This window comes from Gossypium hirsutum, chromosome A01, assembly GCF_007990345.1.
Source record: "Gossypium hirsutum isolate 1008001.06 chromosome A01, Gossypium_hirsutum_v2.1, whole genome shotgun sequence".
NCBI classification, from domain to species: Eukaryota; Viridiplantae; Streptophyta; class Magnoliopsida; order Malvales; family Malvaceae; genus Gossypium; species Gossypium hirsutum.
The window spans coordinates 87818816-87890904 of record NC_053424.1 but is presented as its reverse complement, the minus strand read 5'-3'; the positions used below and the strand labels follow the sequence as shown (position 1 = coordinate 87890904).

Genomic DNA, 72089 nt, shown 5'->3' with positions numbered 1-72089 from the left:
TCAAATGATGTTCCCATCTATTTCTCTTAAAAACAGGCTCATTAAAAATTCCAAGCATATAAATTATAACTCGTAACTATTTTTTTTAGAATTTTCAATGATTTTCTCAGAACAGGGGATTTTAAAGTCATTCTAACTCTGTCTCACAAAAATTAAAATATTTCATACTATGAAACTCTTTTGCTTATACCATTTCTTCAATGTGAAACTAGACTCATTAGGATTTAATTTCATATTTTATTCAGCCTCTAACTCAATTTCCACAATTTTTGGTGGATTTTTAAAGTCGAACTATGGCTGCTGTCCAAAACTATTTTAGTGTAAATTAACGATACTATGTTTATCACACGATATTAATTCATTTTCACCACATTGGAAAGATTACATATCCATACATCATAAGTATAGACCTATAATCAAAAGGTCATCACAAAATCATTCTCATAAGCATGAATTACCTATTTACATCTTTACTAAATGTGCATCATAAACTGAAATCATTTCTCATGAGCTTGGCATACATACCTGTGTTACTCAACATGCTCATATTCATTCCTTACTAATCATATAACATGAACTGAATTCACATCTCATCAAAGTCATGTAAGTACCTGTACCACTCACAATATGGTCATAACATTTCTCATTTAGCTTAACTTGCAACTCTCACCGTTGAACCATTTGGAAAGCTATCGGATATTCACTAAGCCTTAAACATAGGGTATAATACCGATGCTATGTCCCAGACATGATCTTACACTGTCTCATCCATTAAGTCGATGCCATGTCCCAAACATGGTCTTACACTAGCTCTCACATATCTGTGCCGATACCATGTCCTAGACATAGTCTTATACTGACACATCTCGTAGCCGATGCATGTCCCAGACATGTCTTACACTGGCATTTCATAAACATATTGCCCAAATTTCATGGCATGAATATTCGTTTATTCTTAAGGTTCAACCGGGAGGTTCCTCTACATCAATTCTCAACATACATGATCATTTCCACAATCAAACAATTTATGCTATATCTATTCAAATACGTGTAATAACGATGTGGTTATATTATTTACATACGACTTACTCGTTTCTATGGGATATCATATTCCATTAAATTTCTAATGTGTTCTACCATCACGTGAATGTTATTAACTTTTGGCATCACTTTCATCATACTCAATGTCATCAACATATAATTCAATATAACCGAAGCAAGATAGATTCAAGTATATTACCAATAAAATGGATAACATGCTTATTTAGTCATACGAACTTACCTCGAATACGAAAACAACAATTTTACCATTAGTCATAACCTTGTATATTCTCAATTTAAGCCCGAATATCGATTTCCTTAATTTGTGAGGGTGAAGAGTTTGCTAAAATTTCAAGCTTCCAAACCCAGATTTTTGTTGGTATTTTTGGTGAAGAAAGATGGAGAAGAAGAGTGGCTACTTTTGTTTTATTTTATTAGTGTTTGCCTATGTCATCAAATACTAACCATACCAAATTTTGACTTTTCAACTCTTTTGCTCTCCCTATGGCCGGCCATCACTTATTTAATGGCCTAACTTCACTTTAAAGACCCCCAATTAAGGTTCTCTAGCAATTTGACACCTTTGACTATTAAAACAAAACTTTTGCCCTTTATGCGATTTAGTCATTTTTCGCGATTAAGTACTCAAATGCCAAAATTAATTCACCAAAATTTTCATGCACTTATATAGTCATGCTATAACACATAAAATAATATTAAAATAATTTTTTAACCTCAGATTTGTGGTTCTGAAACCACTATTCTGACTAAGCCTTATTTCGAGATGTTCCGGAAAAGTGTTTTTGGTATTCACATAAACTTATCTTTCCCATAATCATTGTTAAAGAACTTTCACTCTACTGTGTCTCTAATACTTATCTCTTTACTTTCCCATATCAGTATCATAAGTGGTTCATTACTATACCGTACCTCGGTTGAATTTCAACCTCTACCTGAGAGTTCATATACACAAAGGTCCCATTTATGCCATCATATCACATATATACACATACTTGAATCTTTTCAAATTCGAATAGTGAAACTGGTTGGTTCATCTCGGTATCATACTCTCTATAATTTCTCAAAGTCTAATTTTTTTTTGCCAATTCAACTCTCAGTTACCTTTAATTCCAAAGCCTCCTCTTGCTTTCCCAAGAATTCATGATATAGAACCCGGATCCTCAATCCGATTAATGGAGACTAAAATTTAAAATATCCAACAATCATAAAGACACGAAATTCCTCAAACTTGATGAGCGAAAATTCAGTACATACTATCATGATTTACATATCTTATCAGACATTTAACAATAACCCACATAACATTTTTCTCTTTTAGTGACAGAAATAAATCAGACATGAAATCCATAGTAGCTTCTTCCCATTTCCATTCCATTTCCAACATGGGCGAAGATAATTCTAATGACACTTGATATACATTTCTTAAACTTTCAACATTTCAAGTATTCGTACCCAAGGATCAACGATGTCGAGTTCCAAACTCGATCGCTAATACATTACTCCTGTAAGTTTTCTTGCGAAATCTCTATATAAGTTCTAGATTTTCTGCCCAAATGTTTACCGCTGCATTTTGCTCTTCTCAAAGATCGTACAATAACTATCACTGAAAATCAAGAAGTCTTTGTCCAATGCATACTAAATCAATTCAAATGCTTCGGCTAACAATATTTCCATCTGTCCAAACTTTGCTAATGTTAAATCCTCATACGAAAATTTAAGAACTCCAATTACTAAGATCATCCAATTACCATAATCAAATCAGAAAAACAGTCATACTTGATATATATATATACCGCAAGCTAAAGGTCATACTTTAACTATAAGCCATGTTCAACAAGTGATAAAGATAAAGATGACCAAGAATTCACGATAAGGAAATCCATAATGGAGAAATCTAGAATATAAAAATACAACATAAAGAAATCTAAAACAAGAAAATCCAATCACGATACCGTATCGAAAAATCAAGGACAAAATTCATAAGAAAATATGAGAGACCTCAATGGTTCCTTAGAGAAAATAAATCCAGAAGAAAATATCATTGTGACCACCAAAGATAGATGTAACAAGAATGACATACCTTCCCATATACATATTGGACAAATTAACTATTAGCAGAAGCCGAATCATAGCATCATATGCACCCCTTTTCATCAATTCCCAACAGACGGAAGGTAACAGAATACTAGAAAGAAATAGGATCATGTAGATTATGTACCAATTAGACTGTCAATGCCTTTATCTATCATCAAGATCAGGGAACATTTCCGTATTAAAAAAATTCATCAGAAAATAGATAGTCTCAATAACCTTTCCGCAGATAATTGATTGCATACTATATTTCAAGAGAGGCAGTGATAATCTGCTCACTGTAATTACCGTATCGGACATTTCATATTTCAAATATTATTTCCCGACATATTTTTAGAATAGATCGATTTCCAAAGTTAACCTTTTTACTAACTGTGATATCGTGAAAATTAAATAATCTTTCAGTCAATCCGATATCTTTCTAGCTCTATATGTACTTATCAACTCATTCTCAATTACTAATCGTGCTTATAACCATTCTGTCACTGAATTCTTTGGTTTCTCATCCGGAAACTTGTTCATCACAAATCTCGAGAAATCCCATTATAGAACATCACTTTGGTAAGGGGAAGGGGGTTGTAGGGCTCCTGACTCGACTCTCATATACATATGCATGTAACACAATTTTCATCATCATGGCAACATCAGCACAATCATGTCATTCATTTATGATAAACTAACATACATATTGATTTTATGCTCACTTTCCAGTTATCTCATTTAAACCAGTATACTTATGCATGCATTCCATGTTTTCTGGATAACTTTACTAATCTATTCATTTGATCATACAAGCCATTCACATGATATCATACAAAGGCCAACAAACATGGTTAAGTTTATCACAATCTATTCTTTTACCCTGTACACCTTCATTTAGACATATCATTACAATCATGTAAATCAATCCAAATAATTTAACACATTTAATCAGACTATGTGAATTTGCCAACCATATTCATTCAAATAAGTATACATGAACATTCTTTCTACCTATATTTTTAGTAAGTTATCTAAACACATGTATTCACTCTAACAAATCAATGATGTACACCATGAGATTATCAATCAATCATAGATAAGCTCATTATACCATGTACATATACATTTCACGAATTCTTGTTCGTACCTTTCTGAGTTTCAACTATTCATAACTGCACTTTATTGAATACTTTAGCATCATTATCTACGTGATTAGGTGTAGCTCAGTTGGGGAGTACCTTACCCACACAAGATAGTTCTCATTCGCGCCGAGAGACATCACACTATCAAAAACTTGTGGCATGTATAGCTAGACTCTTACATGTGCTAGGTTAGTCAAAGAACCATGCTCTGATACCACCAAATATAACACCCCTTACCCATGTCCGACGCTGAAACAGGGTACGAAGCATTAACGGACTTAAACATACACATTCAATCAAAAATCAGGCCATAAAATCTCTTTTAATTCAAAGCCTTTCAAACACATGCATGTCGTCCCTTATTTGGGTCTACGAAGCCCAAAACATTCATCAAAATCGCTTCGGGACTAAACTGAGAACTTTAAGAACTTTTAGGAAAACTTAGAAAATTTTCCCATGAAATAGGGTCACACGCCCGTGTGGACATAGGGACATGCCCGTGTGCCTTTGGCACACCCGTATCCTCAGGCCGTGTAACTCTCTGTTTATGATGTCAGCATGCACATCGAACCACACGGCCGAGCCACACGCCCGTGTCTCCAGGCCGTGTCTCTTACACAGTTGAGACACATGACCGCGTCTCAGCCCGTGTGGCCAACACTTAGGCTATTTTCCATGCATTCTTGTTAACCATAATATTTTACAACCTTATGCACATCAAAATCGCAAATCATGGAATTGTTTTAGTGATTAAACACTCTTTATTAAGACACATCCTTAACATTAACATGTCCTCTTACAAGTAATGCATCTACTCATGCAATACCAAGTCTAGACTCTTGATTTCACATTCATAAGACTTGTCATTTTGATGACCAGTTTTATCATTATACTATGGTTACCAACTTATTCATCAAGCACTTATGTTCAATCATTATCACATTGTGTTTATAACATGAAATTACTATGTGGCTATGACCACCTCAGTTGGTCATAGAGCATACATCCCACACATGTCATATTACTAACCATGCATGACAAACAAACATAATCACATTATAAACATTAGACATGACATGAATAGCTAGGCTTACAAGCCATAATCAATATGAGCCACATCTCATGGCCATATACATATAACTCAATATAAGCCAACACATTTGGCCAAAGCAAAATAATACATGTCAATCAACTAGATCCCTATACATGCCACTCACTTGAAATTTCTAATACATGCTTCATTATTCCAAAGATAGACACTTGATAGTGTGATGCTGCCTCTAACGATCTCCAACCCCGAGCTATCCTAAAAATAATAAAGGAAAGGAAAGGAAGGGAGTAAGATTTATATCTTAGTAAGACCGTATGAAATTAATAAGCAATTTATCAACTTGCTTCTCATGGTAATACAACCTTATTTGCACTTTCACTCATGTTCCAGTCAAGCTGTTTTCTCGAGTCACAGTCACTAAATTATTTATATCTGGGGTTACAGAACTCCAAATTATGTTTGATAATTTTCCTGAAACTAGACTCACATATCTTCTTACTATAAAATTTTTCAGAACTTTTGGTTTAGCCAATCAGTACAGTTTATTCCTTAAAGTTACCTTTTTTCGCTGTTTGACAGTTTTAACCCCTCTTCACTAAAAATTAATTATCTCATAATACAGGACTCAGATTGTGACAGCCCTAATTTGACTCTAGTCGAGAAGTGGTTTCGGGACCACAAAATCGAGTCACAAGAATAATTAAATGTAATATTTTATGCCTGTTATAAGTGAAAGTGTATGTGTGAAAATTTCATGATTTGATTTTGTCTTTTAAATGTGAAATTAATTAGAAAGGACTTATGTGTGAAACTTTGGAAATGTGATAGGTTAAATGGTAGTGGGCAAATAATGCATGGTGGAAAAAAAGTAGACTTGCATGTCAAATTCCCCACTTTAGAGGAAGTGGCCGGCCATGATGGTATGGGATACAAAATATATGCATTTTGTATTAATATTATAATGACTACATGGTTTTATAATAGGAAATAAGTATTAGAAAAAAAAGAAAAAGAAAGCTATACATCCTTGCCTTGTTCTTGCCGAATGTTTGAGAAAGAAAGAAGAAATATGCTTTGAGGATTTCGGCAATATAGCAAGCTAAAAATTTAAGGTAAATTTCATGTAGTTTTTGTTAATTTTTAATAGATGTGTGATCCTTTTTTAATTAGTCTTAAAGCCCATATTGAAATTTTGATTTCGGTTGAGGTATGTGCATTCGGTCATAGAGAAAATTGAATCAAATTTGGTTGTTTGTCTTAATTAAGGAGAGAAATTTATGAATCTATAATTATAAGTGACTTGTATGTGAAGAGATGGCATTCGGTTAAGAGTATCTTTGACAAATTTAGTTCTTGTTATTTTGCATGAACTTAGATTAATTTGTAAGGACTTGAAAATACTAAGGAATATTCGGATGAAGTGAAATAGATAAAATGTTGAGTAATTACATGTTAAGGATGTTAAGGCTTAATTGTTAATGTCCGAATTTTATAAAGGGGGCTGTTATGAGAATTAATTTTAAGTTGTGTTATTTTATATATATATAATCTATAGGGGAATGTTAAGTGGATCAATTGATCGATTAAATAGTTGATTTACTTTTATTCAAGCTCAAGACCCAAAGAACCGAGATTTGGCTCGAGAAAGGCGAAGTTAGCCGAGTAGTCGACACTATTGTACGAAATTGTCGAGGTAAGTTCGTAAGTAATTTAAATTCAATTCGGTATGCTTGGAATTTGAATAAACATAGTAAGGTAAAATGCTCGAATATATAGATGTATAAATATAATGTGATGGATATATGTTTGGAGAAATGATTAGAGCCGAATGTGGCTAAATTATTAATCCGAAATAGACATAGAAATATAATATGCTGCATGTGTGTTTGGAATAAATAAATTGAGCCGAATGTAGTTATACTTTTTGAATTGAAATAGACATTGAGACAAGGTGCCGAAGGTATTTTTAAATGAAAGGATTGATGAAATTGATGTGTATCAAAGTAGTTGTGTTACGACTCATACTATGTGTAATCTTAGCAATGAGCTAAGTAGTGAATGATGGCAACATCGGGCTAAAAGCCTAGCAGGCATATTGCCGGTGATATGATTCAGGTTATAATTCTAGCAGGCTACATACTGGTATGATTTTTAGTGACTAAGAATTGATGTGTTATTGAACAAGTTAAAAATGAGTGTAAAGCCAAGTATGAGTTAAATTGTTATTAATTCGTAATAAGGTACGCATGTGAATAGTTATGAGAATTTTTGTATGTAATTTATGATTGAATGATGGCTATGATTTAAATGATATTGATTTGGTATATCCAATTGAAGGTAAGTTATATTGAATTGGTGAAACATATAAGCCTATATTGAGTTGATATATTTGTTTATGTGGGGAATTGAATAGAAATTGCATATTCGGTCATATGAAGTGTTTCATTTAATTAAAGGATTGAATTTCATGTAAGGATATATCGTATAAATATATGTATATATATATGGTGAATTGTATATACTTGGCCACATATGTAAGTAATTATATGATGGTATAATTGACTTTGAGTACTCGGTCAAGTTAACTCAATTGGATTAAAGTACGTCGTTAATGTTTAATTTGGCTACTATGAAATGAAAGTAAGATTGAGATATGTTTGTATGGCCGAATGGTAAGTATAAATTGAAAGTAATATAGTTAGCATGTATATAGCTGAATGGCAGGTATGAACCAGTTTGATATTTACTCAATGTAAAGATTATTATGTGAACTAGTTAAGTATATTGGGCCTTGTGAATAGTATTGAATGAGTCTTAATTGTATGTATATGTGATAATGTGTATTTGGTTATGTAGCTAATTTATGTATGTGAAAATATATGGTATTACATGAATTTATATACTTGAATGTATGTGAACTAGATTTAATAACTATTTGGCTTTAGAAGTTAAATATAATATGTTAATTTTGGCCACATGAACATGCGGTCTTAGTTATATATGTGCAAATTCAGTTAACGGGATGTTATATTAAAATTAAACTAAAGATGACATTGAACGTTTACTATTTCTTTGTATTCGGCCCCTGGGTAAACATTTATGTGATGATATAAATGAGATGGTATAAATGATTACATAGGTAAACATTTATGTGATGTAAAGTTGGGGATTGAACATTCGATAATAGTATATGATTGAGTAAAAGTATAACGTCATTGATAAAATATGTTTATTTTGAAATGTTAAAATTATTAATTCAAACTACAGGCCAGTAGGCTGTGTGCTGTTATGAATTCAGATTGATACTTAACAGGCTTAAAGCCGGTGAGTTATAAGGAATTGACGTTAAAGAGTTTTGATGCTGAAGTGTTTTATGAATATGAACAATAAGCTAAAGGGAATAGGTATGTTTTAGCAAGTTTATGTTTGTGTTATACTGTGAATTAGTTATTGAAATTATAGTGCAAATTTCATGAGATGAAAAGAAAAATTGAAACATTTGCGGAATTAAGTCTTAAATGTTTATGAGCATGTGATTAATTGAATTATGATTATATTTTATACAAGTAAATTCGGCGATGGTAGGAATATAATTAAATAACTTGTGATGCAAGAGTTTATAACTTTGAAATTGAAAGTTTATTGATAATGTACATGAATATATCCGGCCAAAATGAAAGTGTTTAATATAAAGGCATGATATGTATTATATATAAATATATATATATACACATTAATGGAAGTTATCAAATTGTATTTGTATAATATTACGAACGCATGGAATTAAGTTGGATATTTGAGTTGATAGATATTCAAAGTTATGTTAATATATAGAGTGTTGTTTTGCTTAAGGCTTACTAAGCATTAAATGCTTATTTCGTTTCTCTGATTCTCTGTTTTATAGATTTTGGTTTGTCAGCTATCGGACTCGGGAGTGTCAAAGTCGAAGTCGTCCACACTATCTAAACCACTTTTGGTACTCTTTTAGTTCAGTTTGAAAATGGCATGTATAGGGCTGACCCTTGTTGTTAATTGAGTACCCATTTGTAATGTATATTCGTATAGCCATGCGAAAATGGCTCGTATATTTTGAAGTATAACATCATGGTCTTATGGTATGGTTATTAAGTGACAAGGAAACTATGAAATAGGTGAAATTTGCCTTAAAATAGATGCTGACAGCAGCAGTGTTGTATGTTTGAAAAATCACTAAAAATAGTATGAATGGAATTAAATAGTGAATAAATTATGTAATCGAACCTTGATGAATCTATTTTCATATGAAAGTAACGAAACGATCATATGAGCCGTATTTTATGAGATGTTTAAGTTTTCGTGAAATAGGTCCTGAGCGATTTCTGGATCCCCTGTTCTGACTTTGGAAATTCACTATAAATTAACCAGAGATAATTGGAAGTCATGCCCTATATGTACAGATTCCTTTTCGAGTCTAGTTTCTTTAGAAACAAACAGAATAAGTATTGAAGCCCTGTACAGGGAGATATCTAAGTCGTAATGCATGAAGGTCAGAGTAGTCGAACCCTGTAACAGGGGAGATTTTAACTAATAAACTGTACTAATTGGCCCGACCAAAAATTCTAGAAGAAAACTTGTGGATGGATATATGAGTCTAGTTTCAGGGAAAATTTACGGAATCAGTTTTCGAGTTTTGGAACTCGAGATATGATTTTTAAAGTGACTGTGATGCAGTTAACCAGCTTGTCTGGAAATTTTAAAATGAACTGTGTAAATAAATGAAATAAGTCTGTTAACACCTCGTGTTCGACTCCGGCAATGGTCTCGGGTACGGGGCGTTACAATTTTATTGGTACCAGAGCTACGGTTTAGTCGATTCTAGGACTAACGTAACACGCGTGAGTCTATTTATACATGCCATAAAGTGATAAAATGATAGTGTGATGATTTTTGACTATTAAAATGTGTTTGTTGTATTGTAATGAATCTTGATCCCGATCGAGCTGTAGCAAGCTTCTGACTATGAGAATTTGCGATATAACTTCACTTGGACATACTCGAATTATTAAGTTGATCAGGTACGTATCATGTACTCGTATTTGAATTTTGATTTGGATTGAATTATAAGGGTATAAGTGATGCAATTTTGAAAGAGTGTTATGACTATAAATGTGATCTTTGTATGTGGCTATGGAACTGAAAGTTGAATGGTCGATAAGCATGTTGTGTTTGTATTCAAGTAATGTAAATGATATACTAATGTGCATTGTTATATATATGTATATATACATGAGAATTGAGAGTTATTTATATCCGGGCTAAGTTCCGAAGAGCATTCGTGCTAGTGATGTATCCGGGCTAAGTTCCGAAGAGCATTCGTGCTAGTGATATATCCGGGCTAAGTTCCGAAGAGCATTCGTGCTAGTGATATATCCGGGCTAAGTTCCGAAGAGCATTCGTGCTAGTGACATATCCGGGCTAAGTTCCGAAAAGCATTCGTGCTAGTGATATATCCGTGCTAAACCTCGAAGGCATTCGTGCTGGAATTATGAGGCACTGTGTGTGCAAGCTCTTCAACCGAGCACTATGTGTGCCAGATCAGTAGTTGAGGCACTATGTGTGCAAGTTCTTCAATCGAGCACTATGTGTGCGAAATCAGTCAGTGGGCACTGTGTATACGAAGTGTGTTTCATGTATGACCTCGTGTGAGACGATGGCATTGATTTGTAATAGTAAGTAAGACTTAAAGAGAAAATTCGTTAAACGGACTAAACACTGGTGAACTAATTAGAGTCGGAGATTATACAACATTGTGCTAAATTGGTAATGAAATAAGTTCGAGACATTAAATTGACAAGGTATGTGATATATATATACATTATAAATATGAGATTCTCGGTATATGTAGTTATATGTGCTATTGTGAATAAACACTATTTTGTTAATCATGTTCAAGAAATTATTTCGATCAAGTTTCGACATTTGAAAGTTGGTAAGAATTTCTGATGAATGGTGATAATTTTGGATATATGAGTTATGTGCTAGAATAAATCTCATGCTAGTATATTATATTAGGCTTTATGCTTATTCGACTGTATACGGGTAGCGTTAACTATGAAAGAATGTGCTAAATGAAATAAATGTTCAGGTACATGGAAATTGATTTTTCCTTTGGAAATAAGTTAAGTTAAACATTGATGCAAGATGTTAACATAATCTTGTATCAGCTTATATATGTTGCTGAATTGAGAATTTAAAACCTTCAGCTACTGCATCAGTGGTTACTTGAAATAGCCGAAGATAAATGATATTATTAAATTCTTATTGATAGTGTTTTATTGATGAATGGGTGTGTGAAAGATTATCTAAGTTACATGTATAAAAAAAACAAAATATTTTCATAAGATGTTAAATGAGTGTTGTCATGAACCAAATGAATATATATATTTGAGTTATTCAGGCCTTGTGCCTAGTAGGTTTGGGACCGGTGAAGTGTATACTAGGCTAATAGCCTAATTAGTTGATGGCTGTCGAGTTTATTCGGACTTTGGGTTAAGTAGGCTAGAACCTGTGTGTGGGGTTCGAGCCTATACCTAGTAGGTTCAGACCGATGAGTAAATTGTGTTATACCTATGTGTGTTATTACCGAAATGAAAAGTAAGTGAGTAAGTGTCAATTTTGTGGATCTCTGTGATTTATTATGATCAAACTAAGATAGTTTTGTTAGTTAAAGCATTGAAGCGTAAGTTCAGAGTTGAGGAAACTAGGTGGGATCTAGAGAACTCAACGAGAGAAAGTTACCCTATCCTATTTGCCGGTAAGATTTTCGGGGACGAAAATCCCTAAAGGAAGGGAGAGTTGTGACAGCCCTAATTTGACTCTAGTCGAGAAGTGGTTTCAGGACCACAAAATCGAGTCACAAGAATAATTAAATGTTATATTTTATGCCTGTTATAAGTGAAAGTGTATGTGTGAAAATTTCATGCTTTGATTTTGTCTTTTAAATGTGAAATTAATTAGAAAGGACTTATGTGTAAAACTTTGGAAATGTGATAGGTTAAATGGTAGTGGGCAAATAATGCATGGTGGAAAAAAATGTAGACTTGCATGTCAAATTCCCCACTTTAGAGGAAGTGGCCGGCCATGATGGTATGGGATACAAAATATATGCATTTTGTATTAATATTATAATGACTACATGGTTTTATAATAGGAAATAAGTATTAGAAAAAAAAAAGAGAAAGCTATACATCCTTGCCTTGTTCTTGTCGAATGTTTGAGAAAGAAAGAAGAAATATGCTTTGAGGATTTCGGCAATATAGCAAGCTAAAAATTTAAGGTAAATTTCATGTAGTTTTTGTTAATTTTTAATAGATGTGTGATCCTTGTTTAATTAGTCTTAAAGCCCATATTGAAATTTTGATTTCGGTTGAGGTATGTGCATTCGGTCATAGAGAAAATTGAATCAAATTTGGTTGTTTGTCTTAATTAAGGAGAGAAATTTATGAATCTATAATTATAAGTGACTAAATGGTAAAATATTGGGTTGGAGGGACTTGTATGTGAAGAGATGGCATTCGGTTAAGAGTATCTTTGACAAATTTAGTTCTTGTTATTTTGCATGAACTTAGATTAATTTGTAAGGACTTGAAAATACTAAGGAATATTCGGATGAAGTGAAATAGATAAAATGTTGAGTAATTACATGTTAAGGATGTTAAGGCTTAATTGTTAATGTCCGAATTTTATAAAGGGGGCTGTTATGCGAATTAATTTTAAGTTGTGTTATTTTATATATATATATAATCTATAGGGGAATGTTAAGTGGATCAATTGATCGATTAAATAGTTGCTTTACTTTAATTCAAGCTCAAGACCCAAAGAACCGAGATTTGGCTCGGGAAAGGCGAAGTTAGCCGAGTAGTCGACACTATTGTACGAAATTGTCGAGGTAAGTTCTTAAGTAATTTAAATTCAATTCGGTATGCTTGGAATTTGAATAAACATAGTAAGGTAAAATGCTCGAATATATAGATGTATAAATATAATGTGATGGATATATGTTTGGAGAAATGATTAGAGCCGAATGTGGCTAAATTATTAATCCGAAATAGACATAGAAATATAATATGCTGCATGTGTGTTTAGAATAAATAAATTGAGCCGAATGTAGTTATACTTTTTGAATTGAAATAGACATTGAGACAAGGTGCCGAAGGTATTTTTAAATGAAAGGATTGATGAAATTGATGTGTATCAAAGTAGTTGTGTTACGACTCATACTATGTGTAATCTTAGCAATGAGCTAAGTAGTGAATGATGGTAACATCGGGCTAAAAGCCCAGCAGGCATATTGCCGGTGATATGATTCAGGTTATAATTCTAGCAGGCTACATGCTGGTATGATTTTTAGTGACTAAGAATTGATGTGTTATTGAACAAGTTAAAAATGAGTGTAAAGCCAAGTATGAGTTAAATTGTTATTAATTCGTAATAAGGTACGCATGTGAATAGTTATGAGAATTTTTGTATGTAATTTATGATTGAATGATGGCTATGATTTAAATGATATTGATTTGGTATATCCAATTGAAGGTAAGTTATATTGAATTGGTGAAACATATAAGCCTATATTGAGTTGATATATTTGTTTATGTGGGGAATTGAATAGAAATTGCATATTCGGTCATATGAAGTGTTTCATTTAATTAAAGGATTGAATTTCATGTAAGGATATATCGTATAAATATATGTATATATATATGGTGAATTGTATATACTTGGCCACATATGTAAGTAATTATATGATGGTATAATTGACTTTGAGTACTCGGTCAAGTTAACTCAATTGGATTAAAGTACATCGTTAATGTTTAATTTGGCTACTATGAAATGAAAGTAAGATTGAGATATGTTTGTATGGCCGAATGGTAAGTATAAATTGAAAGTAATATAGTTAGCATGTATATAGCTGAATGGCAGGTATGAACCAGTTTGATATTTACTCAATGTAAAGATTATTATGTGAACTAGTTAAGTATATTGGGCCTTGTGAATAGTATTGAATGAGTCTTAATTGTATGTATATGTGATAATGTGTATTTGGTTATGTAGCTAATTTATGTATGTGAAAATATATGGTATATGTGATAATGTGTATTTGGTTATGTAGCTAATTTATGTATGTGAAAATATATGGTATTACATGAATTTATATACTTGAATGTATGTGAACTAGATTTAATAACTATTTGGCTTTAGAAGTTAAAATATAATATGTTAATTTTGGCCACATGAACATGCGGTCTTAGTTATATATGTGCAAATTCAGTTAACGGGATGTTATATTAAAATTATACTAAAGATGACATTGAACGTTTACTATTTCTTTGTATTCGGCCCCTAGGTAAACATTTATGTGATGATATAAATGAGATGGTATAAACAGGGGATTTCGAAGTCATTCTGACTCTGTCTCACAACAATTAAAATATTTCATAATATGAGACTCTTTTTCTTACACCATTTCTTCTATGTGAAACTAGACTCATTAGGCTTTAATTTAATATTTTTTTAGCCTCTAAATCAATTTCCACAATTTTTGGTGGATTTTTAAAGTCGGACTATGGCTGCTGTCCAAAACTGTTTTAGTGTAAATTAACGATACTGTGTTTATCACACCATATTAATTCATTTTCACCACATTGGTAAGGTTACATGTTCATACATCATAAGCATAGACCTATAATCAAAAGGTCATCACAAAATCATTCTCATAAGCAAGAATTACCTATTTACATCTTCACTAAATGTGCATCATAAACCGAAATCATTTCTCATGAGCTTTGCATACATTCCTGTGTTACTCAACATGCTTATATTCATTCCTTACTAATCATATAACATGAATTGAATTCACATTTCATCAATTTCATGTAAGTACATGTACCACTCACAATATGGTCATAACATTTCTCATTTAGGTTAAACTGTAACTCTCACTGTTGAACCATTCGAAAAGCTATCGGATATTCACTAAGCCTTAAACATAGGGTATAGTGCCGATGCCATGTCCCAGACATGGTCTTACACTGACTATTGAATTCAAAGTTGATGCCATGTCCCAAACATGGTCTTACACTAGCTCTTACATATTCTTGCTGATGCCATGTCCTAGACATGGTCTTATACTGACACATCTCGTAGCCGATGCATGTCCCAGAAATGTCTTACACTGGCATTTCATACATATTGCCCAAATGTCATGGCATGAATATTTGTTTATTCTTAAGGTTCAACCACGAGGTTCCTCTACATCAATTCTCATCATACAGGATCATTTCCACAATCAAGCAATTTATGCTATATATATTCAAATACGTGTAATAACGATGTAGTTATATTATTTACATACGACTTAGTCGTTTCTATGGGATATCATATTCCATTGAATTTCTAATGTATTCTACCATCACATGAATGTTATTAACTTTTGGCATCACTTTCATCATACTCAATATAATCAACAAATAATTCAATATAACCAAAGCAAGATAGATTCAAGTATATTAACAATAACATGGATAACATGCTTATTTAGTCATACGAACTTACCTCGAATACGGAAACGACAATTTTACCATTAGTCCATAACCTTGTATTTTCTCGATTTAAGCCCGAATCTCGATTTCCTTGATTTGTGAGGGTGAAGAGTTTGCTAAAATTTCAAGCTTCCAAACCCTTATTTTTGCTGGTATTTTCGGTGAAGAAAGATGGAGAAGAAGGGTGGCTACTTTTGTTTTATTTTATTAGTGTTTGCTTATGTCATCAAATACTAACCATACTAAATTTTGACTTGTCAACTCTTTTGCTCTCCCTATGGCTGGCCATCACTTATTTAATGGCCTAATTTCACTTTAAAGACCCCCAATTAAGGTTCTCTATCAATTTGACACCTTAGACTATTAAAACAAAACTTTTGCCCTTTATGTGATTTAGTCATTTTTCGCGATTAAGCACTCAAACGCCAAAATTAATTCACCAAAATTTTCATGTACTTATATAATCATGCTATAACACATAAAATAATATTAAAATAATTTTTTAACCTTGGATTTGTGGTTCTGAAACCACTGTTCTGACTAAGCCCTATTTCGGGATGTTACAATGAATATATGGTAATTAGTTTTTCTTATTCAGTTACTACATTATAAGATTGTTACCCCCTTTTGAGGATTTGTTAAAGTTTATTAAATTCTGACTTATGAAATGATTTCTACTTGTATATGCCAAAATGTTTTATAAGTAAACGTCACTAATAGTATTGTATTTTAAGTAAGAGTTTCAATCAAAAGATCTTAGATCTATTTACTTCTATTCTATGGCGTATACTATTAAATAAAATTGTGTTTTGAAGAAGTTTTTTGAGGCTCCGCCTAGTTAAGTTTATATGTATCGTAGTTGAACTGAAAATCAAATTGGGCATACGTCTGTTTTCTGCCTAAGTAACACTTCGATCAACCTTCGAGGATTGGGGTGTTACATGTTCTCCTAGTGTGATCCTATTTTATCTAATGGTAACTATTACATCTTCCTTAATGAAAAGTCAGCTACTATCAAATAGTAATTAATTCATTTATCTCAAAGACAAACGACCTATGGTCACGTTTACTTTTCATCTATCATGTAATACTAATGAAAGGATATCATTTACCCATTTCATGGGTTATGGATTCCACTATTCTGAGTGATGCTACATATTACAAAAGTCATATACTTAACACATTAGTTTTTGGTTCCTTATTTATTTCAACTCAAGCTTTTACTTACATCAAAGTATACGAGTCACGCATACATAGTCCATGATCCACTCAATATTAAGGTATGACACACTATAAACATCACAAGTGAATAAATCCATAAACAGTCGGACCTATTCTACTTGGGTCATGTTTGATGTACTATCCGTCTAGTCAGTCACATCTATGTCTCTGTCTCCTAGGGTTCATTTGCTCTGATGCTCAAGATAAAGCATCTCTCCAATTGGAATTCATAAATGCAATATTAGTCTTTCAATCGATCTTTTCATTTATGATTAGACTAAGGACATGTTTAGGTTCATATACTAAATAAGTTGTCTTTTTTTATTATAATCTAACAATGTAATACCTCTTAGTATTAGTTAAACGTTAGATAACTAGTGAATCAATATTTGCTTTGCATGCAAAAACCATTGAAGACAATATATAAGGGTATTTATGTAATTTATGGATATTTTTATTAAACCAATTTTTTTGAAAAATAAAAATATACAAAATGAATATACTACACTTAGGTCACTATGTAATATCCCATTTTTCAATGGTGTCGAAAACAATGGTTTTGGGACCACAATTGCAACTAATGAATCCCTAATTTATAGGTATTTAATATTTTTAAGGTTATGTGATTTTCGTATTAAGATTTGGTTAGTTGATTTTATCGTTTACTTAGTTAATTTAAGAAAAAAGACTAATTTGTAAAAGATGTAAACTTTAATCGCTATTGAGTTATAAAGATTAAATTGCTTAAATATCATAAAAGGAAGGATTTAAATGGTAAATATACCATTTTCAATATGTGGGACGGCTATTAATTAGGTGAGTTTTATACTATTATACATCAAAATTTTAATAATTATTATGATAAAAGATCTAAAAAATAGTAAAAACATAAAAAAAATGATCATCATCTTTATTTTTCCTATTTAAAAATCGAAACCTCCATGGAAAGGGACCTTCAAGCTTCGGTCTTCTCTCTTATACTTACATGGTATGGTTTTTAAACCCATTTCGTTTTTATTTTTTTAATATCGTTGCAACTAGGTCCAGTTAACCCAAACCTTCGTTTTCGAAAATGTTAAAGATTTTAAAATTTTCCATTGATGAATCTTTGTTATTATTGATTTAATTGATGAGATTGAAGTATTGGTTGTTGATTTGAATTAATTTATTAAGTGATTTTTTATAGTTTTAGTTAAAGGATTAAATTGACAAGATTTTAAAATTTCATGGAATTTTTGTGAAATACGGATAATTTTGGCTTGTTATAGTATAGGATGAAATTCGGTTGGCATGGGAAATTGTGGAACTTTGATAAATTTGAAATTTCAAGTTTTGAGGACTAATTTGTAAGAAATGTAAAAGTTTAGAGAAAATGTGTAAATAATAAAAACTTAAGGGTCTCATGCATTGAATTGAGTTTGAAATGTATGTGAATTTAATAAATTGAATTTAATTACTATATAGATCAAGAACAGAGTAAAAAAAGATAATAATTGAGGAAAGGGGAAAATTGCGGAGTAGTCCCTGTGCATTAACCCGAAGTGGATTGTAGGTAAGTTCATAGTATAAATAAATATATGTATTTATTTATAACTTGTGTTAGTATGTTTTGGTTTAATTGTAATTGATGTTGAATTACGCTGTTAAGTTTTTTTTTAATTTTTGCTTACAAATAAGTACAAGTGAGAAAATAGATATATGATATTGTTGATCATTTGGGATAATATGGTTATATGATATTGAAATTAATTGAACCGATTGATACCATGTGTACATGTGTGTTTTTGGAAGTTCCTCTGAATTATAATTGTGTAAACTCTGTTAAAATGCCCATTTGAACGTAGTAAATGCTTAGGATATGATTGGCATGCCAATAGGGTTTGAATGCGCACTTGTACGGGTTTGCACTTTGGTGCCTCTATTTGCACTTCGGTGCCTTTGATTTCACATTTGTGCCTCTATTTGCACTTCGATGCCTCTGTTATGCATCATTGATGCCTTTGGTGTGGTGCAGTATTGTAACACCCTATACTTGGCCTCGTCCCTAAGCCCGAATATCAAGATGTCACACCGCCGTCACACAACATAAAATGTCACATTAATAGGAAATTGTCCTCTTTATTAGCATTCTTACAAATACTTAAGTCAAGCATATATTAATCATCATTAAAATATGTCAAACATACTTCAAATAAACTTATACTATCAATTAAATATACATTAGAGCCACTTAGAAAATTTTCAAAACTAACTACGCAGGTATCGATACTGAAACAAAGGTATTGATATTTCTCTTATATGGTATGGATAGTAATTGGAAAATTGATACCAAAACAAAATGGCAAAAGGAAAAGCTTGCCTAGAGAAAGAGAAATCAAAGGTGTCTCATTGTTGCATACAAATCCCTAAATGCTTCCACCGAGATATATGGTACTTTGATAATGGATGCTTTAGACACATGAGTCGAAACAAAAGCTACCTCAAATAATTTTAAGAAAACCATAAGGGTGGAACGACGAAAATGTGCAATCGCAACAAGTAATAAAGTGACAAGTAAATGTCGAGTTATTATACCTACAGGGACTGTGAAAAGAATTATTTATGAATGCTATTTAAAACACTTTGGTGAAGAAAAATATTTTGTTTGAAGAGGGTGATTAAAAACAAGATTTTAAACTAAGTAAACTAAATAAATAAATCTCAAATGCACGATTTCAAAATATGATTTAATCAAGATGACATAATTGTGTTGGATTAATTATATTTCTTTAACTTAGAATTATTAAACTCATGCTCATGTTGTTACGAATAAATTCAAGGCAACTCGGTAATTTTCTAACTTATGAACATATTCACCTACACAAATCCATTCGTCTCTTAACATATCCCTATGTTAATTCAAACGATTAAATAGATTTTAATAAGCAATTATGTTATTGCACATACATACTCATTAAATTGAACTAATCTCTTGCATATCCCTATGTCAATTCAAACGATTTATTAAATCTAATAACCATATAAAAGACTATGTGAGGTAACAAAGTATCCTTACCTTGAAACAGTTTAATCCCAATAATCTTGCAAGTTATGCAAGGCAAGTGAATCGCCAGATACATTGCTAATTTAACCTTCAGCTACCTTAGAAGAATAAACATGCACTGATTAAGTATTGTGTCAATTAGTTATAATTTTAATAAGTTTAAATAATTAAATCATTAGTTACCTCATAATTGTAATGCAAGAATAACTTAGGCATGATTCCACTTAATCAAACATTTTAACGAGGCTTATAACAGCATAAACACAATTTTAATAATTTAAGCAGATGAAATGCAATCAAAACCAACACGAATTAAATTCAAGCTAAGGTGATTAAATTTACCATTCCAACAACATAAATATTTATAGATATGTTCAACATAACAACAACAAAAATTAAAGAGAGAGGGAACAAGAATCAAACCTGATGTTTCTCCGTGGCTTGACTAGTTTGCTCCGTCTTCGTTCTCTGTTGTCCTCGCCAATCAAGGATACTATGAGAACTTCAATGTTGCTCCAAAATGGCTGATGAATACCCCTTTTCAAAGAGGAGAAATCGGCAAGAGAGCAAGGGACTTGGAATGGGAAAATATGAGGAGAAAGTGAGAGAGGAGAGAAGGGATGTGAATGAATGAGGGATGCTTTAAATGATCAGCCAAGGGGAGTTTTATAGCTGAATGTGGCAGCTAAAATTTGATAAAAATAGCAGCCAAAGAGCCACCCCTTGGCCGGCCATCTATGTGGCAAATTTGATGGCTTCAACTTTGCTAAATATGGCTTGGGGCAAATCTACAAAGCCACCAATTGTGGAGGGGTTGAATTGTAATTTGAACAAGTCTTCAAGGGTCTCCTTGCAAGCTTAAATAATAAGCTAATGAGCTGAATTGGGTCAACAATTGGATAGTTTTGGGCTGTCCTGTTCTTGGCCGGTTCGGTTCACTCGGTTTGGTTCAGTCGGACCATTTTTCATAATTAATTAATAATAATTTATTAACCCAAATTAAATTGGATATAAATTAAAATTACTTATATTATGAATAAATACATATAATTTTGGACTGTCTTAGGCTGGAAATTAATTTGCCTTGGTACTTCAAATTGCTTCTTGGTTTTGTGCTTTTAGTAGTGTCTGCCGAGCCATTTTCGCCCTTTGTGCAAATCTATCGAAAATAACCAAAATTCATCAAAAATAATTATGAAATTAACTAAAATTAAATATGTTCATATTTTAAGTGCACTTTAATTATTTTATAAAAATTAATTATTTTTTGACAAGAATTTAACCGAATTCGCATGAATTTAAGTGAAAAAGGGTATGAAAAAATGTGTAAATTTTTGTGTTTCCAGTGGGAAAGGTGACTTTTAGTGATGGTAAAAGGAGAAGAACTCTTTGTAATGAGGTTTTTAGTGTAGAAGTAATGTCACAGCTTCAAAACGTGTTCCCTATGAAAAGTTTGAAAGCTAACTTGATTAGCATCATGCAACTTTGAGACTAAGGTATGCTGGTGAATTTCACAAATAAAAAGGTACAAAGTAGATGGTAAATGAGTCGGTTAAAGACGGAATCAATACATTTGATAATTATTATAGGCTAACTGAACTTATGCGTAATCAAACTAGCTTTTCAAACCTTGGGTTATGGCATGAGAAGCTAGGTCATGTACATTTCAAAGTTTTGCAAAGACTTGTGAGATACAATATTGTGAGAGGATTGCCAAAGTTAGGGGGAGAAATTCTCAAAGTCTATGGAGAATGTCTAAAGGGAAAGTAGCAACGCGGGTCAAATCCCTAGTAGCAATTGATCCTAACAACTAGACCACTTGAACTACTGCACATGTAGGACCTATGCAATCAAAAAGCTTGAGAGGTAAACATTATGTTCTTATTTGCATAGATGACTATCAAAGTTTTCAATAGACTATATTCAATAAAATTGCTCTATCTTTATTATGTAAAGAATTGAGTTTAAATAGAAAACACACTCACAATATTACTGGAAAAATATGTAATGGCCTAATTTTCAGTGGTGCCGGAAATGGTGATTTGAGATCACTAAATCCGAAAAGTAAGATTGAACAAGATAGTAATTTAATATTTACGAGTCAAGTAAGAATTTAGAAGAATTTGTGAATTTGTGAATTAAAAGAATTTATTAGGTCAAATGGGTAAAAAATGAGGTATCGAGACCTCAAATTTGAAAACCGAGTCATAAATATTTTTAGAAATATTTATGGAGTGTCACTAATTTAGTATTCAAGTTTGGTTGAGAAATTTTAACGTTTAGGTAGTCAATTAAACAAAAAGGACTAAATTGTAACAAATGTAAAATTTGCTTAAAGGATTAAATAGCTCAAGTGTTAAAATAAAGAGGATTTGAAGTGCAATTAAGCCTAAAAGTGAATAGGTTGGACGGAAAGGGCAAGAAAATCAGCAGAAAGTAAGGGAAATAAGGGCAAAATTGGAAATTTCACAATTTTAACATATAAAATAAGGACAAAATTGAAAAATCTAGAGACCTCTTCATATTTCCTCAGCAAAAATGCCATAGGAGGTCTGGAGAAAGCTTTTTTTCATATTTTTACATCATATTAGTTTAATTCTTGCTTTTTCTTGATAATTTTTATGTTTTTATGACTTTTACAATTAGGTCCACTTATAAAATTCATTAGTTTTTGATTTGGTGGGTGAAATCGGAAGTTACCCTGGATAAGTAAGGGAATTTTATGATGAATTATTATGAAATTGAAGTTCTAATTTCATGTTAAAGTGGTTTTATTAAGTAATTTTGATAGAAAATGGTATTTAGGACCTAATTGTGAAAAAGTTGTGAATTAGAGGTTGGTGTTGAAATTCAGAATATCAAAGGTTGTAAAATAGTTTATAATGATAAAGTAAAGTGTTAATTGAGAAAAATTAGTTCAATTGATTTTTGGGGTAAAAGTGTAATTTCAAAAATTGAAGAGCATAAATTGTGAAATGAAATCGAAATGAAATAAATGCTAATGAGTGGAAATATTTTATATTATAGATCAAGAATCCAAAGACGAACGAGGAAAAGAAAAAGTTACGGAATAGTTCCTAGATTTCGAAATCTTCTACAAATCAGCCGGGTAAGTTTATATGGTTGAATTTACATGTTTATTTGTGAATGATTGAATGATGTAATGTGTTATTAAATATGAATTTGTTGTTGGATTGTGAAAATTATGTTAAAATGAAAGACTAAATGTGGAAATTCAAATTAGGAAAAACGCAGGATTGAGTACGTTCGTATCGTGACATGTGATGAATTGACGGATAAGACCATGGTTGATCCATGGAAAAGTTGTGAAACATAGGTATGGTATCATCCATACTGAGTTGTGAAACGTAGGTATGGTATTAACCATACTGAGTTGTGAAACGTAGGTATGGTATTAACTATATTGAGTTGTGAAATGTAGGTATGGTATTATCCATACTGAGTTAAGAAACGTAGGTATGGCATTTCCCATACCGAGTTGTAAAATGTAGGTATGGTATTTCAATGAGGAAAACCATACTGAGTTGTGAGTCATGGCATTGAGCAATGATGTGCTCAATTTGGTAAGCCATTTCCTAATTTGATAATAAGTAATACAAGAGGAGTGAACCAAATAAAATAGATTGAGTAGTTGTTAATATTGAGCTCAACTATATGAGGTATTATAACACTGGTTGTGAATGACAGGAAACTTTAGTAAATATTTTGTTATTGTTTGGAAATATTGTGTTTGGTAAGCATTACTTTTAAACCTATGAACTTACTAAGCTTCAATAAGCTTACTTGTGTGTGTTTGATATTTTTATGTAGATTGAATTGAAGTGAAGTTGGTAGATCAGATCAACACAACAAGGCACACTATCAAGATCAATTCCGGTAGCTTTTGTTTTATGTTTAAAGATTTATATGGCATGTATGGAGTTTAAATGAAATGAAGTAAAGATGTTATAAACTAGTTAACAATATTTTGTACTAAAATAGTTTTTAGTTAGTAGCAGTAGTTTGACTTTGAAAACTCACTATAAATTATGGAAATCAAATTATAAGTTGAGTAAGACATGGAATTAAATCCTATTGAATCTAGTTTCACATAGAAGAAATGGTGTTAGCAAAAGACTTTCATATTAGGAGATACTTGAATTTTTATGAGATAAGGTCAGAGTGATTTCGAGCTCCCCTATTCTGAATTTGGAAAATCATTAAAAATTTTAAAAGAATAATTATGGGTTATAATTTATATTCTTAAAATCCTTAATGAGTATATTTTTAAAAGAAACAAACGAGACCATCATCTGAATCTCGTATGAGGAGATAATTAATTTTTAGTGAAGAAGGGCAAAACTATCAGACAGCAAAATAGGGGAGACTTTAAAGAATAAACTGTACTTATTAGCTAGACCAAAAATTCTAAAAATTTTATGGTAGGAATAAATGTGAGTCTAGTTTTAGGAAAAATTAGTGGATCTTAATTTGGAGTTCCGTAGCTCAGGATATTAATAATTTAGTGACTATGACTCGAGTGGATAGCTTTGATGTGAATATAAGTAAATAATGGAATTTTTGTGTAATTATTCCGTAAACTTTGGTAACATCTTGTAACCCTGTTTTGGTGATAGAGGTGGGTTACGGGTGTTACATTTATTGGTATCAGAGCTTTGGTTTAGTTAATTCTCAGAATGAATGTGATGTGTAAATTGTTTAGAAATACATGCCATATAAGTCTGTGATAATGTGATGTGAATTATCCGATCTAACTACTAATTTTTGTTATAGATTGTAAAGATGTCTGATAGACCTAAGGGTGTTGGTCAAGAAGAGGAAGTTAATAGTAGAACACAGACTTCTGAGCAGGGAACAAGTGGTAATGTTCCGATTTATTTGATGAGAGAGGAAGAACTTAAAAATATGATTTACGGGTTAATGAATCAGTGGTATCGTGAAGCAATACAAGGAAGAAGTCAGGCACAACAACTTCCTCCTCCCCATTCTGTGCCACCAGTTACAACCACCGTTGCTCCTCCTTTAATAGATGAATCTAGCAAAAGAACACCGATTGAGAAACTCAGAAAGTTTGGAGCTGAAGAATTTCGAGGGAGATCGAACGATGATCCAGTTAGAGCAGAGTATTGGTTAAAAAGTTTGGAAAGAGTTTTTAAACAGATGATGTGTTCTCCGGAGGACTATCTGAGGTGTGCAGTTTCACTATTGAAAGAAGAAGCGTATAATTGGTGGGAAACTATTGAGGCAGCGGTACCTGCAGATAAACATACTTGGGAATTCTTCCGAAACGAGTTTAAAAAGAAATATGTGGGAAAGTGATATTTAGATAAGAAGAAGAGGGAATTTCTTGATCTTCGGTAAGGGAATAAAACAATAGCGGAATATGAAAGAGAATTTGTGTATCTTAGTAGATATGCTTGGGATGTTGTACCAACAGAGGAAGAAATGTGCATTAGATTCGAAGAAGGGCTTAATGATGAAATCAGAATGATGATTGGAGGTACAGAGATTCGGGAATTTGTGGTTCTATCTGGTCGAGCTCAAAAGATGGAAGAAGTGTATAACAAAAAGATGCAAAGAGAAAGAAGAGGTAAAGAGGTATACAAAAGAAGTTTCTCAAAACCAACTTTGACTTTTCCGGCTAAAAAGTTTGGAAATGATTCTAGTCGACCTGTTACAATTCCGGAACGGTCAAATAAAAGCAAAACAACTCAACAAGATGTCGGAGTAACTAATAAACCAGTAGTTAGTGCTAGTAGTGTGCAAAATATTCTGAGACCTAGATGCAAAATTTGTGGTAGATTTCATATTGGTGAATGTTAGGAAAAAACTAGAGCTTGTTATAGATGTGGTGGAACTAATCATTTTATTCGGGACTATCCTCAATTGTTAAAAGAAGATAGAGAACAAGGTGAGAAGTAAGCAAATACTCCTAAAAAAATAAAAGTTCGGGTCAAAGTAGTGCTGCTGGGACTGCTAGTTCAGGAATGAGAGATGCTGCAGCCCGATCAGAAATAAGAGCATCTGAACGTACATATGCTATTCGGGCAAGGGAAAAAGCTTCTGCTCCAGATGTGATAGCTGGTAATTTCTATCTTTTTGATGATTCTGTGTATGCTTTAATTGATCCTGGATCTACGCATTCATATATTTGCATTGCATTAGTGTCAGAAAAGAAAATGACTGTTGAGTCCACTGACCTTGATGTACGAGTCACTAATCCACTAGGGCAAAGTGTGTTAGTTAATTTAATATGTCGGAATTGTCCACTGAAAATAAAAGGATGTGAATTTTCTGCTGATTTAATGTTGTTACCTTTCCGAGAATTTGATGTTATTCTTGGAATAGATTGGTTGATTAAACACAATGCCATAGTGAATTGTAGAGAAAAATAAATTGATTTAAAATGTCAGACAGGGAAATAGTTTCAGCTGAGTTTGGAGATAAAAAGAATGATGTCAGAATTATTTCAGCCTTTGCAGCTCGAAAATTGATTCAGAAGGGTAATGATGCATTTTTAGCTTATATTCTTGATACTCGGGGTTCTGAATTAAAGATGGAACAATTTCCAGTTGTTAATGAGTTTACTGATGTGTTTCCTGAGGAATTACCTGGTTTACCCCCAGATCGTGAGGTTGAATTCGTAATTGATGTAATTCCGGGTACAACTCTGATATCAATAACACCGTATAGAATGGCACCGGCTAAGTTAAAAGAGTTGAAGACACAGTTGCAAGAGTTATTGGATAAAAGGTTCATCAGACCGAGTACATCACCTTGGGGCACACCTGTCTTATTTGTAAAAAAGAAAGATGGCTCGTTGCGATTTTGTATTGATTATAGACAGTTGAACAAGGTAACAATTAAAAATAAAAATCCATTACCTCGTATCGATGATTTGCTTGACTGCAGTGTTCTCAAAGATAGACTTTAGATCTGGGTATTATCAGTTGAAAGCTAAAGAGTGTGACGTGCCAAAGACTGCTTTTCGAACTGGCTATGGTCACTACGAATTTTTGGTAATGCCTTTTGGTTTAACAAATGCCCCTGCTGCATTTCTTCATTTAATGTATCAAATTTTTTAGCCTTATTTGGATAGATTTGTGGTGGTATTTATTGATGACATATTGGTCTATTCAAAAATAGAATCCAAACATGCACAGCACTTAAGAATTGTACTACAGACTTTGAGAGAAAAGCAATTATATGCAAAATTTAGTAAATGTGAGTTTTGGCTTCATAAGGTTGGATTTCTGCATCATATTATATCAGCTGAAGGAATTCATGTGGATCCAAGTAAAGTTTTAGCAGTGGTGAATTGGAAAACACCGAAGAATGTAACTGAAGTATGAAGTTTTCTGGGATTAGCAGGATACTATCGCCGTTTTGTAAAGAATTTTTCCATGATTGCTTCACCAATGACTCGTTTATTACAGAAGAATGTTGAGTTTCTGTGGTCTGATGATTGTCAGTAGAGTTTTGATCAGTTAAAGAAAATGTTAACAGAAGCTCCAGTCTTGACTCAGCCAGAATCAGGTATACCGTATGTTGTGCACAGTGATGTATCTTTAAATGGTTTGGGTTGTGGGTTAATGCAATCGAGAAAGGTGGTGGCTTATGCTTCACGGTAGTTAAAACCACATGAAAAGAATTACCCTACGGATGATCTTGAGTTAGCTGCAATTATTTTTACTTTAAAATTTGGAGACACTATTTATATGGTGAGAAGTGTTATGTTTATACAGATCACAAAAGTTTGAAATACTTAATGACTCAGAAGGAACTGAACTTAAGACAGAGACGGTGGTTAGATTTGCTGAAAGACTATGATTTGGTTATTGACTATCATCCAGTGAAAGCTAATGTAGTTGCTGATACACTTAGTCGAAAGTCATCCTTGTTTGCATTTCGGGCAATGAATGCTCATTTGGCTCTTCATGAAGAAGGTGCTGTATTAGTAGAATTTAAAGTAAAACCAATGTTCCTTCAACAAATTCAGAAGCTACAGAATGAAGATCCAAAATTGGGGCTGAAACGGCAAATGGTTCGAGATAATTTAGATTCAGAGTTCAATATTGATTATGAAGGTATGTTACGTTATCATAATAGGATTTGTGTTCCAAATAATTCTGATTTGAAGAATGATATTCTCCTTGAAGCACATAATAGTATGTATTCTATTCATCCAGGTACTACAAAAATGTATGGTGATCTGAAAAAGACATATTGGTGGCCTGGTATGAAAAGAGAAATTTTAGAATTTATTGCAAAATGTTTGATTTGCCAGCAAGTTAAAGCAGAGCATCAAGTGCCAACAGGTTTATTACAATCCATTATGATTCTTGAATGGAAGTAGGAGCATGTTACAATGGATTTTGTGTCAGGACTGCCTATGACTCCAAGAAAGAAAGATTCGATATGGGTGATTGTTGATAAATTGACAAAGTCAGCACACTTTATTCCAGTCAGAATAGATTTTTCACTTAAGAAGTTAGTAGAATTGTATGTGTCAGAGATTGTGAGACTACATGGAGTTCCAGTATCTATTATTTCAGACTGGGATCCGAGGCTTACTTCAAGATTTTGGAATAAATTGCAAGAAGCTTTAGGTACCAGATTAAATTTTAGTACAGCATTTCATCCTCAAACAGATAGACAGTCAGAGCGAGTGATTCAAATTCTAGAAGATATGTTAAGATGTTGTATACTCGAGTTTGGTGATAGTTGGGAAAGGTATTTATCGTTGGCTGAGTTTACTTACAACAATAGCTATCAGTCTAGTATTAAAATGGCACCATTTGGGGCTCTTTATGGTAGGAAATGTAAGACTCCATTGTGTTGGTCTGAATTGAGTGAATCAAAAATAGTTGGGGTTGATTTGATTTGAGAAACCGAAGAGAAAGTTCAGATTATTCGAGATAGTCTAAAAGCTGCTTCCGACCGTCAGAAGTCATATGCGAATTTAAAACGAAGAGACATAGAATATGCAGTGGGTGATCGAGTATTTTTAAAAGTTTCACTGTGGAAGAAAGTGTTACGGTTTGGTAGAAAAGGAAAATTAAGTCTGAGGTTCATAGGGCTATATGAAATTGTGGAAAGGGTTGGTCCCGTAGCTTATCGGTTGGCTTTACCTCCGGAACTTGAGAAGATTCACTATGTGTTTCATGTGTCTATACTAAGACGGTATAGGTCAGATCCTTCACACGTAATTCCTCATACTAAAATTGAGCTTCAACTAGATATGACTTATTTAGAAGAACCAGTGAAGATTTTGGCTCGTGAAGTTAAAGAATTACGAAATAAAAGAGTACCATTGGTTAAAGTATTATGGCATCGACATGGAATGGAGGAGGCAACCTGGGAAACAGAGGAGTCAATGAGATCACAGTATCCAAATCTATTTTCAGGTAACAAATTTCGAGGACGAAATTTTTGAAGGGGAGAGTTGTAATGGCCTAATATTCAGTGGTGTCAGAAATGGTGATTTGAGATCACTAAATCCGACAAGTAAGATTGAATAAGATAGTAATTTAATATTTATGAGTCAAGTAAGAATTTAGAAGAATTTGTGAATTGGTGAATTAAAAGAATTTATTAGGTTAAATGGGTCAAAAACGAGGTATCGAGACCTCAAATTTGAAAACCGAGCCATAAATATTTTTAGAAATTTTATGGAGTGTCACTAAGTATTAAAGTTTGGTTAAGAAATTTTAACGTTTGGGTAGTCAATTAAACAAAAAGGACTAAATTGTAACAAATGTAAAATTTGCTAAAAGGATTAAATAGCTCAAGTGTTAAAATAAAGAGGATTTAAAGTGCAATTAAGCCTAAAAGTGAATAGGTTGGACGGCAAGGGCAAGAAAATCAGCAGAAAAGTAAGGGAAATAAAGGCAAAATTGGAAATTTTACAATTTTAACCTATAAAATAAGGACAAATTTGAAAAATCTAGAAATCTCTTCATATTTTCTCAGCCAAAACACCATAGGAGGTCTGGAGAAAGCTGGTTTTTTATATTTTACATCATGTGAGTTTAATTCTTGCTTTTTCTTGATAATTTTTATGTTTTTATGACTTTTACAATTAGGCCCACTTATAGAATTCATTAATTTTTGATTTGGTGGATGAAATTGGAAGTTACTCTGGCTGAGTAATTATTATGAAATTGAAGTTCTAATTTCATATTAAAGTGGTTTTATTTAAGACCTAATTGTGAAAAAGTTGTGAATTAGAGGTTGGTGTTGAAATTTAAAATATCAAAGGTTGTGAAATAGTTTATAATGATAAAATAAAGTGTTAATTGAGAAAATTTAGTTCAATTGATGGGTGAATTGAGAAGGGACTAAATTGTAAAAATTATAAATTTTAGGGCAATAGTGCAATTTTAAAAATTAAAGAGCATAAATTGTGAAGTGAAATAGAAATGAAATAAATGCTAATGAGTGGAAATATTTTATATTATAGATCAAGAATCCAAAGACAAAAGAGGAAAAGAAAAAGTTACGGAATAGTTCCTAGATTTCGAAATCTTTTACAAATCAGTTGGGTAAGTTCATATGGTTGAATTTACATGTTTATTTGTGAATGATTGAATGATATAATGTGTTATTAAATATAAATTTGTTGTGGGATTGTGGAAATTATGTTAAAATGAAAGAATAAATGTGGAAATTCAAATTAGGAAAAACGCAGGATTGAGTACGTTCATATCGTGACATGTGATGAATTGACGGATAAGACCATGGTTGATTCATGGCAAAGTTGTGAAACGTAGGTATGGTATCATCTATACTGAGTTGTGAAACGTAGGTATGGTATTAACCATACTGAGTTGTGAAACGTAGGTATGGTATTATACATACTGAGTTAAGAAACGTAGGTACGACATTTCCCATACCGAGTTGTAAAATGTAGGTATGGTATTTCAATGAGGAAATGTAACGCCCCCACGCCCGAGACCATAGCCGGAGTCGAGCTTGAGGGGTTACCGAACATAATTTATCAAATTAAGAACTTCAAATCATTTGTTTCTACATTCACTGCTTTCTAGCTACTCGCGTCACAGTTACAAGAAAAATCATATCTCGAGTTATGAAACTTGAAATCAAGATCCGTAAATTTTCCCTGAATCTAGACTCATATATCTATTTACTAATTTTTTTCTAGAATTTTTGGTTGGGTCAATTAGTACAGTTTATTAATTAAATTCTCCCCTGTTTCAGGGTTTGACTGCTCTGACCTCTGTGTATTACGAATCAAATATCTATCTATACAGAATTTCAATGACTATGAGGTTTGTTTCTATTAAAACCTCAATAAGGAATCTATACATATAAAGAACAACTTCTAATTATTTTTTTAAAATTTATTATGAATTTTTAAAGTCAGAACAGGGGATCCAGAAATCACTCTGGCCCTGTTTCACAAAAGTTTAAATATCTCATAAAATATAATTTATATGCCTGTTTTGTTCAATCCACATGAAAACAGACTCATTAAGCTTCAATTTCATAACTTACTCATCATTTAGTTCCACTTATACTATTTTTAGTGATTTTTCAAATTCATGTCATTGCTGCAACAATATTCTGTTTTAAGGCAAGTTTCATCTTTCCATGAATTTTTATGAATTAGATAACCTATTAAACTTTCATGATATCAAACATGATCTAAATTAGCCATCACCATGACTTATCAATATCAAACATTTTCTCAACCAAACATGGCCATATCATAAAATTATTTACACAAAATAGGTATATTGCTATACATGCCATACTTAAGTAGTTGTACAAGCCATTTACCAAGATAAAAGTCCATTGGATAATGTGATCAAACTTTCGACCTGTCCCAATTCTTGAGCCGGCTTGTTCAAAACTACAGTGAATGAAAAGGAAGGAGTAAGCATAAATGCTTAGTAAGTTCATATGCAAATAACAAGTAACATAACAATACAATAATACCAAACAACCTTAACATGGTATCACCAAAACATTTATCACATTTCTAAATATCATTCCTCATCTTACGATCTTATCGTTGTTGTATCTTTTTCCAACTCGAGGGTTAAGAACATACCTGTCCAAAGTGTCCATTTCACAACACTTACCCAAAACATCACTTATATCTTAAGTGCTCTTCCATTAAACTAGAAATTTAACCCGTTGAACACATCGGAATATAACTCGGATACATGGATAATTTGCACATAAGTGCCACATATGTAATCAAGAAATCATGTAACCCGCCCCTAAGTGAACTCGGACTCAACTCAACGAGCTCGGGCGTTCGCATCCATAAATGAACTCAGACTCAACTCAATGAGTTCGGATGCCTAGTTATATCTCACGAACTCGGACTCAACTCAACGAGTTCGGACATTTGCATCCATAAGTGAAATCGGACTCAACTCAACGAGTTCGGATGCTCAACCATCCTAGTGACATGTCACTTGTATCCTAATCTATTCCTAATTTCAAACGGGCTTTTTCCCTCGATCCCACATTTGCCGTCTTCCATGGAATATCAGAACCGATACTCGGTAGTAATTCATATTTATCAAGTGGTAAACATAATTTGCATATTACTCAACATTAACCATAAAGCATAATATTTCACGATTAAAAATCAGCATATCATATAATTAACATCAATAACTTAAAAATAACAATTATGCTACATTATTTACACATGAACTTACTTTGGTACCAAAATATAAAGATTTTGCAATTTAGTCCACAATCTTTTCTTTTCCTCGATCGCGAATTGAATCTCGTTATGTTTTATAACATGCTGATCACTTTTCCCTTCTATGGCAACATCAAATTCTCACTCTAACATATACTTGTGACTATTAGGTATTTTTGCCGATTAAGCCCTTTTACTCGTTTTCACTTAAAAACCGAGTAGCACAAGTTGTCTAACATAATTTAAAACCCCATATTCTATCATAAAACATCAAAATACACAAATTTCACCTATGGGTATTTTTCCAAATATAAACCCTAGGTTGAATTATTGCTAGCATAAGCTTAATCGAGCTTCCGGGATTCCAAAAACGTAAAGAACATTAAAAACGGGGCTTGCAATCACTTACTGTGGAGCTTGAAAGTTGAAGAAACCCTAGCTATGGAGAGAGGGAGAATTCGGCAGCAACTAAGGAGGACGATGACCAATTTTGTTTATTTTTCCCATTTTATTTCATTTAATATCCAAATGACCAAAATGCCCCTCCTTACTAAACTTTCAAAAATTCCTTCCATGTCCTAATTTTGTCCATGAACTTAAAATTGGTCAAATTGCTATTTAAGACCTCCTAATTAATATTTCAATGTAATTTCATACTAAAAACTTCTAGAATGCAAATTTTGCAACTTATTCGATTTAGTCCCTACTTTCAATTTAAGCATTTTAGGCATAGAATTTCATCACAAAATTTTCACACAATCATGCAATCATATCATAATCATCAAAATAATTATAAAATAATTATTTCTATCTCAGATTTGTGGTCATGAAACCACTATTCCGATTAAGCCCTAATTCAGGATATTACAGGAAAACCATACTGAGTTGTGAATCATGGCATTGAGCAATGACGTACTCAATTTCGTAAGTCGTTTCCTAATTTGATAATAAGTAATACAAGAGGAGTGAACCAAATAAAAGATATTGAGTAGTTGTTAATGTTGAGCTCAACTATATGAAGTATTATAACACTGGTTGTGAATGGCAAGAAACTTTAGTAAATAATTTGTTATTGTTTGGAAATATTATGTTTGGTAAGCATTACTTTTAAACCTATGAACTTACTAAGCTTCAATAAGCTTACTTGTTTGTGTTTGATATTTTTATGTATATTTAATTTAAGTGAAGTTGGTAGATCAAATCAACACAACAAGGCACACTATTAAGATCAATTCCGGTAGCTTTTGTTTTATGTTTAAAGATTTATATGGCATGTATAGAGTTTAAATGAAATGAAGTAAAGATGTTATAAACTAGTTAACAATATTTTGTACTAAAATAATTTTTAGTTAGTAGCAGTAGTTCAACTTTGAAAATTCACTATAAATTATGGAAATCAAATTAGAAGTTGAGTAAGATATTGAATTAAATCCTATTGAATCTAGTTTACATAGAAGAAACGGTATAAGCAAAAGACTTTCATATTAGGAGATACTTTGGAAAATCATTAAAAATTTAAAAAGAATAATTATGGGTTGTAATTTATATTCTTAAAATCCTTAATGAGTTTATTTTTAAAAGAAACAAACTTATTTTTAAAAGAAACAAATGAGACCATCATCTGAATCTCGTGTGAGGAGATAATTAATTTTTAGTGAAGAGGGGTCAAAACTGTCGGACAGCAAAATAAGGGAGACTTTAAAGAATAAACTGTATTTATTGGCTAGACCAAAAATTCTGAAAATTTTATGGTAGGAATATATGTGAGTCTAGTTTCAAAGAAAATTAGCGGATCTTAATTTGTTCCGTAACTCAAGATATTAATAATTTAGTGATTGTGACTCGAGTGGACAGCTTTGATGTGAATATAAGTAAATAATGGAATTTTTGTGTAATTATTCTGAAACCTTCGGTAACATCTTGTAACCCTATTCTGATGACGGATGTGGGTTAGGGGTGTTACAAAATAGTTCCCTTATCCTAATAAACTACTAAAAGACAAAAAAGTTTCCTAAAAAATCTCAATTGATTATTCTAACATTATCTACTCAAATAACTTAAAAAGTATCCAAAAATATATGGGAATTGTAACACCCCTTACCCGTATCCAACACCGGGACAGGGTCTGAGGCGTTACCAGACTCAAACATAAACATTCATTCAAAACCGAGCCATAAAATTGCATTCAATTTAAAACTATTCATAAACATGCATCTCATCCTTTATACGGGCCCACGAGGCCAAAACGTACATTAGGTGTGGTTCGGGACTACACTGAGAACTTTCAGAACTTTTGTAACACTTGGAAAATTTTCTTGTTTTGGAGGATCACACGCCTATGTGCTTAGGCCGTGTGGCTAATTAAATTCCAAAAAATTAGGTGCAGACTTCATACTGAACTCTCTTATCTTGCAACTTACTGTCACTTTTCTAAGCTTCATAAATCTCTTGGAGAAACATCGGTCTAGCTCTCAACTCTGCTCGAATAGAACCATCATCCGATAAAGCCAACCATGTATTCATAGCCCTCAATGCAAACAAGTATTTCCTACTCATGGCATCAGCGACCACATTCGCCTTTCCCGGGTGGTAATCAATCACTAGCTCATAATATTTTATCAACTCTAGCCATCTCCGCTACCGTATGTTCAAATATTTTTGAGTCATTAAGTACTTTAGACTCTTATGATATGTGAATACTTGACATTTCTCACTATACAAATAGTGTCTCCAAATATTCAATGCAAACACAATGGCGACTAGCTCCAAATCATGGGTTGAATAATTTTTTTCATGTGGCTTCAGCTGCCTTGAGGCATAAGCTATCACCTTACCTTCTTGTATAAGTACGCAACCCAATCCATTCAAAGATGTGTCACTATAAAAAATAAATTCTTTTCCCGATTCAAGTTGCACTAAAACCGATGCCTCGGTTAACAATGCCTTTAGCTTCTCAAAACTCTATTAACACCCTTCCGTCCATTCGAACTTGACATCTTTCTGTAACAGCTTTGTCATCTGAGTAGCAATCATGAAAAATCCTTTAATAAATCGTCTGTAATAATCGACTAAGCCTAGAAAGCTTTTAACCTCAGTTACATTCCTCGGCAGTTTCTATTCAACAATAACCGATATCTTACTTGGGTCAACTCTAATACCATCGCCCGAAACAATGTGACCCAAAAATCCAACTTCTCTAAGCCAAAATTCAATTTTACTAAACTTAGCATACAATTATTTGTCTCTCAAAGTTTGCAAAACCGTTCTCAAGTGCTTGGTATGCTTGGTCTCATCACGAGAATAAATCATTATATCATTAATAAAAACAACCAGAAATTTATCCAAATACGGTTAGAAAATTTGGTTCATTAAATCTATAAATACTGCGGGAGCATTCGTTAAACCAAATGGCATAACCAAAAATTCATAGTGACTATACATCGTCCGAAAAGCAATTTTCGGCACATTTGAGTCTTTAACTCTCAACTGGTAGTAACCAGACCTCAAGTCTATCTTTGAAAATATTATGACTCCCTTCAATTGGTCGAATAAGTCATCGATTCTTGGCAAGGGGTACTTGTTCTTCATGGTTACCTTAATGAGCTGTCGGTAGTCAATGCACAATCTCATTGAACCATCTTTCTTTTTCACAAATAGCACCGATGGGCCCCACAAAGAATGACTAGGTCTCGCAAAACCTTTATCTGTTAATTCTTGTAACTGAACTTTGAACTCATTTAATTCTGTCAAAGCCATCCTATACGGATCAATCGGAATAGGTGCAGTACCAGGAATTAACTCAATACCAAACTCAACTTCCCTAATCGGAGGCAATCCGGGCAACTCTTCTAGAAACACATCCGGATACTTACATACTACCGGCGCTGATTCAATTTTCAACTCAGGCTCTGTTGTATTTAGTACAAAGACAAGATAAGCTTCATAACCTTTTTCTTATACATCTCTGAGTAGTCATAGAAGAAATCACTACAGGAAAGCTATCCGATTCATCTGGTTCAACCAGAAGAATATCACCACTTTCACATTTTAATTCAATGATTTTCCTTCCACAGTTTACCACTACATCATGCATGGTCAACCAATCCATACCAAGTATTATATCAAATTCATCAAATGGCAAAAACATAAGATTAGCCGGGAAAGAATGACCTTTAATTATTAAAGGGCAATTCCTACATACTTTGTCAACTAACACATGCTTGCCTAGAGGGTTTGACACTTTTATCACAAATTCTGTAGACTCAACGGGCATATTCATGCTAGACACCAATTTCACACAAATATACGAATGGGTAAATCCCAGATCAATCAAGGTAACAACATGAGTATCGTAGAGAGAAAAAGTACCCTAATCACATCAGAAAATGAAGCCTCTTTGCGAGCGCGAATGACATAAGTCCTCGTAGGTGCCCTACCCTCAGGTCTCACAGCTGGATCTCTAGGTGCACTCTTACTAGTCGCTCTATTTCCCGGATTTCTCTGTGGTCTCCATCTAGAAATTGCATTGCCCAATCTTACACTCTAAAATCTCTCCTTATCAACCATTTTGGGGCAATCTCTAATGAAATGATCTTGGGAACCACAATTAAAACAAGTTCCATCATTAGCTCGGCACTCGCCAAGGTGACGTCTACCATACTATGAACACTCCAGTCTACTCGGTCGGGCATTACCAACACTAGCAATTGAAGTAGTCTGAGCTTTTGAAATTGAGTACTACTTACCCTTGTTTCTATTTCAATACCCAAATGAAGCACTCGATCGAGTATTAAACTCTCTCAGTTTCTTAGATAAGGACTGCAGTCATCTGCCTTTTCTTCGAATCTTAAGACTCAAACTCAGCTTTTTTTTCTCTTTAACCAATTCCTCGGCCTTGCAAGCTCTCTCAACAAATACAATAAACTCGTTTGATTCTAGGATGCCAACCAACAATCGGATGTCCTCATTTAATCCATCCTCAAACCTTTTATACATGACAGCCTCAATCGATACACACTCCCGAGCACACTTATTGAGTCTTACGAACTCACGCTCATACTCTGTTACAGATATTCGGCCCTGTTTTAACTCAAGAAATTCCTTTCTCTTCTGATCAATAAACCTTTTGGCTAATGTACTTCTTACGAAACTCTTCTTGGAAAAATTCCCAATTAACTCTCTCCCTTGGTGCAACAGACACAAGGATGTTCCACCACTGATAGGCTGAGTCTCTCAAAAGTGACACAATACATTTCATGCATTCCTCAGGTGTGTATGATAACTCATCAAATACGCTGATAGTATTCTCGAGCCAGAACTCTACCTTCTCAAGGTCATCATCTATACTAGCTCGGAACTTTTCGGCCCCTTACTTTCGAATTTTATCCATTGGAGGTATATTCAATCTCATAAAATACATACCCTGAGGTGCTACAGGAATAGACTAAGGAATAGGTGGAGGTGGAGGGGGTTGAGCATTCGGGTTCGTTCGAACGAACTCCGTATATTAGGCATTCATCATATAGCGGAAGGCTTCCTTAGCCTCTTCTCCTTCTCTCTGACTCACGGTCACAGGTCTACTCTCAACTGGCACGATGTTGCCCTTGAGCAGGAGCCGACGCATTACTTTCTATATCGTTAGCTTCAGATCGATTGGGATCCATTACTATATGAAAACACAATTTAAAAGGTCAGGAGTCATCACACTATTACAATTCATTTATGGCATGTATAGCTAGACTCATGCACATGCTATGTTAGTCTGAGAATCGACTAAACTGTAGCTCAAAATAACGGTAGAAACAGCTAGATAGTTGATGATTGTAACACCCTACACCCATACACTTCGCCGGGATGGAATACGAGGCATTACCTAACTTTAAACTCATGCTTGCAAACATTTTTGAGTCACCAAAACTCTGCTCAAATTGAAACTTTTTCAATTTCTACTTTAAACTTTTTATCATGGGCCTACGAGCCCCAAATCGACCATTGGAAACTATTCGGGATCAACCTGGGCCCTTAAGCCACCTATAGAAAATTTGTCTTTGAAACAGGGCACACACCTGTGTGGAAGGGAAACACGCTTGTGTGGCCACTTCAACATGGTCGTGCTGATGGCTTGTGTGTCTCACACGACCTAAGCAATACAGAGACACGCCCGTGTCCTCCGCCCGTGTGGAAATAATTCTAAATACACACCTACAAGGGTTTTCACACAATCTGGCACACGCCTGTGTCCCTAGCCCGTGCCCTTCACACGACCATGACACGCTCATGTCCTAGCCCGTGTGCAAAAACATGGATATTCTATTCTGACGTAAGCAAGCCCAAAATGACACACAGCCAAGGCACACGTCCATGTGCTAGGCCGTGTCCTTCACACGGCTGAGACACACGGTCGTGTCTCTGCCTGTGTGTTTAGTACCATGCATATTGACTTGAAAATTTTACGTGCAAGGGACATACGGCCAGACCACACGCCCAAAGGGCAGACCGTGTGTTACACATTGCCTAGACACTTGCCCGTGTGTCTACCCATGTAGACAATATAAGGTTATTTATCAAGCCTCTTTGCCACCCTTACTTCCACAACCTATACAAAAGCAACCAAAACCATTATAAGACTATTTCATGCAACCAAATCTGCTACAATAGACAACATTCCATTTGTGCATTTTACACATCTATGAAAATAACATATTTTTATATAAATCAAAATGAATGTTAGCCATCATTCAAGGCTTAATACAAAATGAGGGATTTATCCCAAGCCAACACATTTGGCCAAATTAATAATAACCCAAAACACAAGCCTAATTCCCTATACATGCCATATTCAAAAATATAAATCAAACTATATCGAATACTTCGGTTGATAGTGTGATTAATATCTCTAATCTCCGTTGATCCTTGAGCTAGATAGGCGGCACTATAAGAAAATGGAAAAGGAGAGGGAGTAAGCATAAAGCTTAGTAAGTTACACATAAATAAATATACAACATAATTTTACCATTCATCATCAAACATCAGAATACACAAATGGACATGAACAAAACTTACTCATTAATATTCACTACACGTCATATAGCATATATTGAGCTCACATTTCCTACATACGAAATAGGTACCTGTACCACTCACAACACTGTTATACTTTTTCTCATTAACTTTAAATCATAACTTTCACCGTTGAACCATTTGGAACATTATCGGATATTCTATAAGCCTCAAGCATGGGGTAAGTTGCCGATGCCATGTCCCAGACATGATCTTACACTGACACATTTCATAGCCGATGCATGTCCCAGACATGTCTTACACTGGCTTACATCTCGAGGCCGATGCATGTCCCAGACATGTCTTACACTAGCGCTAATCTCAATGCCGATGCCATGTCCCAGACATGGTCTTACACTGGCTCTCATAATGTGGCCGATGTATGTCCCAGACATGTCTTACACTAGCTCACACAAGTGTCCCAAACGTCATGGCATGAATATCCGATTTATTTCCTAAGGTTTATTCGAGAATTCTACTATCTCTATTCTCATCACATTCTCTCATTTCCACAATCAAGCAATTCGTGCTATAATAATTTCAATACAATTCAAACACATATATTATCAATTTAGTTGTATTATTTACATACAACTTACCTTGGATTATAAAATGTGGCAACTAATCGATTTAGTCAATTTGCTTGGCTTTCTCCCGGTCTAGGTTCGGATTCGGTATTTCTTGATCTATAATAACAAAATGCACTTATTTAGCCACTTTATCAATCTAGGCACTCTACAATTCATAATTGGGCAAAATGACCAAATTGCTTCTAAACTTTTGCAAAATGACCATTTTACCCCTAAACCCGAAAATCAATTTTTATCAAATTTCTTCACATCTTAAGCCTAGCCGAACCCTTTCTACTCTTATAGCAACTCCAAATTTCCACTATTTCACACACTTATCATCTATTTTACAACTTATGCAAAATAGTTTTTTTAGGTGTTTCCATGCTAACACCTTTCACGAAAGTTGTTTATAAGACACCCAAGACTCATTTTCTTCCATAAAAAAAATCAGCAAACATTACAAATCCTTTCATGGAAAAACCCTAAACTCTTAATCATTTTGCAAAATGGTACCCTCATTTGAAAGCTTATGCTTCAAGGGTCTCAAAAAATATAAAAATCATCAACAAAGATTATGGAAATCACTTACTTGTGAGTCAACTAAGTAGCTGAAATTTCAGGCTCCTAAAGCCCTATTTTTTCTGGTAAAATCAGTGAAGAAGGAAAGGTGAAAGAGATGATATCATCCTTTGATTATTTTATTTCTACTTTAGTCAAAAAGTAAAAAATCAATTACCTAACATTGAAAATTTTCAATTCATTGTCCCATATGGCCGGCCACCCTATTTCTAAGGGTATAATTTCCCTTTAAAGGCTCCCAATATTTATTCCCTATCTATTTGACACCTTTAGCTATCAATTCAGGACTTTTGCACTTTATGCGATTTTGTCCTTTTTCGCAATTGGGCTCACAAACATTAAAATTACTTCACCAAATATTTCATGCTTTCATATAATCATGCTATAACATCAAAATAATAATGGAATAATTTATTCGACTCTGGATTTTTGGTCCCGAGACCACTATTCTGAATAGGCCCAAAATCGGGCTGTTACAATGACAACTTAAAAAATGTAAAGAACATTAAAAACAGGACTAGGATTAACTTCCAATCAAGCTTGGAAAGTGAAGAAACCCTAGTTATGGGGAGCTTCAAATTTTCAGCCCTAGCTTGAAGAAGATGAGCAAATTTTGCTTCATTTTTCCTTTTTTACTCTTTTATTAATCAAATGACCAAAATGCCCTTTAATGCCTTTTTTCAAATTTTCCTAACTATGTCCATTTTTGTCCATAAAAATAGAAATTGGGAAAATTACTATTTAAATACCTCTAATTAGTAATCCATGGCAATTTCATGCTTAAAGCTTCTAGAACTCATATTTTTCAACTTTTGCAATTTAGTCCTAAATGTCAAATTGAACACTTTATCAATAAAATTTCTTCATGAAATTTTCACACAAGCATGCAATCATATCATAGACCTCATAGGAATCATAAAATAATTATTTCTACTTCAGATTCGTGGTCTCAAAACCACTGTTCTAACTAGACCCTAATTCGAAATGTTACAAGAATTCAGCACATATTTCGATACCCTCCCTCAAGTTGGTGTATATATATCAATCATGCCCAACTTGCTTACAAGAAAATCAAAACTTGTCTTGAAGAGCCTTTTAGTGAGTATGTTAGCAATATGTTGTTTTGAAGGAACAAATGGCACGTACACTTGGCTTTCTTCAATATTCCTCTTGATAAAGTGCTTATCAATCTCAACATGTTTAGTTCTATCATGTTGGACTAGGTTGTGAGCAATGCTAAGGGCAGCTTTGTTATCACATTACAACTTCATTGATGAAGTTTTTGGTTTCTTCAGCTCTTCCATAATTATTTTTAACCACGTCATTTCAAAAATTCATTGATCCATTGATCTAAACTTATTCTTTTGTACTACTTTTTGCTACAACACTTTGTTATTTTCTTCGCCAAGTCATAAGGTTTCCCCAAAAAAACGTACAGTACCTTGATGTAGGTATTCTATTTGTTACTAAGCCTACCTAGTATGCATCTGTATAAGCTTCAGTTCTTCTTTGTTCGGATTTCTTGAAGAATAAGCCCTTGCTAGGTGAACTCCTTAAGTATCTTAGAATCTGAAACACTGCTTCTTCATGTTCCTCTATTGGGGAGTGCATAAATTGACTCACTAAGCTTATTACAAAAGCTATGTATAGCCTTGTATGTGATAAGTAGATTAACTAACCAACTAATCTCTGGTACTACCCTTTATCAAGTGATCTTCCTTTAAAAGATCGGTCATATTTTTCTGAAAGACCATAAGACCTTTCTTTGATGGAGCAACTTCCATTCCAAGGAAGTATTTTAAAGGACCCAAAACTCTAATCTCAAACTCCAATGTTAGATGCTCCTTGAGGCAACTCATTTTATCAACATTATCTCTTGTAAAAATGATATCATTGACAGACACTATAATAATTGTTATTCTACCTCTTTTTGAATGTCATTAGAACATTGTGTAATCAGCTTATCCTTGAAAGTAACCTTGTTTTTAAACGAACTGAGTGGATTGTTCGAACCAAGCTTGAGGAAACTACTTTAGGTTGTTCAAAGATTTCCTGAGCTTACATACTTAAGTTCTAAAATTTTCTTCAAAACCTAGAGGAGGATCCATGTAAAATTCTTCTTCAAATTTCTAATTTAGGAAAGCATTCTTCTCATCTAGTTGCTATAAAGACCAATCAAGATTAACAACAATGGATAAAATAACTCTAATAGAATTTAATTTAGCTATTGGTGTAAATGTCTCAAGACAGCCTATCTCATATGTTTAAGTTTACCCATTAGCCACCAACCGAGCTTTGTATTTGTATAGAGATCCATCCGGTCTGAATTTGGTTGTGAATACCCATTTACAGCCCACTATTTTTTTTTCTACAAGTACTTCCACTGCGTCTCATGTACCTATTTTTTCAAGAACCCCCATCTCCTATAATATAACCTCCTTCCATTCAAGAACCTGTAAAGTGTCTTTAACATTTTTGGGTATTTCCACAATATGAGACATGAAACAAAGGCCAAGAATGTTGAAGACAAGGATTTATAGGACACAAAATTAGACATGGGATATCTGACAATAGTTTTAACACCTTTTCTTTTAGCAATTGGAAGATCTAGATTAGAAAATTCATTGGTCAGATTAAGAGTTTTACCTAGACTTTTGACAAGGTCCTGTGTGTCAGATTTTTGGTGAAGAATATGGTGGATTCCACTTTCTTGATTTTGGTTTCTTCTTGAGTAAACCAGCAACTCCTTTGTTTATTCTCTGTTCTCACTATTTGACTCTACATATTCAGACTCCTTTCTATTAGTAAATTTAACATCATTCAACTCATTTTTATTTGCAACACTACCATTATTCATTTCAATCTTGATCATAAATTCACCTTTCCCATTATTAGAATCCCTATGTTGTATATTCCTAATATCTTCTTGATCAATTATGGAATCTTCTTTGCTATAATTCCCTCCCTAAAGATTAGAATCGAAGTAAGGTTGTGTTTCAACAAAAATGGCATCCAAGGTAACAATCATTTTCTTATTAATTGGATCATAATATTTGTAACCCTTTTTATTAGAAGCATAACCAACAAAGACATTTTTTTTTTGCTCTAAGATGAACAAAAACACTACACCCAAAAACTTAGAAGGGTAAATTTGTGATCAATTTAGAGTTAGAAAAGCTGTCATTAAAAATATTGAAAGGAGTTCTATACTTTGGAATCTACTCAGCATTCTATTAATAAGATATTTAGTTGTACGCAAAGCCTCTCCCCAAAGATAACGTGGTACCTGACTTGTGAATATCAAGGCTCTATTTACATCCAAAATATGGTAGTTTTTCCTTTCTGCGATCCCATTTTGGTGTGGTGTATTTGTACAAGAGCTTTGGTAGACTATTATATGTTTGATTAAGAAAACGCCTAATTGGTCACTAAAAAATTCTCGTACCATTGTCACCTTGAAATATTTTGGTTTCAACATCAAATTGTGTTTCCACCATAGCATAAAAAGACTGAAACAAATTTTTAACTTCAAGCTTATTTTTGAATAAAAACACCTAACAATGCGAGTATGATAATCAATAAATGTGACAAACTAACATTTTCCTGAAACAGTTGAGACTCTCGAAGGTCCCCAAACATCACTATGAATTAACGAAAAATGTTTGGAAGCCTTATATTTTTAAGGTGGAAAGAATGATCGGTGACATTTAGCCAATTCACAAAATTCACAGTGATATGAAAAAGGCTTTTTATTCTTAAATAGATCAAGTAACAAATGTCTTGAATAGTAAAAATTAGGGAATCCAAGCCTGTAATGCGAAATCATAATCTTATCAAAACTAGAAACAGAGTTCAAACATAGAGTAGTTGTTGGTTGACTTAGATTGTTGTCATCAAGAAAGTAAATTCCACTAGACACTTTAGCACTGCCATCATCCTCCCCAAGACCATGTCCTGAAATTTACACATAGAAGAGTCAAATATAGCATGAAAATTCGAGGAATGGGATAATTTACTAATAGATATGAGATTACAAGATAGATTTGACACATGTAAAACTTCATGCGTAAGTTGAGAAAATGAAAGGACTGCTAGTCATGTGATCATTAGCTCTAGAATCAACGATCCACGGGCTTGCTTTATAAGGCTTGATACTAAAAAAATTGAAAAAACGGTACCTGATGAGGAAAATGAGCAAGATGGATTATTAGATGAGTTAGAATTAGAAAAATTCATCTGAAACTATGGTGATGGAAAAAGCTTGCGTAGATGCTCTAGTTGTTCCTTAATGAATGGAGACCCTTCTAGAGAATTTTACTACTCATGATTTTCATTAGTTGTTTGGAAAGATCTGTCATCCCTAGGTTGTGAACCACGACCATTTCCACTCTTCTTTCTTCCATTTTTCGATTTTCCGTGTAGCTCCTAGCATGTTTCTCAAGTGTGCCAATGGCTTTTTTTTTTGCAGTGGTCGCACCAAGGTTTCTTCTTTTTTTTCACTTTCATCACCATTTTTAACAGTCACAATAGTAGAATTATCATCGTTAGCTTCAAATCTTGGCCTTAACATTACTTTTCTCCTAGTCTCGTCTCTTCTAATAATAAAAAAATCTCACAGGGTGTTGGAAGTGGTTTTTTCCTTAGGATCTGAGATCTCACTTCATCAGTTTCTCTATTTAAACCAACCAGAAATAAATAAGCTCATTCATTCTCTTCTTATTTTTTTCATAGCTTTTACAACTATCTCTAGAACACTCTCATTCATCATTATAACATTAATCTAGTTCTTGCTAACGAGATATCATCTTGTTATAATAAAAAAAATAACCTCATTTTCCCCTTACCTTGCCTTCCAGAGTTTTATTTTTAACTCAAATATTTATGAAGTATTTTCTAAATCTGAATAGGTGTCTTTCACAGCGTCTTAAACATCTTTAACAATCAGGAGAAAAAAGAAAAGGTTTACCTATAGATGCTTCCATGGAATAAATAAGCCATGCAATTATCATAGAATTTTCTAACCTCCACGTGCTCACCCTTAGATCGCCCACCTATGGTTGCTTGACTTCTCTAGGATGATACTCTATAAATTGTGGAGAACGAGGAAACAAGCTATGCGATACTTCCATGTATTTGGTAGTACATATTACATTTTTAAAGACAAAGCCCACTAAGGGAAGTCTAATGCACAGAGTGATAAAGGTATATTCCTTGGGTACTCCATTAATAACAAGGCCTAGAAAATGTACAACAAGAATATCAAGTTGATGATGAAGTCCTTTAATGTTGTTGTTAACGATGAATTAGGAAACTTTTTAACCAATGCATGTAGATGAAGAAATAATGGAGCCAATTGCAAGCGAATAATCAAACAACGTAGACCAATCAACATATGAAGTTTCTTAACCTCATCATCCTCAAAGGTATGTAAGAATCATCCTTTGGATGGTGTCATTGATGATATTGGTTGAGAACCAGTACAAGAGAAAAGCCCAAGCCTAACTACCATGACATGATAAGGGTACATCCTTTATGGAACTTGATTGAAAAAGTTCTTAAGGATGAAAACTAGATCCAAGCATGCAGATTGAGTTAAATTAGTTTGAAAGAAACAATATATGGAAACTAGTCCTTAGACATAAAGATTGCAATGCTATTGGGATGAGATGGATATTTAAGAATAAGACAGATGATCACGGTAATGTCACCATGGACAAGACTAGATTTGTGCTTCAAAGTTACACCAGGTGGAAGGAATTAACTTTGATGAGACATTCGCGCATGTAAACCATTAGACGCTTATTGACGGTTGCAATTTACCTTGATATAAGCAAATCTAGATGGATGTAAAAAGTGCATTCTTAAACAATTTCATCACTAAAGAATTGTTCTTGGAACAACATAAATTATTTGAAAATCCTAAGTATCTAAATCACATATACAAACTCACTTAGGCATTGTATGGCTTAAAGAAAGCATTAAAGGTGTCTATGACTCTCTCTAAGATTTAACTTGAATTAAATTACATGAGGAGAAATGTGGACTAGAGTTTGCTTATATAGAAGTAGAAATGTGTGATCACAATGGCTCAACTTTACATAGATGGTACTATCTTTGGCTCAATCTTTCAACAAGATAATGGAGTATTTGTAAAGATGATGCAATCTAAGTTTGAGATGAGCATGATGGGAGAGTTTCTTACTTTCTTGGATTCCATATCAAACCACTCAAAAATGGACCTTTTATCATAAAAAGAAATATGCACAAAATTTAGGCTCGATTTGAAACCAATAATACCTCCAATTGGAATTTTAAACAAATTGTAATAAAATGCAAAGGGAGTTACAACTAACTCAAGCAACTACTGTAGTATAATTGCATCCTAATTTACCTCACTACAAGTAGACCAAACCATCTTTTAGTGAGGATGTTTGTGCCTTGTGCCATGTACCAAGTAAATGCCAAAGAGTCACACTTAAAAGGCTGTGAAAATTGTCATTTGTTATGTTAACGGCACTTTGTACCTTAAAATTTGACTATCGAATGACACTAACATGAATTTGATTAAGTTGGGAATATGGATGATAAAAAGAGCACATCAAGGGATGCTTTTATTTGGGAAAAAAACTTAATATCATGGTAGAACAATAATCAATCTTCAATCTCATTGCCAATAGTTGAAGTTGAGTATATAGTTATTGGAAGTTGTGCACATCTATTGTAGAGGAAACAAATGCCAAAAGGCTTTAAAACTATATTGCTAGTTTTAACCGTCTATTGTGACAATTCTAGTGCGACCAACATCTCCAAGAATGTTGTACTACACTCAAGGCGAAGTACATTAGCATTTGATATCATTTCATCATAGAATTGGCAGAAGAAGGTACAATTGAGCTAAAACATATTCTTACACAAAATCAATTAGTTAATCTTTTCACTAAGAGTCTTAATGTTTCATGGTTCACAAAATTGAAGAATGAAGTGGAAGTGTATTGAGTTTAACATGGCATAGAAGTCATGTCACCAAAACTCAATATTATAATGTTGTTTTACCTTCAACTCAATTTTGATTGCTTATTTTTTATTTTTGAAAGATAACATTTGCCAATTTTTTCCTTATTTTTAAAGGAAAAATTTCAAAAAGATTTAAAGTATTTATGAGAAAAGATTGAAGTGGTTTGATATTGATTTCTCCCAAAAGTTTCAAGAAGCCATAAAGAGAGCCAAATTCTCTTTAATTTTTCCTTGTCACAATAACTCAAGATAATTTTCTTTCAAGAAAAATTGTTAATGATTCATGTGAAGTTAGCTAGAACTCCCAGTCCTTCCTTAAAAGTTCTCATCAAAGATCATCTCCAACTCCTTTTCAAGGGCGTTCAAAGAAAAGTGGTGAAGGAACCTCAATTGCAATTTCTCAAGTTGTGACTCGAGACAATCCTACACAAGAACAACCTTCAATTGTTCCACCGGTTGGCATTGACTAAGGCAAGGTAACAGAAAGTAATGTCACTATCCGAATAACCTAAGGTAGATGATTTTGTTGATCCTACTTACCACTTTTGAAAGTACCACCATTGTTGAGTCTGTTGAGAGAGGTGATAAGATGCATGAGAATTACAAGAGAATAATTGAAAATTAGTAAAAGAAATTGATTGCCTACTTGAAGGTCTATAGCCTGTTCGGGATCGAATAATTGATACACTCTTCTAAAGTAGATCCAGTTGCCCAAGAGTTTGTTAGGAAAATAACTAAGAATCAAAACCGTGGGATCGCTAATGGTTGTGACCTCAATCGCACGTTCTAGTTGAAGCGTTAGCTGCAACTCAGCTTGTAATTGAATGATTATTCAACCTACCATATATGTAGGCATATTTCAACACAAATTATGTGGATCTCTCTCTACATACATCTTGTTAAGGATTTAGAGCAACAATAACATAGATTTGATTTTGATGAAAATTAAACTCAATGTGAAGAAGTTAGGTGTGATCAATCCTTAAAATATCTATACTTATTTTATGTCATACAAAGTCCTGTTAAAATCACCATTCCAGAAACAAATCTAAATCATTTTAGGAACTTATTTTCAATGCAAATACATGGTAATCAAACTATAGTTTCAAAGTAAAATATTAGTAAAAGAGCAATCTTAGTTCATATAAAGAGGCAATGAGTAAATTGAACTTAAATGATGCGCTGCAATGTTGATACATAATAAATTATTCTCTAAGTCAAGTCTTAGAAACATAATCAACGTTTTCAAACAACACAACACCTTGTTGATCCAAATAACAAGCAATTCAACACTTCAGAAAGTGCTATTGGGTGGGTATTTTGCAATCGCAACAACAATACTTTACCAATTGATTAAAAACGACGGTTAGCAGCCGATTCTTGTTTGACTAAACAAAAACAATGAAAAGAAACTCACCATTCAGAGATTTACAAGCAAATTATAGCTATTAAAGGACAATAACACAACCCAACAGGACAATAGGATTTGATTACAAGAATATTAACAAACTTCTTTTTTTTTTTTAAAGGCCAATCACACTACCTGCACTGCAGATTACAAATATCAACTGCAAAACGCAAACAATAAAAGAAAACCAACTACCTATACAACCAACATAACCACTGGCCACTCCAAAGAAAACCTGACAAAAGGTTAGCCCATAGTCAATAGTTCCTTTTTTTTTTTTTTTTTCTCTTTCCTTTCTTTTTAGTTCATCTCTAAGCAGAGGGAAATAATAGCACTCTATGTCAGACAGTCACATACAGATTCAGCGGTTTTCTTCCTCTGGTTTACTCTTTTTCCAGATTTCTTCACAAATCAATTTCAGTGAATATAGGTTCATCAGCATGCAAGTTATAATCTTATAATCAATCACCAAAGTAGAGGTAAAAAAATATATAAAGAGAAAAATAAAACAAAGGACCGAGGAGACCTATGCAAATTTGCTCCTTGCCGCTGCTGCAACTAAAATTTTTTGTCATTGAGTGCTGCGTGTTAACCCACTTCGAGATACATTTCTGCATAAATTTGAGAAGTTGTCCGTTACTTACATTGAAAATCAACAATATACTAGGCAATGAAAGCAAAATGAGCATGTGACATCCGTCTATTGCAGGCCTTGACTTCAGCAAGTCATCCAAAATCAAATTGGCAGAATATCGGAAATAATTAACAGGTAGGTTCATTTCAATTGATCACTACAACTTTAAGTACCAAATTAAGATGAATCCTAACATATACATGTCACTTATGCAAAAGTTCACCAGCGGTCTCCAACTACCGTATCCAGAAGGGTATGCTAACATTCTGAACTGAAGTGAAGACAGAGGAAGAGGCAAATTCAAGTAACCAACAATAGAATTATACTCTTTAAGTTTTAACTACAGTCTTCTCTAAAATGATTATGTCTTTCAGTGCAAATGATCCTACCCCAAAGCTGCAGTGAAGACAGAGGCAAAGTCACCATGAATCAAATTATACTTCATAATATTTAATTTCTACTTTACTTGGGATGTACAAGAGTATAATTCTATAGAACAGATTATTTGCACTTTGTTGGGGAATAATTATAGAAGCTGAAATCACTCATTTCCGTTATTAGCTTCTACAGTATCACAATGAAACCTCCCCCTATTCACATTTTCCACATAGAGAATAAGAAGAAAAATGCTATCCAAAGATATCATGTCTCAAGACTTTGCCTTAATTTCATGGAACTCCTTCAGGAATATCCTATAAAATCCAAGTATCTAACAACATTTACAAGGGAAACTCTGTAAATATATATACTATATGATAAGAAAATATCAATTAACAGTTTATAACACATTAAATTGATTATTAGCTAAAATACTAAAGATCCCACACTTTAATTTGTCAATATCATCCTTTTGGTACCCAATTAAGCCTTGGAAGTATATTTTTGTTTAATGAAGCTTTTACCATGCACAACAACCTCTAAAATCTGGTAGAGAACTTTGAGGGTTTAATTAAAATAAAAGAATTTTAGAAGGTTTAATTTGATACTCTAAAAGAATATGGGCTTCTCAAGGAAATTAAAAAGGGTATTTTTTATTATTTTAGGGTTGATTCTGTAAGATCACTAAATATGCAATATTACAAATCTATAGATGCAGACAGGGGTCCACCCAATATACATGTCTGGTGCCCAAAGCAACTGCCTAAATTGCTAAATCTTGCCGAATGTCAACACCCTGTAAACCATTAGGAAGACAGGTTTTGCAAGAATTACTCAGATGCTTCTATAGCATCATGCAGCTCCTCCCTTCCACCCCCCAAAAAAAGCCAAAGTTTCTTTGCATCTTTTAACTTTACCAAATGACTTTCTTTTCTTAGCCGTCTAGGCCTATAGGTTCAAAGATGTAGAGAAAATAATATAGAGAAAAAGGCAAGTTCATCAGATGACTGGTGAGTGCTGACCCCCATGTGAAAAAATTCAAAACTTGGATAGGGATATATATATATTGCCACGTGTAACTTTAGAATTAACATATGATAGTACAAAAACATAAAAAAGAATGTTAAAATTCAAAGCAAAAAGGAAATGCAACATGCTAAGAGAAAACATACAGGTTGACATCACACCTGCTTACCCCACAATTGGTAATGGAAAAATGCAACAACAGCAATATAGGAAAAGAAGAAATTTTAAATCTAAACGCACCTTCCAGTAAGCAGCTGAGCAGCAGATCCCTTGGAGTTACCAAACCGCTTCGCCCTATTCTCATGTTCTTTCTCCACGCGCATTGCAGCAACCTCTTTCTCCATTGCAGCTACTTCTCTTCTCATTTTTTTAGCCTCAACTTCCATTGCCTTTGTCAATGTTTCCACCTTCTTAGCAAGCATCTGAAAATACAAGGATTACTTGAGCATATATCCAGAAGGGTAAATTTAAACGGTATTGGACTGGAAGAACAAGTATCAACCTCAATTGCATCATCCTTATCCTTGAGGCTTTGATCTTTCTCGTGACCAGCTTTTCTCAAAGCTATGACCTCTTTCTGCAGCAAATCATACAATACACCTGGAACATTATCCTCTGTGTCCACAGGCTGAAAATCAGTGGGCTTTTCATCATTTTGTGCCTCACTCTCCTTGGTTCTGTCAGAAGGCTGGTTGAATGAAGTATTTGAGCCTGTTCCATTTAAAAGCAATTTAGCCCTCTCTAATGACCTTGTGCCTCCATCAAATGATTTGGATGTTCCTTTAGCATGCTTCAAAACTGTACTAGAAGACAAAGAGGATCTCAATTGAGAGCTTGGCGATTTCTTTGACAAAAACCCATTGGATGTAAGTTTTGAGAAGTTATCAGCTCCACCCAGAGACTGACGCCTAGAAGGCCCATTGCTCATGCTTCTTACATCTGATGTACTGCGAATAAGACTGTTAGAAGATCCTCTCAAGCTCTCTTCCAGAACTTTAAGCCTCAATTGATATTTCTCCTGGAAAATCAAAAGCCTTTATTTCAAAAGCAGCAACATCAACAAAGAGAAAAGAATGGTAAGTGTTGCAATCAGATTATTACTTTCAACTGTGCTTCAGATTTTGCAGTTCGCTCAGTTATAGCAAGCTTGTCACGAAGCTGCTGCGTTTCTCCCTGTAAGAAATAAAATCCACAATGAATAGAAATTATTAATTTAAGGGCCTATATTTGTACTGAATAGGAAAAACCATCCACAAAAACCTGCAAGAATCTCCGTTCTTCAAGCCATTGTTTTACGGGCATCACTTTGTCATTAGCATCTTTCCACTCATTTGCTACAACCGTGGCCACTCTATTTGCAGTTACTTTTGCACGTGCCAGCTCTCGGTCAAGAGTTTTTCTTTCCTCCTAAGGAACAAAAACAATAATTCATTCAAAAAGAAACCTAAGAGTATATCAACATAAAAGAATATGAAAACTCAAACACTTAAATGCTAGGCAGATTACATTCATCTCCTGAACTTTCCGCTGGTAATCTCTAACTGCATTTGCAGCAGCACCACCGGCAAGAACAGCCTCCTCCAGCTCTCTTACTGTTTGTGTAATCTTTTCAACCTCTGCAACTTTTTGGCGATGCATTTTGTCCAAAATTTTGTTTTCTTCCTACATAGACAAGTCATAAATATGTGACTTTCTTCATTACATAAAATACAGACTAAGCACAACGTATATGGCCCAACTCCTGAGTCCTAAATTTGATGCACCCGATGCAAGGCAACACCAAGTTCAACTACCATACCTGGCAAATTTCTATCTGCTTCATCAACTCCTGGTTTTTATTTTGTAGATCATCCACCATGGACGCTTTGGCCAATGCAACCTGTACAGTCCTTTCAGCTTCAAGTAAAGCTGCTTCTTTTGACTTAGTTAGACGATCAAGTGCTTTGTTATCATCTTGAAGTTTAGCAATCTGCAAGGGACCACAAGAACTAATCAGTGAGAATACTCAATCACATATAATTTATAAAACATTCTCAATTCTCTTTGTGGAACAAAAGCAATAGTTCAAAAGTTGCAACAAAACCTCTTGCCGAGCAAGCTTCAGTTCAGCCTCTAATGGTGCAAGAATTGCTTCAATTGGAGGCATATCATCATCTTTTTGAGCAGCATGAACCCTCCGCAGAGTGGCCTCTGCTGCAAACTGAGCAGCCATTGATGCCTTCTTCTCATCATTTATTTTCTTGATTTCAAGGTTCTGTAGAACATGTTTTTCAACTAATTATAGCAACACAACAAATAAAACAATAAGCTAGAGAAAATCCCAAAGCAATACCTTGCTTTCCAGAAGAGATTCAGTCAACTTAAGCTTCTCTTCCATTCTCGAGAGCTCATCAGTGAGCTATTGTTCAAAATAAAAATAAGAAAACAAATTCAGTATCTGTCTCAATCACAAAATATTATAAGAACTCCAAGTCAGATGACCAATGTTAACCCACATTTCAGACTTATCCAACACCACAAACAGTCAAAACCATACATTACATTCAATTACTACCAAAAGGTTGATAAACAAGTCTCTTTGATGCAAGAGTGTTGGCAAGTATGTAGAAGAAATAAAGATCACGAGGTGTCCTGAACAAGACAAGGGATCATATGCAATCCAGAAACAGTAAGTCAGAAGACAAAGAGGCAATTAACTGTCTGAATCTCTAAACATCAAATCAATCCATTCAATCATGAGATTAGGGTCACTAAACCTCATTACAGAATAAATATAGGAAGTACAAAACATAAATGGAAGAAGAATAGTTAATCTAACAGGAAACCATGACTCAAGTTCTAGACATGTAGACAAGAAATCGTATGACAGCTTTGACAGGCCGAACAACATTAACAGACAGGACTAAAGCAACTTAAGATATGCAAAACATTGAAACTAATTAGTCATAATCTACAATTTTAAAATCATATCATACAGGTAATAGAAGGCAACCTGAAAATGAAGTTGGATAAATGGTTCATGGTGTTAGATGAGACAGCCCACCAATGACTTCCTAAAATTACTGAGCAACAAATCTCAATGATGAAACTTCCAACCAACATGACTTTGACAGAACAGTTATGTATTATGTATTTCAGCAGATTACATCCGCAAAAACCAAGAAACTATCAGAAGTTTAACATAGGTTTGCAATCAGCAATGGAGACACAGGCAGACACGAACATTTACTCATCAATTTTGCAGGATCTGCTTTTCTTCTGTAAAATAACAATTTACACTGAAATACAAACAGTCCTATCTTCCATCAATTCTTTTGTACAAGCATCATCATATCTAAACTTAAAATAAACCGTAATCTTTTCCCAAAAAAATTAAACATCCATCTAAGTGGAGGGAAAAAAAAAGGAAAACATTGGACTTTCCACACTAAGATCAGAAAATATAAAAAAGAACTAACAAATTTCCAAGATTTTCAAAATAAATTACTACTTAAATTACCACCATTATTAAAGCGTTTTCACCAATCAGTTAAACCTAATTTCTTAAATAAAATAAATACCAATGATTATATTTTTCCAAAAAAAAAAAAAGTAATCGACCTCTTCGACAGCCTTTTCTCTTTGCCTTTCAGACATCTTTAATGCTTTAATTTCTGCTTGTGCTTCTCCCAATTCTCTATCTTTATCTGTAACCCAAAACAAAAAAAAAATCAAAATTATAATTATAATTATAATAAAATAAATACATAGGGTTAATGTTAACTAAAAAGGAGCTAAATTGGGCCGAATCAAGGCGAAAAACAACTAGATCGAGCTACATTCCTCACCTCTAACTTCATTCTCCAACCGATTGAGCTCTACTTTCACCGGATCCGACCCGTGAAGCAACGTAATGAACTCATTATCCGCATCGAAGCTAGGTCTAACAGCTCTCCTCCTCGACGAACCTTTCCCTCCACTCTCCTTAAACGACGCTGACACCGTCAACGGCGGAGGTACTCCCGTCGAGCTTGACGTCACCCTCACCGGCGACTCACTCCTCGCATTGTTTCCTACCTCCACCGCTTCGCTGTCAATCTCCGCCATCTCCGATTCAAACACTTCCTCTCACCACTTCAACCCCCAAATGCAACGAAATCCAAATAAAAAATATTTCCAAAGAGAGAAGCTTGCTTCACATCTGAAACTTCAAAGTGTGATCCAAATGCTAGGGTTTTCAAATCAGTTCAAATACAGCTGTTAAACAGATTATTAGATATAGAAAAAAAAAGAGAGAGAGAGAGAATGAAGAAGAGAGAAAATAATGTTTACTGCTTTTTTTTTCTCTCTCTCTAGAATGTGGATTTAAATCTGGTTACAGTGACTACTGACAGAGTGAAGAGAGAGAAAATAGAGTAATTTAGCAAAGGAGATTAAATTAATTAATAATGGGACTAATTTAATGCAAGTGTTTTGTGTTTAGAGAAGGGAAAGACTTTGCCCGATTTTCAGCAGACAAAAAAGCGTGTAAGTTGGGGGTCTGTGTATTATCGGACGGTAAAACTTCAACTTTTAGTCGCCTTGTTTTTTTTATAAACTAGGATTCAGTTTAGGATAAACCGGGGGTGCAATACGCATAGGGGTTGCTAAAACGGTTCAGGGTGCGTAATACGCAGCAACTTTAGTAGAATCCAATTCGCAAATCTGGACGGACGCAAAATCCCGTATATATATATATGCATATAGTTTTGTAAAAAGTTTTGATAAATTATATTTAAGTTCATTAAATTATTAATAATTTATATTTTAGTTATTTAATTTTAAAAAGTTATAAAATGATTATAAAACTATTTGAAAGTTTTCATTTAAGTTATTAGGCTATTAAAATCACTGATGTATAGCATTCTTTGTTCAGATCACTTGCACCAATCAAAAGTTCTCATTCCTTCTCTTTTTTATAGTTTAGGTTTCATTAAACAACTTTGAACATCAAGAATCTCCAAACCAAAATCCAAACATCTTTCTTCTCCAATCTCTGACAATGACCGTTTAATTAAATTGGATTTTTAAGGTATGTTCCTCTATTGATCCTTCGTACCGATCATCTAATCATTACTTGAAGCTCACTAGCTAGACTTTTACGAAAAAAAAAACTTAACTATCCAATGAGTTAAATAAAATTTTTGAATAGTTCAGACATAAAATAGAACTTTCACATAATTGAGTGGTCATTTTATAACTTTTTAGGGTGACCGAAACGTAAACTTACTAATAGTTTATTGAACTTAGGTGTAATTTACCTAATTTTTTTTGAAAAAATGATCAATTTTGAAATTCAATCAATATTTGTAAAAACAAAAATTAAGTTTTTTATTCTAAATTCAATTATTAACATTAAAAAAATTTAATTTAGTATGTTCATGTAACACCCCATATCTGACTTGATCGCCGGGTTCGAGCTACAATATGTCACATTTGTTGCCAAAACAACTACAGTCATAATAGCAAAACAAATAAATAGCTTACGCATGTTATTAAGCTCAATACATAATTACAATATGTTATATAATTAAAATCAGGATTTGAACAAGCTTATGAAAGATCTTTCGATAAACTGAGGTTGGTTGATGACTAAAATGTAATACTTTTAAAATTCTCAGGTTGGCGTCGCGACATCGAGGGTATCACATCGCGGCCTTAACAAAACAGTGAATGTCGTCGCAACATCGAAGGTTCATGGTTGCGATGTCACTCTTTGTCGATTTCACGTCGCGACATTTAGGGTCTGTCGTCGTGATGTCACCTACTGTTTTGCCAATATCCATTAAACATTGATTTCAAATGCCAACAAAAAAATCAACACCATATCATTTAGTACCTAAAATTCAAGTAGACATTTGCATCAATTTTAAATTCAACATCGTTTTTCTAATTCATGTATTAAAGTTAAGTTGACATTTACATTACAAAACCGACTCAAACCTTAGGTACATGCCATATATTGAAAACATAAAGAATTATACAAATATTGATGAGTCAAGAGTTGTGGTTTGGATGTTGGATCACTCATCAAGTCTTCGGGATCTACTAATACTTGCGGACAAAATAAATAAACCGTATGCTGAGCGATAAAACTCAGTGGCACTTTCATGATTCAAGTTAATAATACCATTGCAAATAGCAATAACAATGACATATTAGAATTAGAATCAAATCATGAACTAGTTTCAATAATTTCAAATCACAGTCCATGTCTTATAAACCAAACTTATGCACAATCTCAATTAACTATCCATATATATATAATATTAAGCTTTCAAATAACAAATCTCATTCACTTTCAATTCATAATATATTACCTATTCATTTTGTTATCTCATTTCATTTATGAACCTATTGATTCATCTCATTTCCATATTGACCTTCAAGGCTCATTTTTAACCCACTCACATGATCTTTCACATGCTATCATATGTCACTTTTCATAAGTATACATAATATCACACGACATTTAGCAAATTCAAGTTTTATAACCCTTATTAACTCGACATGAAGTCAAGATGGACACACAAATCTATTTTATTCTGTTACCCCAAGTTGCCCCATAACGATGACTGTTAGAACTGGTATAATCTACCACCCCAAGTTGCCTAACAAAGATGGCTTATAATTATTATACCTGACCCTATGGCATGGCAACTATATTTGACTTTGTCTAAACAACTAATAGGGTAATCAATGTTTCAATTACACATTATAAATCGATTCTTCTATCATGATCTCATACCATTTCATCATCAATTCATATTACATATCATTTATCAATTCATATCATGCATGTTTCTACTATGTTTAGAACAATTCAATTTTAGGCATTTAACACCGTCAAACATAATTTGATTCATAAAACAAGTAATAATCTTGCCTCAATAACTAATATGCAACAATCATGTATGTATGTATATATATTGAATTCGAATCATAAAAGTACAAACCGAATTCTTTCGTCACTCGTCTACAACTCTCACTTTTCATTTCTCTCAAGACGGTTTGGCGTTGTCTTTAGCTACGTTCAATGATTCAATCATAAAAACAATATCAGTTCACATCCAAATACATAATCAACATATTTTTTTATTCATTTTAGTCCCTACACCCGAGATTCTCATATTTTCCATATTTAATATCGGATTAAAATTTAATTTCACATTCTTTCACTAAGGGCCTTATACTTTCTATCTATAGCATAATTTCATGAAAGTTTTCAATGTATTCAATTTAGTCCTGAATGTCACAAACTTTTCTAACAAGTTTAACTTAATTTCTAACTTAGTCATTATTATAATCTAAGCTTACTAACTCCCAATTTCATTTTAATAGCAACTTGTTAAACATCAACTAATTGAACAAATTAACATATGGGCTAGCTAGATCAAGCTCCAATTATTCAAATTCTATAAAAATTTCAAAGATCTACCTTAGGAAATTGAATGGTAGAATGTTGCTAAGATTTTGAAGTTTTCTTTCTTTTCCAATAGCATGGATGGTGAAAGAAGATGAGAGCTTACTATTTCATTCCACTAGGTTGCTATTTTACTAAGTTTAATGTTTAATTAAACTTAATTAAACTAGTTAATTATGATTACTTAATTAATTTTATTTATGTTTTTTAATTGTAATTTTATTAAATAAATGGTCATTATTGTCATTTTCCACTAACTTATAAAAAAGAAAATGGTTTAATAACCATTTTGGTCCTTTAGATTATTGCTAACTAGGTCCCCTAAGCATTTTCTAATTTAAAACTCAATAGTGATTGGACTTTTATAATTTAGTCCATAAGTTTTAATTAACAATTTCCTTGATTAAATTATCTAACCGATCTTCAAAATATTTTCATATAACTTTCGTAAATCTTTATATTTTATTCTTATAAACTCAGTTTACGGAAATGAGATTCCAAGACTGTATATCGTTATAGTTATATAAGATGGGATGTGATTGACGCAATATAAACATATCAAGTTGGTAAATTTTGACAAAAAAAAATAACTACGTTAATAATTAGACTAAAATTTTTAAATTAAAAAAATGATTTTTTAAACTTTAGCTTAATATCATTTTTGGGCCTTTTACTATAAGAAAAGTCTCACTTTGGCCTTTTACTATTTTTTCAATAACTTTTCCCTCTTATTGTAACACCCTATACTCGATCTGATCGCCAGATTCAAACTATAAGGTGTTAAATTCATTGCTCAAGCAAGTACAAATAATTTATAAACTAATTCACATCATTAAACATTCATTTGCAAGCAAATTAAGTATATAAGTGTAGTACATTCATTTTCAGGTCTTATACGAGCTCTAATGCTAACCTGAGATCAAATTAGGACTAAACTATAATGATTACAAAGTTTCAAGTTAATGTCATGATGTCAAGGGGTTCCTCATCATGACACAACATACTAACTAGGCTTGTCACAGTGACCTATGCTCAACATCACGTTGTGGCATGGTGGCTTGATGTCGTCGCAACGTGACAAACTGTTTTTGCGAAATGTTATAAGATCAACAACTTGCAATTTTCAATTAACTAAAACTCATACTGTAACATATTTTTCAACCAAAAACATGTCTTCGATGGGTTTAAATTCAATTCATAACACTTCCAAATACATACACATTCCATTCATTACATCATTTTCATTCACATACCTAAAACAATTTAACAATTAACCATTAAGCTACTTGTCATATTAAAACATGGATATATACATTCACTACCATTTACCATATCATTCAAATTACACTTCATACACTAGCTAACATTATGACAAGCTAAGTTCTGCATGACATCATATAGTTATTTCCAAAATACCAATTTCAATCCCAAATGTTCATAGCAATCAACAAAACCAACAATTGACTTAACTTAGGTACATGTCATACCGAAGAAAAAATAGAACTTATACAAACTTTGTTAAGTCAGGGAAATGTTTATTGGATGTTGGATCTACTACTCGAACTATCAAGAATCTACTATACCTATGTATAGAGAAAACAAACCATACGCTGAGCACATACGCTTAGTGGTAAATCTATAATTGAAGACAATTTAAACAAGTTTAAACAATTTCATATATACAAAAAAATTCAAGTTCAATTTAAAACCTAAATTCATGCCATTTCAAATCAAAACTCAATCATTTTCACAATGTTAAATTATATGTATATATACAACCAACTTACACCAATTCATTTGAGCATAACATGAGGTTACCAGCCATTTACAATTTCACACACCATTTGATCTATCTCACTTTTCATCTCTAATTCATACATACTAATTCATTTATCATTCTTAGTATATAAATACACATAAGTCACATTTTATTCCATATTTCAATCATTTCTGAGGCTATTGGCTCATTCATAGTCAATCGACCCCCAAGGCTCGTTTTCGATTCATTTCATATATTATCACATATTGTATCTCAATTTCATTTACTATTTCATATATCATTTAATCAATTCATATGTTTATAATCCTATTAATCAGACATAGACTTGGAATAGACACGTGGATCTATCACCCCGGGTTGTCTGACGACAATAATTTTCTCAATTTGGTTAATCTGTCACCCCCGGTTGCCCAAGAACGATGGTTTTTGATCGACTTCCTGACCCTATGGCATGCCAACTATATCTGAGTCGGTCCAAATAACTAATAGGGTAATCAAATTTTTGATTCATTATATAAAGTTCAAATCATATTTAATCATATCCAAATAATCCATCAATTCAAAGAATCATCATATGAACAACATATTTCAACTCAATTTCATACCAACTATCACATATCAATCAATTCATACAACTTTCTATTCTATTCAATTTAGTCATTGTCTCGATATTTAATCTAAACTATAGCAATTCAATTCAATAATCCAATAACAACTCACCTCAACACCATATAATGCAAAATGACATGCACATGCAGAAAATAAGTGGTTCCCAAATCATAGAAATACAAACCGAATTTTCCAACTATTCCTCAATGACTTTTAATTTTTCTCTCCCTCTCGACGGTTTCATGTCAATGTTAGCTAAATAAAATCATAAAACACATAATGTTATCAAATTCCATTCAAATCAGAACCAAACACAATATCAAGCATTTTTTACAATTTATTCAATTTAGTCCATAAACCTAGGACAAACATAACTTACGATCTAGGCCTTCATATTAAAATCTAATTTCACATATATTCATTAGAGACCTTCTACTTCCTATTCCTGCTAAAATTTCATAATTTTTTTTCATTTTATTCAATTTAGTCCCCAATGTACAAAATTATTAATTAAGCTTTACAATTTAGTCATTTCTTAAACTAAGCTTAATTTCTAGCATTTTCACACCAATTTCATCTAATTCTCAATAATGGTAACTTTCTAAAACTTTAAAATTTTTAAAAATTAGTACATGGGCTAGCTAAATGAAGCTCTCATGATTCAATTTTCATAAAAATCAAAGCAAAATTGGCTAGGGACTTCCTTGAATTAAGGGTCGAATATTTAAAAACCTAGTTATGGCATTCTATTCTTTGTTTTCTTTGTTTTGGCCAATTGAAAAAGATGATTTTTTTCATCTTTCCTTACACTAAGTTTCCTTTTATACTAAGATTAATTTACTAATTAACTTAATGAATTAATTTTTAATTAAATAAATCCTAATTTGCTTAAGTTAATTGCCATATAAGTATACCATTCACTAACACTCACTTAATCATGGTCTAATTGCTATTTTGAATCTTTGGCTAATTGCGATTTAAGTCCCCAAGTCATTTTCTAATTAAAAATCTATAGCGATTGAACTTTACAATTTAGTCATTGAGTCCTAATTAACCACAATTTTGACTAAATTGACCATTCAAATTTTAACACCTATGTGAGAACTTCGTAAATATCATTATTTGATATTTACGGACTCAGTTTACGAAAACAAGGTCTTGAAATCACAATTTTTGATACCATTAGAAACTAGGTCGTTACACCTATACATCCATTTTATCGCTAAAGAGAGCCATTTGACCATTTATGTTAACAAAAAAGTCTAATGTGTCTATTTTAGCCAATCAGAAGCTAACACGTAGACACTTAATACACATAATTTTAATTAGTAAAATGTCAACATGGAATATCTATTTATTTTTCTTAATAATAATAGGAATTATAAAAAAATAAAACTAAAAAAAAAACCTAGAGTTTTTACTAATCTTCCAAAACTCTGTTCATATGGTGCACAAAAAACATTAGTCTCCCTTTTTCACTGTTCTGAGCCATCAACCCTGGCGGTGTAGATATCATTCATTTTTAGGGTGTTGTTGAGTACTTTAACACTCTTGTTGACACCGAGATTTCCTTGAGGATTTTTTATAGGGTGGTGTTTGTAACAACCCATTTTCAGTGGTATTAGAAATATTAGCTTCAGGACCACGATTTCGATTAGTGAGTTAGTATTGTATCATTTATTTAATATTTATGAGTCTATTATTGTATCGTAATAAAGTTTGGTTTAAAAATTTTGATGTTTGGTTGGTTAATTAAGTAAAAAAGATTAAATCGTAAAAGCTGCAAAAGTTAAGAACTATAGGTTTATTTGTATTAAATAGATATACAATCATGAATTAAGGAATTTATATAGTAATTAGACCTATTTAGATTATGGTGGACAGTTTGTGGGTTTTAATTATGAAATTTTAGTTGTTTTTAAAGGTTAAAATAGTAAATTAATTAATAAATCAAAATAAAACACAAAAGAAAAGCATCTGGTCATCTTCATTCATCACCACCATCGAATTTGGGAGAGAAAAACACCATTTTAAACTTCTTATGGTTGGACAAAGCTAGATTCAATTGCATTGTATGAATTTTTTACCCATTTTTCATGATTTTTATGTTTTTGACATCATTGTAGCTTAATCTAGCTAACTCGGGACTAATTCGTAAAAATGTTAAAATTTTAAAAGTATGTCATGGATGAACTTGTGATGTTTTTGACGTTTGATGGTAGATTATTAAGCTTGATAGTTAAATAGGATTATTCTGTAAAGTGATTTTGGTTAGTTTTAAGTTAAAAGACTGAATTGATAAAATATTAAATTGGGTATGAAATTCTTCTAAAATTTTAACAAATATTGGCTGTAATGGTATAAGGGAAAATTTTGCTAGCATGAAATTGGTGTAATTGTGATGGACTTGAAAGTTTCGGGTTTAGGACTAAATTAAATAAAAGCTAAAAGTTTAGGGTAAAAATGTAAAATATCGATTAAAGGTCAAATATGTGAATTTAAGTATTTTATGGTATTTTAATTGGTTAATTGAATAAAATTATCATATTTAGATCAAGAAATGGATCAATCGATTGATAATTGTGGGAAAGGAAAAGTCATCAAGTAGTCGTCGTCGAGTGTTGATAGCTATCGTATTTTGGTGAGCTCGTATTACCTTTATTATGTTTATTAATGTCTTAATTAATTATGTATTTGATTAGATGAATTTGATTGATGCTATGATCTATTGAATGGTAATGAAATGGAAAGATTATGGTTTGAAATGTAAAGTTGGAGCATAGAATAATCTCGGTAAAACAGGATAAGCCCGATTAAACTTAGTGAATAGTTAGGATAAATGACATGTCATTAGGGTGTATCAGGCACTAGTTACCAATTATTATAGTATTAGGTACCTGGTCTCGGTGTTACAGTATCAAGCACTTTATGCTGACGTTATGTTTATTATGTACTGATGATGGATACCATACTGATGGCTTGAGATCCTGCATGTGTTTTGGATTCTCTAAAGCTCATGTGAGCAGCACCGTGTATCGGTTAATGTCTTTTATTCAACTTGTGTGAGCATTACCCTTTCGCGTATCTGAAGCCAATTTACTATTGTTCTCCAGGAAAGACAATTGGCTATTGAAATTGTGACAGCCCTAAAGTGACCCTAGTCGGAAAGCGGTCTGGGGACCGCTAGACCGAGTCACCAAATTATTTGAATGTGATAATTATTGCCTAAAATATGTGAATATAAATGTGTGAAAGTTTTAAGCTTCGATTTAGTTAATTGCATGTGAATTTAGTTGATAGGACTTATGTGAGAAAATTTAGAAATGTGCTAGGCAAATGCAAGTGGCCTAATAGTGCATGTAATCAAAGGGTGGACTTGCATGTCAATTTCCCCCCATTTAAGTACTAGTGGCCGGCCATGACAAGGGATGATGGGCAAAACATGTCATGAAACATGTTGTGTTAATGGAAAAATAAAATAAGAAGCATGGGCAATAAACTAATAAGAAATTGAAGGAAGAAAACAAAGAAAAAAAATGTGTTCATCATTCTCATGCATGACCGAAAAAAAAAAGAAGGGAAAGGCTTCATACTTTAGTTCTTCTTAGCCGTGTAGAAGGGGGAAAAGGGAAAAAAAAAGAACAAAAAGTCTTTCTCATTTTGTTCTTCTTGGCCGATTGTGAAGAGGAAGTAGGGAGGGAGGCATTCGGTCATCCTAGGCTAATAGCAAGGTAAGAAGTTTATATTAGTTCATGAAAATTTGGTTAATCTTGAGTAAGATATCAAACTACTTTTGTAACCCATGTAGAAATTTTGATTTGTGTTATGGACTATGGCTTTCGGCTATGGTATTTGACAATGGTGAATTTTGTTGTTCCATGTTAAATTTAGATGAGCAAAGATAGATGAGTGTTTGAACTATACAAATAATCATATGTGAGCAATGGGTGCTAAAGGGAAAGAAATCGGCTACCTTATTATGTACCAAGGCCGAATGTGTACTTGGTAAAGGAGGGGTTGTTATTGAACATTAGGTCATGTCCCTAGTGAATGGATGAATTGGTAACCATTGTGTATGAAGATTTGCTTTACTATGTTTTTGTTAGCAAGATGAGAAACGAGTTAAGATGGTCTTGGTGTAATTGCCGAATGCATGTTTAAGGAATTGGTTAAGTACATTGTTATTAAATGCTTGTTGTTAAGGAGTTTTGAGTTGGTTATAAATTGGGTTTAGTGTTCGAGGAACATTGGTTTGGACACCTAGTGCCGAATGTGTTCAAACGCAACTTACCAAGTGCATAAATATGATAATGCTATGATGGTAGACTTAATTGGAATTCGGCATTGTCAGTGATGCTTTGGGCTCTTGTGTTGGTTAGGGACAAAATGTATGTTATGAGGAACTAAATGATGTATATGAATTCGAAAATGCAAGGTATTAAGCTAGTCCTATTATTCGGTGGTGCATGAGTAGAGCACATGTATAATGCTTGAATAACTAGTCAATAAAATTATTCGCACCTAATTGTATAATATAAATGTATTTAATCGAATAGTTAAATTGATAAATTATTAAATAAGCTCTATCTGTTTGAATTAAGCTCAAGAGCTTAGAGGACCAAAGTTGGATAAGGGGAAGGAAAAAGTGATCGAATAGCCGTCGAAACCGTTCGACAACATCCGAGGTAAGTCTTCGAGTAATGACCCTACTTGAATTATATTGAAATGATTAGTCATACTATGACGGATAGCCGAATGTGCATAGAGACTATGTTATAAAGCCAATTGAAATCATGCTCTTTGTGTGTGGCTATTGAGCCGAAATTGGAAAGGTTTAATAAATGTTTTGTGTTTGAGCCTTAGTAACGAAAATGAAATATGGATGTGTCATGATTATTGATATATGTGTGCATGAGCATTTGAATGATATCCGGGCTAAGTCCCGAAGGCATTTATGCTAGTGATTTTATCCGGGCTAAGTCCCGAAGGCATTTATGCTAGTGATTTTATCCGGGCTAAGACCCGAAGGCATTTGTGCGAGTTGATATATCCGGGCTAAGACCCGAAGGCATTTGTGCGAGTTGCTATACCCGGGTTAAGACCCGAAGGCAATTGTGCTTGTGGTTATATCCGGCTAAATTCCGAAGAAACTTGGGTTTGAAGGTGAGCGTTTTGTGCTGTAATAAATTCAATTAATACGCTCGAAAAACCCAAACGATAAGGTATGTTTGCATGTGCATCGGAAAAGTCGATTCGTTTTAAATAGTATTCGTTCAATCGACTAACGAACTTTCGGCTTTTAGATAGGTTGATACCTTGTGTGTGTATATGTTGATGAAGTGTGAAGTAAGTATGATTATGAGAATGTGTATTAATAAGTGATTCATTTAGCTATGTGAATGTAATACTTTAGTCAAAGCCGATTTCATTACTTGAAACTTACTAAGCTTTAAAATGCTTACCTCGTTGCTTTGGCTCTCTGTTTTATAGATTTTGTTCGTTAGCTATCGGATTCGGGATCATCGAAGTCGAAGTCATCCACACTATCAAAGCCCTTTTGGTACTCTTTTAGTTGAACTCTGGATATGGCATGTATAGGACTACCCTTTGTTGTTTTTTTCAAGTACTTTTTGTGATGTATGTGTGTACAGCCATGCGAAAATGGCTCGTAGAAGTGGAGTATGGCATTAGACCATTTGTGTTTATGTATATATATATGGTTTCAAGATGTGACTATGGACTGGAATGGAAGTGTTGGGCAAATGATCAGCCATTGGAATGGCTAAATATGATCATATGTGGACCTATGTATGACAAAACTCTAGTTGGTCTATGGTAACCACGAAATAGGTAAAGTTTACCTTGAAAATAGATGCTGACAGCAGCAGTGGTGTGGATTTGAAAAATCACTAAAATTTTTAGAAATGGAATTAAATAGTGAATAAATTATGTAATCGAACCTTGATGAATCTATTTTCATATGAAAGTAACGAAACAATCATATGAATAGTATATTAAGAGATATTAAAGTTCTCATGAAACAGGGCCAGAACAGTTTCTGGATCTCCTGTTTCGACTTTGAAAATTTACCATAAATTATCCAGAGACAATTAGAAGTCATGCCTTATATGTATAGATTCCCCTTTGAGTCTAGTTTTATTAGAAACAAACGACATGAGTATTGAAGCTCTGTACAGGGAGATATCCAAGTCGTAATACGTGAAGGTCAGAGTAGTCGAACCCAGAATCAGGGGAGACTTTAACTAACAAACTGTACCAATTGGCCTGACCAAAAAATTCTAGAAATAAATCCACAGATGGATATATGAGTCTAATTTCAGGGAAAATTTACGGAATCAGTTTTCAAATTTTGGAACTCGAGATATGATTTTTAAGGCGACAGTGACGCGGTTAGCCAGCCTGTCTGGAATTTTTTTTAAATGGACTGTGAAAACAAAGTAATTAAGTCTGTTAGCACCTCGCGTTCGACTCCGGCAACGGTCTCGGGTACGGGGTGTTACAGAAATAGAAATGGAATGAGATGGTATAATGGATTATATTTGTTTGATTATATCTTGGTATGTGTTTCTTAGCATGATATGAATTATTCAGGTTTAGTCACTTCATGTAGTGGGAATGATGAAACAAGACAAAGGATTCTTTATTCTATGTTATGTATGATTTATAAATTAAATTGACAGGTATGTGATGTTTTGTTTTATGAACTTACTAAGCTTTACGTAAGCTTACTCTATGTGGTTTTTCTTCTTTGTAGATTGTCAGACTTTTGCTATCGATTGGAACATCGTTGGAGATCATACTATCTGACAACTCTACTAGTAGCTATTTGCTTATTTTGGCCCAGTTATAATTGGCATGTAAATAGGGTTTTTGGTATGTTTATGCTATTAGGTAACTTGGTAATGACTTGTGTCATTTGAGATGTAATTTTGTATCTTGGTGATTTGGTAACTTGAAATGGTATATTATCACTTAATGCCTTTGTTGATAAGTTGATGTTGAAACAGTAATTTTGGTTTAGTAATTTATGAACTTAGGTTGGAGTATGTTTGTAGTTGAAAGATTGGTATAAATGGATGATTTTGGTATATGATAGTTGAGACATGGTTGATGGTTTGATTGATTGTTGTTTATGTTTAAATCGTGGTTCCAATAAGGGCATATTGGTTAGGCACATAGGTTGGTTGTGAATTGGAATATTTTGGTATGTTTTGACACATTTTGAATAGGTTTGAATGTTGGTTAATGCATGGCTTGGAACCCAAGAGTTTTTATGTGATTTAGCTTGCATTTGGAAGGTGTTTTTGGGCATACATGGTTTAGGACACGATCTACCACACGATCGTGTGTCCCATATTGTTGCATGGCACGACCATGTGGCCTCTTTGATTTTTGGTGCAAGTTTGTCTATACGACCTGGCAACACTGTCGTGTAACCCTGAGTTTCACGGGCATATGTTGTTACACAGTTTGGCCACAAGGGCTAAGGTCTGTCATACGGCCTGGCCACACGACCGTGTGACCCTTTTCTAACTTTTTACTCAAACTTTTGTAAAAGTTTCTTTTTAATCCAGAATTATTTTCGATTTATTTTAAATGCTTCCTATGCTTGAATTAAGTCTCGTTTTGACTGAATAACATGGAAAAATGATTGCAAATGAATTATTTGGTTATTTTTTTATTAAATTATGAATGATGTCAAAGTTTTATAGTTGTAATACCTTATAGCTCAGATCGGGTGATTGGACCATGTATAAGGTGAGACATTTGCTAAAGATGACAAGATTTTAATGTATGGGAGTGAGGGTAAGGGATGGGTAGATTGTTGAGTTTGCAATGAGGGATCTCTGAAGCTATTTTGAAATGGTAAATCATGGTGGTGGTTGTCTAGAAAATGTGGAAAAGGTTGTACTAATAACCATAAAGAGGAAAAGAAGAAATAAATCACATATTGGATCAATCACAAACCCTAAATTTTTCAAAAGAAATTGAATCAAAATACATTATTACTCTTGTCAATATATCAACCTATAATAATTGTTCCAAATCAATTTGAAACACAACCACCTAACTTATTGGATCAATCTTGAATAAGTCTGGAATCTTTTGAAATCACCGAGACTTCTCTTATTTTCTTTGTAAATCAATAGTCAACAAATGAGTAGTAAGAACTCGTGGTTTATTTTTTCGATAAATTACATAAATGGTCACTAAAGTATTGCCCACGTTCTCTTTTGGCCACTGAACTTTGAACTTGTTCTATTTTGGTCACTAAAGTATATAAAATCAAATATTTTAATCATCCGCTATTAAGATCTGTTAAAACTTTAATAGCAAAGCTAACATGGATTTATTTTTTTCCACCTGATTTTTCAAAATTCCACATATGAAATAAAAAATATAAATCAATTAAAAAAGATGGTGACTAAAAAAACCCAAATGACTTGTCTACATACGAACTTCTTTTCTTTTTTATATTAAAAGCAAGTCAGAGAAGGAAAGAAGACAAGCTGTACAACAAGAAAACAAGAGGAGATCAGGTTTGAAAAAGACGATAATAGAGGGAGCAAGTGAGTTTCAAGTTTGTCATTGTGGAATTCCTGTTGAGGTGAGAACATCTTGGTCAAATGATAATCTTGGAAGAAGGTTATTTGGTTGCAAAAATTATGGGAATGGGCAGAAGAAAATGTTGAAACTATTGTAGTTCGTGGGGACGTTCCCACGTTTCCCCTCCCCCCACTTTCATGTTACATGGTGGTTAGTGGAATTACCTTTGTATATGTGATAGTGGGACATGTAGTTGGTGGTTTTTTATGGGGAACCATGACTATAAATACCAACTAGCTTAAGGTCCCAAATCACCAAAAGCAAAAAGGGCAATACCATTTCAAAGATAATGAGTTATACACCATTTAGTGAGGTTCTCAGTGCTTAGAAGACTTTGATGGTTTTTAATTTTTTTAGTTTTCCTATAGCTAAATTCGATGTCCTCGTCGGTGGTTTGACGTGCTCAATTGTGGTGTCACAATATTTGAATTTTGGCATTTGGTTTAGACAATGGCTATAGGTATTTATGTTCGATCTTTTTCATTGCACTATACTATAAACCATTATTTATGCTAACATTTGGTATCAGAGTTGCAAAGAATGTTTTGTATATCTTAAAGGGACAAAAGATTACATGCTTACGTACAAATAATCAGACAATTTTGATGTGATTGGCTATTCTAATTCAGACTTTGTCGGTTGTGTTGATTCATGTAAATCAACATCAAGTTAAATATTTATGTTTGCTGGCAGAGTTATATCTTGAAGGAGCATGAAGCAGACCTTAACTGCTACTTCCACTATGGAGGCTAAGTTTGTTTCATGTTTTGAGGCTACCTCACATGGAGTATTATTGAAGAAATTCATATCTAGGCTTAGACTTGTGGATTCGATTTCTAGGTCATTGATGATATAGTATGACAATTCAGTTGTTTTCTTTATGGATAAGAACAAAAAAGTGGAAGTGTAAATAAACATATTGAAATTAAGTATCTAGCCATAAGGGAACGTGTTAAATAAAACAAAGTGGTCATTGACCACATTAACATTGACCAATGCCAGATGTGTGAATGTTTAGACTGGAAATACTGCAACAAATAAATATTTACTTAAACAGTGGTGTCTGCAATATACAGTTCAAATTGTAATATAGTTAAAAATGTTACAACGAAATAGTCTGGAAAGCATTCCGAGGATCGTAGCCAAGGGAGGTTGAATTAAACTGAAATTAACTCTCTACACTAATAGGGCTAGATAGTACCAATTCAAAATTATATTAAGAAAAAAACAACTTAAAATTGATTAATTAAATTGTATAAAAATATCTAAAATAAAATCAACGAATTAACAATCAAAATTTAATCCACTAAAATAGGCAGGAGATTAACTCACATCAGTGCTCCTAATTAACTTCAGAACTCGAGTCTAACTAATTAACTATTCGACCAACACACACTTATCTCTCAACCTCACTTTCTTGATCAGGATAAATTATGATTTACTCGGTAAACTTATCTCTGGATCTCGTTTAATCCTAAATTACTTCCTAGGAGCGTCACTTCCTAGGGTTTAATTACACATAATTTAAACTAACTAACTCGGATTTCAACCCTAATTCATCTGTTAATTAGTCACACATTCGATCATTAATCTCCCTAAGAAAATTAGCTACTTATGGATCTAGATGCAATAATCCCTAAACTCATATTTAACATACAAAATAGTAAATTAAATAAAAGAAGGGATAGAAAAATAAGTCCATTTTTATATCAATTTGAGCTCGAAAGCGAAATTGTCCTAGCGAGACTTATGTGCAATAATGACGATATTTCTTTTCTTTCTTTATTTTTCTTTTCTTTTTCACTCATTTTGCTTTTCTATTTTCTCGAGAACTTCTCACTTAGCTATTTTAGCCTGATCAAACTTTTTCTTTTGATAAATTTTCTAATTTTTTTTCTATTTATGCACAAGTTTGCAATATTCTTATACTCACCATACTATACTATCCCTTAGGTTCACTCTTATTTTTCTTTCATTTCGGAATCTACAATTCTTAACTACCTAACCCTTAATATCAATTGCTCGACATCTAAGTTCGTGTGAGGACCAAGAAAATCGGATCAAGAGATTATAATTTAAGGCTTAG

The 72089-nt window shown here is 33.1% G+C and overlaps 1 protein-coding gene across 2 annotated transcripts; it reads right to left on the bottom strand.

The window, feature by feature from the left end:
- Window positions 1–44819: 44819 nt before the first annotated feature.
- Window positions 44820–56063, bottom strand: LOC107903631 (microtubule-associated protein 70-2). Of its 2 annotated transcripts, XM_041077146.1 has the most exons (12): window positions 55373–56063; window positions 55146–55231; window positions 53878–53943; window positions 53629–53799; window positions 53344–53514; window positions 53052–53207; window positions 52806–52952; window positions 52647–52718; window positions 52048–52563; window positions 51786–51967; window positions 50034–50118; window positions 44820–45039 (listed from the first exon to the last, which is right to left on the bottom strand). In XM_041077146.1, the coding sequence occupies exons 1-11, from the start codon at window positions 55629–55631 to the stop codon at window positions 50079–50081; spliced, it is 1866 nt and encodes a 621-aa protein (XP_040933080.1). In that variant the 5' UTR covers window positions 55632–56063; the 3' UTR covers window positions 44820–45039; window positions 50034–50078. The 2 variants fall into 2 exon arrangements, with proteins under 2 accessions (XP_040933080.1, XP_016685222.2); XM_016829733.2 differs by lacking the exon at window positions 44820–45039 and having other exon boundaries at window positions 49418–50118.
- Window positions 56064–72089: the final 16026 nt, after the last annotated feature.

Coding starts and splice junctions, on each gene's coding strand:
- LOC107903631 (XM_041077146.1), bottom strand. CDS start 55,631: ATGGCGGAGATTGACAGCGAAGCGGTGGAGGTAGGAAACAATGCGAGG. Junction 53,515..53,628: donor TGAAGCTTGCTCGGCAAGAG/GTTTTGTTGCAA, acceptor GGTCCCTTGCAG/ATTGCTAAACTTCAAGATGA. Junction 52,564..52,646: donor AATCTGAAGCACAGTTGAAA/GTAATAATCTGA, acceptor TTGATTTTCCAG/GAGAAATATCAATTGAGGCT.